The sequence below is a fragment of the Sebastes umbrosus genome, chromosome 6 (genome assembly GCF_015220745.1).
Source record: "Sebastes umbrosus isolate fSebUmb1 chromosome 6, fSebUmb1.pri, whole genome shotgun sequence".
NCBI lineage: Eukaryota > Metazoa > Chordata > Actinopteri > Perciformes > Sebastidae > Sebastes > Sebastes umbrosus.
Window position 1 is genome coordinate 34,774,369 of NC_051274.1, and position 72,089 is coordinate 34,846,457.

Genomic DNA, 72,089 nt, shown 5'->3' on the forward strand with positions numbered 1-72,089 from the left:
AGAAGGGGAGGTTATATAAAGTTATATAAATTATACTTATATTAGGAGAGAAGATAAATATAGAAAAGGAATTGAAAAATAAAAAATAAATAAATGGATAAATAAATAAAAAATAAATAAAATAAAAATTAGATATAAAGTTAGAAAATAGAAATAAAAGAATAAAAAAATAAAATAGGAATAATAATAAACAAAAATAAATAAAAAAATTAATAGGGAAAAAAAGTAAAAAATATAATAATGATAATAATAAATAAATAAATAAATAAAATAAAGAGAAACACAAGGACAATTTAGATATTTTCTTTTACTGTTACTTTCTACTCCGCCATGTTTCAGAGGGAAATATTGCTCATTTTACTGCATTTATTCAACAGCTGTAGTTACTTTACATTAAAGGATAACTTTGGTATTTGTTACCTTGGACCTTACTTTCTCATGTTTTAGTATTTTTTTTAAAAGGGTGCAGTTGTGAGGGAGAACGCTGCAGACGGCCGCCACTGAATGGGCTGTGATGTCAAATCGGGCAACGTTGGTTTACTAACAAACACAGGACTTTTAACCAGGAGACTCGTCTTCAAGACCGGTATCGACCGGTGTTTTGTTTTGTTACGTTAGTGACGTTTGTGACGTGTTTTCCATAGATGTTACATTATTTCCGTACAGGTTTTACTTAGTTTACGTACTTATTTTAAGCCCAACCATGATGTTTTCCCTTACCCTAATTAAGTTACTACTGCTACTAACTGTAGACGTTTACGTGACGTATGACTGACACGCTAAAAGGCTAAAATGTCTGTAATGTCTTGGTATTTATACGCCGGGAGACCGGGTTGCGTTCAGTGGCTGGCGGCTGCAGCGTTCTCCCTCAATACTGGACCAATTTCAAAAATTGTTGTCCCCATCAGTCACTCAGACACAAAAACACGGGAATGTATGGTTGAAAAATATCAAAGATTTAACATTTAAAGCACATCTAGGCTTACAGAATACAATCCATTGTGGACGTGTAAACCTGTGACCTCGTCATGTTTCACATATGAGACCCTTCACCTCTAAACTTCTCTCACGGTTTCATTTAAACAACAATTTGAGGTCAATTTGTCCGACATTTCACAATAAAAGTCCAAAATATAAAATGTAAAAGCAGATGTGTGCATCAGAATTTAGTTTCTTCTTCTTCTTTTCTCCCATTAAAGAGGGGTGAACTCATCAGCAGATCACCTGCTGAGGTAATCAGTTGGACTGGAACCTTCTGACATCGTGTCCCCAGATGAACCTGCTCTGGGATTGATTATGTCGACTGGTCCCTTCTTTTAAATGAGGGTCATCATTTAAATCACACTTTGGTTTGTGTGTCTCAACAAAATCATTTAGAGCTGCTCCACCATTCAAGTCTAATGATGCCTGAAGAACAACGTGATGATGAGTGTTGTTGAAACTCTTCATGATTTAGGTTTTATATGTGGAGCTCAGCTCATCCTCCTCTGAGGTGAACGGCTGGTACTGATCTGTACGCTGCAGAAATGATGAGCTAACTAGTTAACTGAGGAATCCATTGGTACCAGCCCGGTCATGGTAGCTTGTCAGGAAGAGGTTAAATAACGCTCCAAATTAGGCTCAATGTTTGCTGTAACAAAGATTAATAACAACAGTAGAACTGGTCAAACCGACTCCACCGCCGGCCGTACGAAGACTGAACTAACAATAGAGCTGTGCAATATATCCTTCAATGCATCTACACCTCAAGAGCTACTACCTCTGTCTACATTTTATTTATTACATCTACTCTACCTCCTATTTTACAATTACCTGTTTACATTACATCTATCTTATATTTTATACTTCTAGTGTAACTCTTCTGTTTATATTTATTACATCTACTCTACCTGTTTGATTTCTTTATAACTGTGTGTTTTACCTGTTAGGTGTTTTATCTGCCTCGTTTAGTCTTTAGTCCAGAGATGGAAACTGTGAATCTCCATCTATTTAATACAACGACAATAAAGCTTTCTGTTCTACTCTACTCTATTTCTATTCTATTTACTCAACAAAACAACCTTCAGGGGAAACTGTCCACGTGCCAAACAGGTATGCACACACCCATTAGCAGCCTCCTCCTCTTCCGTCCTCAGGTGTGTGACGTCATCAGGAGCAAGGGGCGCCAAACACAAACTTTTCTACACACCTCCACCTCCCTCCTCCACCTTCCACCTCCACTTTCCTCCTCCACCTTCCACCTCCACTTTCTTCCTCCACCTTCCTCCTCCACCTTCCACCTCCACTTTCTTCCTCCACCTTCCTCCTCCCCTTCCTCCACCTTCCTCCCCTTTCTCCACCTTCCTCCTCCTCCACCTTCCTCCACCTTTCTCCACCTTCCTCCTCCTCCACCTTCCTCCACCTTCCTCCACCTTCCTCCTCCCCTTCCTCCACCTTCCTCCACCTTCCTCCCCTTTCTCCACCTTCCTCCTCCTCCACCTTCCTCCACCTTCCTCCACCTTCCTCCTCCTCCCCCACCTCCACCTTCATCCACCTCCTCCACCTTCCTAGTCCACCTTCCACCTTCCACCCCCACCTTCCTCCACTTTCCTCCACCTTCCTCCTCCTCCTCCCCCACCTCCACCTTCCTCCTCCACCCTCCTCCACCTTCCTCCTCCTCCTCCCCCACCTCCACCTTCTTCCACCTTCCACCTCCACCTTCCACCTCCACTTTCCTCCTCCACCTTCCTCCTCCACCTTCCACCTCCACTTTCTTCCTCCACCTTCCTCCTCCCCTTCCTCCACCTTCTTCCACCTTCCACCTCCACCTTCCACCTCCACTTTCCTCCTCCACCTTCCACCTCCACCTTCCACCTCCACTTTCCTCCTCCACCTTCCTCCTCCACCTTCCACCTCCACTTTCTTCCTCCACCTTCCTCCTCCCCTTCCTCCACCTTCTTCCACCTTCCACCTCCACTTTCCTCCTCCACCTTCCACCTCCACTTTCTTCCTCCACCTTCCTCCTCCCCTTCCTCCACCTTCTTCCACCTTCCACCTCCACCTTCCACCTCCACTTTCCTCCTCCACCTTCCACCTCCACCTTCCACCTCCACTTTCCTCCTCCACCTTCCTCCTCCACCTTCCACCTCCACTTTCTTCCTCCACCTTCCTCCTCCACCTTCCACCTCCACTTTCTTCCTCCACCTTCCTCCTCCTCCTCCCCCACCTCCACCTTCTTCCACCTTCCACCTCCACCTTCCACCTCCACCTTCCTCTACCTCCACCTCCTTCCACCTTCCCCCGGAGCCGCTGCAGCTCATCACTGTGGATCATTGATGTTTCCTCCGGTTCCTCCAGAGAACCGACCGGTCTTGGTTAGGGGCCGGTCTCCTCTGTTGCTCCGGATCCGTTTCCGCGTTCCCGCCGCGGTGCGCACTGCAGCGGAGCTCCGATCCGTGATGTGAACAGAACGAACCGGTTCGTCCGGCTGATCCAGCTCAGAGCTGCTGCTGGCGGTGCAGAATGCGTCCAGCCAGAGGAAGAGGAGGAGAGACCGGCTGCTCTCTGAGAGGCCGAGAGGAAGCCTGAACCGTCTGATCGATCATCGATTGATCGGTAATAACCTGGACTAACCTCCGCTCCGTGCCGCTGCTTCATGTCCCGGAGATGGAGAGCTGCTGCCGGTCCTGCATGCCGTGTTTCAGCCGGCTGTGGAACTGCATCTGGCCGGACTTCCGCTACCCGACCACCACCAACACCGCCTCCACTAACCCGCAGCATGTGATCTCCAACCCGGCCGCGGAGCTCCGCACCGTGTCCGGAGACATCCGCGTCCCGGCGCCCAAGAAGCGGCCGGTGCAGCTCTACGCGGCGCTGTTCGACTTCGTGGCCCGAAGCGACGACGAGCTGACGGTGAAGGAGGGAGACAAGCTGTCGGTGCTCGAGCAGCGGGGAGACTTCGTGCTGGCCAAGAAACTCACCGGATCTCTGCAGTCCGGTCTGATACCGGCCAACTACGTGGCTCTGCTGCAGGACGAGTTCGCCAAACACAAGTAAGAGTCCTGTTCGACCCGCAGCTCCTCTGGTCTCTGGTTACTCAGGGTTCTATCCACTGTTACACCTGCTTCTATTCACCTGATTCTATTCACTGTTTCACCTGCTTCTATTCACCTGCTTCTATTCACCTGCTTCTATTCACCTGCTTCTATCCACTGTTTCACCTGCTTCTATTCACTGTTACACCTGCTTCTATTCACCTGCTTCTATTCACCTGCTTCTATCCACTGTTTCACCTGCTTCTATCCACTGTTACACCTGCTTCTATTCACCTGCTTCTATTCACCTGCTTCTATTCACCTGCTTCTATTCACTGTTACACCTGCTTCTATTCACCTGCTTCTATTCACCTGCTTCTATTCACTGTTACACCTGCTTCTATACACCTGCTTCTATTCACCTGCTTCTATTCACTGTTACACCTGCTTCTATTCACCTGCTTCTATTCACCTGCTTCTATTCACCTGCTTCTATTCACTGTTACACCTGCTTCTATACACCTGCTTCTATTCACCTGATTCTATTCAGTGTTTCACCTGCTTCTATTCGGTGCTGAGGCTTCACCTGCTGTCAAAGGTTGCCTCAATATATCATAATAAGGGACAGGCAGAAGACTAGAAGACACATTTAAAGAGACAGAAGGTGAAACTATTCACATTATATATTATATATGAACATTATGATAGAAGTATATGAAAAAATGTCCCAAAAAGTACGAAAAAAAGTCTGACAAATGTCCAAAGCCATCCATCCTCTGAATGCTCTAGGTCTCTAGTCTGATCCATCATCCTCTGAATGCTCTAGGTCTCTAGTCTGATCCATCATCCTCTGAATGCTCTAGGTCTCTAGTCTGATCCATCCATCCTCTGAATGCTCTAGGTCTCTAGTTTGATCCATCCATCCTCTGAATGCTCTAGGTCTCTAGTTTGATCCATCCATCCTCTGAATGCTCTAGGTCTCTAGTTTGATCCATGCATCCTCTGAATGCTCTAGGTCTCTAGTTTGATGAGGCTGTGATTATCCTAGAGGTCACCACAGGTCATTTTATACAGGGAGGTGACGTTTATAAAGAAATGGTCTCTGTCTACGGGGACGTGATTCTGGGGACAGAAGCTGACCGAGGTTTTGACCTTCTCTGCTGTTAAAGACTTTCTAGTGTTGATATCAAAATATGATATGAACTCATGATGTGTCTCCACTGAAAGGCTGAATCTGCTCTCAGTATCCTGTAGAGAAATGATAGAATTTGACCTGATGTGACTTCCTGAGAGATTTCTACAGCTGAAGTCTAATTTAAATTATTTTTAGGTGAAACATTAGTCGATTATTTGGTTCATCAATCAAAAGAGTTTTGTTAATTATCAATTATCAAAAAAGTTTGGCAACTTTTTTGATAATTGATTTACTATTGAAATTACTATTTTTATTTACTATTTTTTATTTACTATTAATTTACTGTTTCTAAGTCTCCATTTGGCCGACTGTTTAATTGATTTACTTGTTTTATTTCGTTTGAAATTAGTGCTGCATGATTGTGTCCAAAATTATAATAAAGTACTATTTCTAGCACCAGTGCCTAATAGATTGACAATAAATTAAGATACATTTAGTAGAATGAGTAAATAAGATAAGTAAAATAAAAAAGGATAAAAATATTTTTAAAAAGTAAGCTATAAAACAGAAAAGGAAGAAATATTGCACACAATGAACAGTGATATTGCATGAAAATGGAATAATCACGATTATATCGATCAACATTGATGATTCACTGATTTTAGATATTTTTATTGCACTTTCACATTAAAATAAACAGAGCGCTTTTAATGTACAGATTAGGGCCGAACGAACTGACATTGCAATATTTTTTTTTCAAAATATATTTATATTACAATATGAAAAAATCCAGGACTATTCACCCTACCCCGTTGTTAGCTATATTTTAAAGTTAAATGCTTTAATCTGGTGCACTTTGAGAGCAAAGTTAGCAACAATAAGAGAATAATAATATGGTAATGGTGTAACACTTTTAACATTTTGGTACTTCAGTGTTTCACCTTTTTTTTAGTATTTTGGTATGTGATAATGTTTGTGTGTATGTTGTCTCATTGTGATGATATGTTGTTGTTGTTGTTGTTGTTGTTGTTGTTGTTGTTGTTGTTGTTGCTGTTGCTACGGTGATAAAACCAAACTGCCTTATGAATCTCAGAGAAGCTGATGTGGAGCGGGCAGAGCAGAGTACCGGCTGCTTGTGAGAAGTTCCGATACGCAAGAAAAAGTTGTGGTACACCAAGGAGTAAAATGTAGAAGTGCCAGTTCTGCCTACCAGTGTCGTGAAGAATCTGGAGATACGATGCGCATCATGATACAGGGGTCATGAGTCAATATAATGCGATTTTTAAAAAATCTAATTTTAGGAAAACTATCAGTATAAAGACACACCATACTTTGAGAGGACACATACAGCGTTAATCTTTGCATATAGACTATTTAGCCATATTCAATGTTTTTTCGATATTTTCTTACACCACTACTGAAAATGGAGAAAATAAATAACCATTTTCCCAAAACCCAAGTTGACAAATTCAAACAGCTGGTTTTGTCCAACCGAGAGTCCGAAACCCAAAATATTGAATTTCCTGTCCCAGAAACCAAAAGCATTCATATTTGAGGAGGTGTAACCTGCCCTTTGGATATGATATTATTAATATTGCATATATTGGTCTGTTGTTTATACTCATAGAAACGTAACCTCCTGTCATCCTTCTGGCATCCAAAGCAAAGTTGAACACAAATGTTCTGAGGTAAAACAAACAAACAGCGTCTGCTGCTGTTGAACCAGACGGGAGCTAAAAGTAGCCGCGAGGCTGCAGCTGCACGTCCTCCATTATTCATCCAGCCTGCAGGGAATCATCATGTTTCAGCACAGAGCTCCGTCTGTGCTCAGGACTCCACATGTCCCACTGTCCTCGAACACAACACTGAGCACCAGATAGCAATAATAACATCACTGATTCCTGTTGAATCATAGTTATAGCGCCACCTACTGGCAACAGGAAGTTACGCTCGCTGTATTTTGGCATACTACTCTTCGAAAGTTAACCAGATCCAACTTAAACTTAGTCAGCGTGACGTTAAGATGTTCGCGATGCCAGACGGCGAAGCTTTTGTTGAACGTGCTTGCCGTGGCGACGCATCTTTCGCCATGAAACAGGAAGTTGTTTTTGATGCTAGCAAACAAAGGAAACTTGGCATTTAAAGTGTTAAAATATGTTATCTGATAAGATTCTCGTGGGTATGGCAAGGTTGCTCGATAGCGCCCCCTACAAAATTTCAACAAAGCAGCCCTCGCAGTACATTTCACCTAGATGTACGAAATTTGGTCGGCACATGTATCACATGTAGACTTTAAAAAAAGTCTTTCGGGGCCATGCTCTAAACACAACAGGAAGTCGGCCATTTTGAATTTTTGTATGAATTTTTTGTGTATTTTTGGCTATTTCCAGGCTCTGTACTTTAACGAACTCCTCCTACAGATTTAACCCGATTGACTTCAGATTTGGTCAGTACAATCTGAAGACATTTGTGATGAAAATTTATTCAAATCGTGAGTTTTCATAAAACGGCGTTGACGTGGCGTGGCGGAGAATTTACATGATTCGCCATTGAACAACAAACTGTTATAACTTGAGTGTACTTGGTCCAATCTGCCCCAAACTTGACCTACTACATAAGAGTTCAGGCCTGAGGACATCTACATGACAATATTGACTCACAGTCGCAGCGCCACCTACTGGCAACAGGAAGTCAGCGTTATGTGACAAACATCATGCGATTTACATGATATTTACATAGTGTGATCTACACTTGATAATGAGCAACATAATGCATGTTTAGCGCCACATAGTGTACACAGGAAGTTGTGCAAAATCTGCAATACGTCATTTCCTGTGCCACTCGATCCACGCAGGAAATAACATCTAACTTGTTTAACAGTGTCCGATGGTCACAGAAATGTAGGGCTGCGTCAATCGGCGTCCCGAAAGTACCCCCCTGACGTGCACGAAGCGGCGAGGGCCCGTTCATCGCTGCTTGCAGCTTTAATACGTTGAAGCTCTATACTTTGTTCCGGTGATGAACATCGGACCGTGACAGAAACTATTTTAAAAATCAAATGTGTGCCAGTTTTTAAATAGCAACCAAAAAGATGAAAGCACCGGTGTTCTTCTGATAATCCAGTCTGTTTGTTATCTCCTCCAGCATCACTGTTACATTCCTGTACGGAGATAAGCTCAGCTTCAAAGCACACCTACAGCAACATACTGAGAGGCTTTTATACTATTGTTGTGTCCACCCCATTTATATTAATAAGAAAAGACTAAATATTAAAACCATCTCTGAGTATAAAGCTCAACAGCACAAACTGCAGCCTCCATCATGACCTCGCAGTTAAATCAGCGTCTCTGAACTAGAACATGATAACCTTCATGAAGGGATTAGCTTTAGCTAAGTGTTCCTAATAAACTGGTAACTGAGTGTTTATCTTTACTGTTAGATAACTTCTCACTGTTTTTTTAAGGGAAAGTCAAATGAACCTTCTGGTTTGTCTGATATGAACAGAAAGGAGCAGACCATGTGAATTACACCCAGGGGCATTTTTTACAGCAAAAAGTGGAAAAGAAAAATTTAATCGCACATTTTTTATCTGTTCTAAATGAACCTTAAAGGGAGATTAGTCAAGTATTTAATCCTCTTATCAACATGGGAGTGGGCGAATATGCTGCTTTATGTAAATGTATGTATATATTTATTATTGTAAATCAATTAACAACACAAAACAATGACAGATATTGATCCAGAAACCCTCACAGGTACTGCATTTAGCATAAAACAATATGCTCAGATCATAACATGGCAAACTGCAGCCCAACAGGCAACAACAGCTGTCAGTGTGTCAGTGTGCTGACTTGACTATGACTTGCCCCAAACTGCATGTGATTATCATAAAGTGGGCATGTCTGTAAAGGGGAGACTCGTGGGTACCCATAGAACCCATTTACATTCAATGATCTGGAGGTCAGAGGTCAAGGGACCCCTTTGAAAATGGTCATGACAGTTTTTCCTCGCTAAAATTTAGCGTAAGTTTGGAGCGTTATTTAATTGATGGATTCTTCAGGTTTTATAGTTTCATGTAGGGATGCACCGATGCCAGCAGTACTTACATTTGGGTATTCGCCGATATCGAGTACCGGGCACCCTGCTCCCGGTGCGACTGTTGACCGGGGCGGACTGTCCTCAGTGCGTCCCAACCGTGTCGTGCCTCCAGGGCAGGGCTCGGTCCACGTAAAAGGCGCCAGGGGTCTGCGGCGATGTCTGCAACCCACCCGACCCGTCTTGCAACACGGACCAAGGAGTCTAACGCACGCACGAGTCAGAGGGTGCAAGCAAAACCCCGTGGCAAAAATAAGAGTGAGGGCCGGCGCGTGACGGCTGAGGTCGGATCCCGCCACCATAAAGTGGTATCGGTGCCGTTGTATCGGAGCCGTTTTGCGAGTACGAGTACATGAGCACAGTATCGGACCTGATACCCGATATCGGTATCGGTGCATCCGTAGTTTCAGATGATACCAGGATCTTCACTCTAGCTTTAAAACTGAACCCGCTACAACCTAAAAAACACAAGTTGCGTTAATGTGTTAAATAAATTTAAAACATATTTGTGTTAACTCAGACGGCCCTAAAAATATCTACATTTATTACACACCGTCAGTTTCCTGACAAACAAAGCGCCATCTTTTCACGGTGTATGATATGAGAATTTGTGTTTTTGTGGAAATATACTTCTACAGGATGTGTGTTAAGGTAAACGTTCTTCATCGTCTCCTACACTGAGTTGTGTTTGTTTGTTTTAAAACCAGTTTCAATTAGTCATTTTAAGGTCGGGCAAACTTTTCTCCTGTGACGAAGCTCCTATGATATGGTACTCAATAATTATTAGTATTATGTGACCTACACCAATGGACTTATAGTAGCTTCATAGTATTTTTAGTTAATTATTTTCATAGTCGGTCAATCTGCTGATTAGTTTATTATCAATGAATCATTTTTGTCTATAAAACGTCAGATAATGCTGAAAAACTCCAAGATGACATCATGAAATAACATGTTTTATCAGAACAATCGTACAAAATACAAAAAATATAAAATATGAAGTGATATAAAACAGCAGTAAGTTAGCATTTTTGCTTGAAAAATGACAACTTCCTGTTGATTGAGTAATCGATGTACTCCTCTAGTATCCCTGTAATATTCCCATATTAGAAACTTCTAGTGCTGGTACTTTATCTCCACAGTAGTTTTAGATTTTTGTACGTTGAATGTATCACTAGAGTAGAATATTTCTGGAGTCTATCAGGTCTCTGCTGTTTCTTGAGTAGCTGCTTGTAGTTTCTGTGGGTGAAACCTGAGCGGCGTTCAGAGGCGACACGCCCTCCTGATAACGGAGAGTAAATAAAGGTCGGTTAGTTTCTGTATCTGAGCAAACAGGCAGCACTCAGCAACAAGCTTCTGAATAATACACCCCTCCAAAGTAGTCACTGTTATACAGTATATAAACACTGGATGTATTTATGGTATCAGTGGTGGAGGAAGTATTACTCCAGTAAAAGTAGGGGAGAGTGGGGCCTGTTGGGACGTTTTGTATTGACACCAAAATAACCTCCCAAAACATTTCCCTCACAGATTAGTGGGGTTTTCTTTTTAATTTATAAGGGACATGTAATGTTTTATACTTCTGGTGAATATAATCCATCAATCTGATTTCCATAGATGTATTTTGTATATACAGTTCCCTTTGTTAACGCCTTATTTTGAAAAGCTGACGTAGTCCCACGTGTCTACTTCCTCTAACTTCTCCAAGGTGGTCTCTAGCTCTCCCGTCAGCTCGTTCTCTTTATCCATCCATGGTCAGCTCCATCGGGGCCGTTTCAATGCAGAGAACACAGATGTCAGTATCTGGGTGCTCTACAGTCGTAGCGTCGGCCCATTTTACCACGGAGACGAAAGCGACGGCCGGCTCCACCGCCACGTTACCGCCATACGATAACGATTCCTGTCCGTGACAGAGTTAGCATGCAGCTTTAGCTCTGCTCTGTCTAGCTCTGCTTTTCCTGTCAATGTGTGAAACCCAAAGTGTTTCCATCCTTTACTGGATGTGTAGTGTTTACCACGCTGGATTTAACATGGGAGGGTGCAGGTCGTATCCACGACGACCCTCCAACGTTTTAGACTCTCTGAGGTTTGTTTTGGTTGACGGATACGGAACGGATATGACGTCACGTTACTCAGACTACCACAATAAAAGTGGTACCTTCCTTCTACCTCCACAGAGACTCAGATGAAGCAGATATATCGATTCTGGCATTAAAACATTTCAAAATCATAAAAAAAACATGATACTTCGTTGAATTGATTTTGTTTTCCCACCCCTACATTTTAAATACTGTTGGGTAGTTTAATATTAAAATATAAAGCATCATATCTTCCAAGTTTTCATATGTTTTGTTTGTAAAATCTAAATGTGTACCTACAGCTGTGGGATAAATGTAGTGCAGTAGAAGTATAAAGTAGCATGAATTGGAAATAGATATCTGAAATGTGTACTTTCATGTATTGTGGTGAATGTGTCCCATCATGCATCAGTGGGGCTCCAGGACGCTGCTGCTGTTAGAACTGACCGGACCAGTTAGTGAAACGTTCCCCTTCGTCACTCTGTGACTGTCTGACAGCTTGCTATGTGCACCATGTGACCTGTGTGTGTGTGTGTGTGTGTGTGTGTGTGTGTGGGCTTCTGCATGTAACACATTCTTCTTCTCTTTGTTCACACTCCTTTCATTCATCCTTTCATTCAATCATTCATTTATGTTTCTATTCATGGTGATTGTGCTGTTCTTTGTGTTAAACGTCTGATCATTCCTTCGTCCCTCCATCTTGTCCTCTGTCCCCCGTCCTCTGTCCTCTGTGCAGGTGGTACTACGGGAACATAAACCGGGTGAAAGCTGAGAAGCTGCTGCTGGCGTCCCAAAACAAAGATGGCTCCTTCCTGGTTCGCATCAGTGAGAGTCACAGTGACGAGTACACGATCTCTGGTAGGTGGCACCGCCCATCCGTCCATCCCTCCGTCCATCCCTCCCTCCATCCCTCCCTCCCTCCATCCCTCCATCCCTCCTTCCCTCCATCCCTCCGTCCATCCCTCCCTCCATCCCTCCATCCCTCCATCCATCCATCAGCAGCCACCTCTTTCTTCTTGTATTTTCTTTCTCTTTCCACTCATCCTGTCTTCTTTATTTAGTTCACTTCCCTTTTCAATCCCGTTCTGACTTCTTTAGCTCCGTCTTGTTTATGTAGCTGCTGTGAACCTGATTATAATAGAATATAATATTAATAAGTATGTTTTCTTTAGTGAATAATCCCCTGATAAGAATTGTGTTTTCGTTACCTTAGAATGAGCCGTTTATGTCTGCATACGTACGACGGGTGAAAAAAATCAGTTCAGTAATGTTATTTGCTTCATCTGACTCTATGTGGAGGTAGAAGGAAGTTACCGCTTTTATTTTTGTAGTCTGAGCAACGTGACGTCATATCCGTTCCGTATCCGTCAACCAAAACAAACCGCAGCGAGCCGAAACGAGGAAGTCTAAAACGTTGGAGTGTCGTCGTGGATACGACCTGCACCCTCACATGTTAAATCCAGCGTGCTAAACACATCCATTTAGACTTTATGTAAAAAAACTGCATGTGATTATCATAAAGTGGGCATGTCTGTAAAGGGGAGACTCGTGGGTACCCATAGAACCCATTTACATTCACATATCTGGGGGTCAGAGGTCAAGGGACCCCTTTGAAGATGGCCATGAGAGTTTTTCCTCGCCTAAATTTACCGTAACTTCATAGCGTTAATTGGCATTCTTGCCGACAAGCTAGCGTGGTATAGCTTGAAAACAGAGCCCGCTACAACCTCTGAAAGACAGAATAATGGTACAAAGCGGCGTCTGCCGACCGTTTTCTCACCACTCTCACTCACCACTTAGCTTCATTCAAGATGAACAATGAGAAGAGTCTTCTGTGTTTGTCCTCTTGACGTTAATCGTTGGCTTGTTTTCCTCACTTCCGTTTCTCTTGTCGTACACTGATTCGTTAAAGCTGAACAGCCAATCGGAGTGATTTCTCTCACCGACGAGCTCCGCCGTCGATTCGACACGCTGAATCGGCCGTAAAAACTCCGATATGGGCAGACTAGAGCCGTCGGTGAGGGACACACCGCAAAAAACTAGACCGACAGATGTGAGATTGATTTTTCTCATCTAACTCTCAAAAAGAAAAAAGCATATTACCAAAATGTTGAACTCTGAAAGTTGTCGACTAACTGTCAGACGTTTCTGTTTTGTTTTCTGAAATGAAACTGGAGCTCGTTGATAGAAGAAGTGAGATTATTAGCTGGAGTGTTTTCTAGAGCGGAGAGTTTCGTGTCTTTAGTAGTAACCTACATTTGGAAGCCTTTTCTGAATGAGCCCTGAGCCCGTTCTCTCATGGACCTCCTGAGATTTAAAGCCTCTCTCTCTCTCTCCTCTTCATCACCTCCAGCTCATCTCTCTCTCTCTCTCTCTGCTCCTCTTTTCTGTTCGCCCTCTGGCTTCACCATCTTCTGCATCTTTTCCTCTCCATCCCTCCGTCCACTTCCTCCCTCTCTCCCCTCCCCCCCTCCTCTGTTCTTCAAGGTCCTCCAGGTCCCGGAGGGAAAATGCTGCAGTTAGACGTTGAGTTTTCAGTGAGCTAGTCCTCCTGAAATATGCATCATCAGTGCTCTCTGTGTGCCTGAGAGTGAAGGCAGAACAGACCACACCTTCTGTTGTACGGCACGATTACACACATCCTGTCTGATTTACTGTCGTATAAATACGACCGTGTTCTTGTTGTTTGAGCGAGTAATAATATAGTTTGTGTTTTTCTGTGAGGACTAACCTCATGTCTGTATCTCCTGTTTCTACATGTTTGGATGCTGCAGTCAGTATCTGATGCAACTTCACTTCTTTGATATTTAAAGCTGTATGTATGTGTCGATGTCTTTAGTGCGATTACAGCAACGTAGTTGGGGTATAAAGCGTTCCACTTGTCTGTCCGTCCGTCCGTCAATCCATCCTTCCGTCTGTCCGTCCGTTCGCGTGTCACACTTTTGTTTCCGGAGCAGAACTCAACTACTTTAGCAGGGGTCAAGCAGTGATCGGGGGTATATGAGCCATGCTCACTTTTGCCTTGTTTTTAAAAGGGCTGTCAAATTTAATGCAATAGCAATGTTAAGCTGTAGTGGGCTAAAAGATACTGGTATCATATGAAACTACAAAACCTGATGAATCCATCGGTACCAACCATGGCATACTAGCTTGTTGCGAAGGAGGTTAAATAACGCTCCAAACTAGTGCTACATTTTGGCGAGGAAAAACGGTCATGTCCATCTTCAAAGGGGTCCCTTGACCTCTGACCTCCAGATCAGTGAATGTAAATGGGTTCTATGGGTACCCACGAGTCTCCCCTTTACAGACATGCCCACTTTATGATCATCACATGCAGTTTGGGGCAAGTCATAGTCAAGTCAGCACACTGACACACTGACAGCTGTTGTTGCCTGTTGGGCTGCAGTTTGACATGTTATGATTGGAGCATATTGTTTTATGCTAAATGCAGTACCTGTGAGGGTTTCTGGATCAATATCTGTCATAGTTTTGTGTTGTTAATTGATTTACAATAATAAATATATACATACATTTGCATAAAGCAGCATATTTGTCCACTCCCATGTTGATAAGAGGATTAAATACTTCAACATATCTGTTCTTTGTACGTATTTCCAATGCAAACTCCCCATACTGTATACTGTACTGTGTTATATAAGCTTTTGTTTAAAAAAGACCTCCGTCAGAGCAAGTTTGGATAAAGTTTTGAGTGTTCGGGTATTTTTTTTTCATTAGATTTCTTGATTGTATAAAAATCTTTGTTTTACATATTTTAAAGTGGATTTAGTCAAAGGATTTATTTATTTATTAGTTTATATATCAGGGGTCAGGGACGATGCAAAAAAAACATTTTAACAGGTCACAAAAACATGATACAGATGTGTTGCATATAAGATTTCTAGCCAACTCCATAATTATGACCCCTGGTGAGGCTTTTCTGCTTAAACAGGTCATAACATCTCATCATATTGAGTGCATCATAAATGGTGACATTCTCATTCATGTGACATGATCATATCAAAATTACAGTATTTACATCACATAACAATCATTTTACATGTGGTGCATATGTGTGTATTTGCATAATGTATATCTATCTGTTCCTCTATCTGTGTATACAGTATGTGTGTGTTTGCATGATACACATTAAATATAATTGCTGACATGCTCTTGAAACAAGAGTTATACTGTCTGTAACCTGGACATCTACTCTGCTTGTCATTCAGGATGTCTGATGTTTCTACTGAACTAGATTAATTTTAAGGCTGTGAAAAAGACTGAAATCACACATTTTCCATCTAATGGAGAAATAATCAGATTTCATGAGTCAGTTTATTTAGGATGTGACTTTTTGTGTATTTAAACAGTTTGTCTCCACATTATAACTCTCCTCTCCCTCTTGCAGCCCGGAGTGAGGGGAAAGTGTACCACTTCAGGATCCAGCGCTCCACCATCGGGGCGTACTTTGTGTCGGATAAGATCTCCTTCGCTACCCTGGGAGAGCTGATCTCCTACTACCAGAAAAAACCCCAAAGCCTGGGAGTGCTGCTAGAGGAGCCCTGCGCCCAGCAGGTAAGACCTTGAAAAAAGTCATAGTATAGTATGTCGAAACATTTTGTGAAAAAAAGTCATACTATAGTATGTTGAATTTTTTTTTTTTTTTAAAGTCATACTATAGTATGTCGAAAAATTTCAAGAAAAAAGTCATAGTATAGTTTGTCGAAATTAAAAAAAAAAAAAGTCATAGTAAGAACATTTTATAAAAAACGTCATACTATAATATGTCGACAAATTTCACGAAAAAAAGTCATAGTATAGTAAGTCGAATAATTTCATGAAAAAGAAGTCATAGTATAGTATGTCGAAAATTTTATGAAAAAAAATAGAATAGTATGTCGAAAAATTTCAAGAAAAAAAAGTCATGATAGAGTATGTCGAAAATTTTAAAAAAGTCATAGTACGAAAATTTTATAAAAAAAAGTCATAGTATATAATATTGAAAAATTTCATGAAAAAAAGTCATGGTATAGTATTTTGAAAATTTTATTAAAAAAATTCATATTGTAGTATGTCGAAAAATTTCCTGAAAATAAAGTCATGGTAAAGTATGTTGAATTTTTTTTTTTTTTTTTTTAACAGTCATGTCATAGTACGAAAATTTTATTAAAAAAAGTCATATTATGGTATGTCGGAAATATTTCAAGTAAAGTCATAGTATAGTATGTCGAAAATGTTCATTAAAAAAAAGTCATAGTAAAGTACAGCGAAAAATTTCAAGAAAAAAAGTCATAGTAAATTTTGTCGAAGATTTTCATGAAAAAAAAGACATAGTATAGTACGTCGAAAAATGTTGAGAAAAAAAATGTATATTATAGTATGTCGAAAAATTTAAAGAAACAAAGTCATAGTATAGTATGGCGAAAATTTTAAAAAAGTCACAGTAAGAACATTTTATAAAAAAAAGTCATATTGCAGTAACTCGAAAAATTTCATGAAAAAAAGTCATAGTATAGTATGTAGAAAAATTTCATGAAAAAAGATTCATTGAATAGTACGTCGAAAAATTTCAAGAAAAAAAGTTTTGGTATAGTATGTCGAAAATTTCATGAAAAAAAGTTATAGTATAGTGCGTCGAAAAATTTCTAGAAAAAAGTTATAGTACAGTATGTCGAAAAGTTTATGAAAAGAAGTCATAGTATAATATGGAATATTTTATGAAAAAAACTCAGTATAGAACGTCGAAAAATTTAGAGAAAAAAATGTATAGTATGTCGAAAAATTTCAAGAAAAAAGTCATAGTATAGTTTGTCGAAATTTAAAAAAAAAAAAGTCATAGTATATTATGTCGAAATTTAAAAAAAAAAAAAAAGTCATAGTATAGTATGTCGAAAATTTTCATGAAAAAAAAGTCATAGTAAAGTACGTAGAAAAATGTATAGAAAAAAATTATAGTATAGTATGTCGAAAAGTTTATGAAAAGAAGTCATAGTATAATATGGAAAATTTTATGAAAAAAACTTAGTATAGAATTTCAAAAAATTTCATGAAAAAAAGTCATAATATATTATTTCGAAAATTTCACGAAAAAGAAGTCATAGTATATTATTTCGAAAATTTCATAAAAAAAAGTCACAGTATAATAAGTCGAATAATTTCATGAAAAAGTCATAGTATAGTATGTCGACAAATTTCAAGAAAAAAAGTCATAGTAAAGTTTGTCGAAGAATTTCATGAAAAAAAGACACAGTATAGTACGTCGAAAAATTTAGAGAAAAAAAATGTATATTATAGTATGTCGAAAAATTTAAAGAAAAAAGTTATAGTATAGTATGTCGAAAATTTCATGAAAAAAAAATAGAATTTTATGTCGATCAATTTCAAGAAAAAAAAGTCATGATAGAGTATGTCGAAAATTTTTAAAAAAGTCATAGTACGAAAATTTTATAAAAAAAAGTTTTATAATGAAAAAAGATTCATTGAATAGTACGTTGAAAAATTTCATGGAAAAAAAGTCATAGTAAAGTATGTCGAAGATTTTCATGAAAAAAAAAAAGTCATAGTATAGTATGTCGAAAGATTCCATGAAAAAAAGTGACAGTATAGTAAGTCGAAAAATTTCATGAAAAAAAAGTCACAGTATAGTAACTCGAATAATTTCATGAAAAAAAGTCATAGTATAGTATGTCGAAAATTTAAAAAAAAGTCATAGTACGAAAAATTTATAAAAAAAAGTCATATTGCAATATGTCGAAAAAATTCCTGAAAATAAAGTCATAGAATAGTAACTCGAAAAATTTCATGAAAAAAAAGTCATAGTATAATATGTCGACAAATTTCACGAAAAAAAGTCATAGTATAGTAAGTCGAATAATTTCATGAAAAAGAAGTCATAGTATAGTATGTCGAAAATTTTATGAAAAAAAATAGAATAGTATGTCGAAAAATTTCAAGAAAAAAAAGTCATGATAGAGTATGTCGAAAATTTTAAAAAAGTTATAGTACGAAAATTTTATAAAAAAAAGTCATAGTATATAATATTGAAAAATTTCATGAAAAAAAGTCATGGTATAGTATTTTGAAAATTTTATTAAAAAAATTCATATTGTAGTATGTCGAAAAATTTCCTGAAAATAAAGTCATGGTAAAGTATGTTGAATTTTTTTTTTTTTTTTTTTAACAGTCATGGTATAGTATGTCGAAAAATTTCATGAAAAAAAGTCATGATAGAGTATGTCGAAAATTTTAAAAAAGTCATAGTACGAAAATTTTATTAAAAAAAGTCATATTATGGTATGTTGGAAATATTTCAAGTAAAGTCATAGTATAGTATGTCGAAAATGTTCATTAAAAAAAAGTCATAGTAAAGTACAGCGAAAAATTTCAAGAAAAAAAGTCATAGTAAATTTTGTCGAAGATTTTCATGAAAAAAAAGACATAGTATAGTATGTCGAAAAATGTTGAGAAAAAAAATGTATATTATAGTATGTCGAAAAATTTAAAGAAACAAAGTCATAGTATAGTATGGCGAAAATTTTAAAAAAGTCATAGTACGAACATTTTATAAAAAAAAGTCATATTGCAGTAACTCGAAAAATTTCATGAAAAAAAGTCATAGTATAGTACGTCGAAAAATTTCAAGAAAAAAAGTTTTGGTATAGTATGTCGAAAATTTCATGAAAAAAAGTTATAGTATAGTGCGTCGAAAAATTTCTAGAAAAAAGTTATAGTACAGTATGTCGAAAAGTTTATGAAAAGAAGTCATAGTATAATATGTAATATTTTATGAAAAAAACTCAGTATAGAACGTCGAAAAATTTAGAGAAAAAAATGTATAGTATGTCGAAAAATTTCAAGAAAAAAGTCATAGTATAGTTTGTCGAAATTTAAAAAAAAAAAGTCATAGTATAGTTTGTCGAAATTTAAAAAAAAAAAAAAAGTCATAGTATAGTATGTCGAAAATTTTCATGAAAAAAAGTCATAGTAAAGTACGTAGAAAAATGTATAGAAAAAAGTTATAGTATAGTATGTCGAAAAGTTTATGAAAAGAAGTCATAGTATAATATGGAAAATTTTATGAAAAAAACTTAGTATAGAATTTCAAAAAATTTCATGAAAAAAAGTCATAATATATTATTTCGAAAATTTCACGAAAAAGAAGTCATAGTATATTATTTCGAAAATTTCATAAAAAAAAGTCACAGTATAATAAGTCGAATAATTTCATGAAAAAGTCATAGTATAGTATGTCGACAAATTTCAAGAAAAAAAGTCATAGTAAAGTTTGTCGAAGAATTTCATGAAAAAAAGACATAGTATAGTACGTCGAAAAATTTAGAGAAAAAAAAATGTATATTATAGTATGTCGAAAAATTTAAAGAAAAAAGTTATAGTATAGTATGTCGAAAATTTCATGAAAAAGTCATAGTATAGTATGTCGAAAAATTCCATGAAAAAAATGACAGTATAGTAAGTCGAAAGATTTTATGAAAAAAAAGTCACAGTATAGTATGTCGAAAATTTTATGAAAAAAAAATAGAATTTTATGTCGATCAATTTCAAGAAAAAAAAGTCATGATAGAGTATGTCGAAAATTTTTAAAAAAGTCATAGTACGAAAATTTTATAAAAAAAAGTTTTATAATGAAAAAAGATTCATTGAATAGTACGTTGAAAAATTTCATGGAAAAAAGTCATAGTAAAGTATGTCGAAGATTTTCATGAAAAAAAAAAAGTCATAGTATAGTATGTCGAAAGATTCCATGAAAAAAAGTGACAGTATAGTAAGTCGAAAAATTTCATGAAAAAAAAGTCACAGTATAGTAACTCGAATAATTTCATGAAAAAAAGTCATAGTATAGTATGTCGAAAATTTAAAAAAAAGTCATAGTACGAAAGATTTATAAAAAAAAGTCATATTGCAATATGTCAAAAAAATTCCTGAAAATAAAGTCATAGAATAGTAACTCGAAAAATTTCATGAAAAAAAAGTCATAGTATAATAAGTCGAAAAATTTCATGAAAAAAAGTCATAGTATATTATGTCGAAATTTAAAAAAAAAAAAAGTCATAGTATAGTATGTCGAAAATTTTCATGAAAAAAAAGTCATAGTATAGTACGTAGAAAAATTTATAGAAAAAAGTTATAGTATAGTATGTCGAAAAGTTTATGAAAAGAAGTCATAGTATAATATGGAAAATTTTCTGAAAAAAACTTAGTATAGAATTTCGAAAAATTTCATGAAAAAAAGTCATAGTATATTATTTCGAAAATTTCACAAAAAAAAGTCACAGTATAATAAGTCGAATAATTTCATGAAAAAGTCATAATATGGTATGTCGACAAATTTCAAGAAAAAAAGTCATAGTAAAGTTTGTCGAAGAATTTCATGAAAAAAAAGACATAGTATATTATGTCGAAAAATTTAGAGAAAAAAAATGTATAGTATAGTATGTCGAAAAATTCCATGAAAAAAGTCACAGTATAGTAACTCGAATAATTTCATGAAAAAGTCATAGTATAGTATGTCGACAAATTTCAAGAAAAAAAGTCATAGTAAAGTTTGTCGAAAAATTTCATGAAAAAAAGTCATAGTATATTATTTCGAAAATTTCACAAAAAAAAGTCACAGTATAATAAGTCGAATAATTTCATGAAAAAGTCATAATATGGTATGTCGACAAATTTCAAGAAAAAAAGTCATAGTAAAGTTTGTCGAAGAATTTCATGAAAAAAAAGACATAGTATATTATGTCGAAAAATTTAGAGAAAAAAAATGTATAGTATAGTATGTCGAAAAATTCCATGAAAAAAGTCACAGTATAGTAACTCGAATAATTTCATGAAAAAAAAGTCACAGTATAGTAACTCGAATAATTTCATGAAAAAAAATCATAGTATAGTATGTCGAAAATTTTATGAAAAAAAAATAGAATTTTATGTCGATCAATTTCAAGAAAAAAAAGTCATGATAGAGTATGTCGAAAATTTTTGAAAAAGTCACAGTACGAAAATTTTATAAAAAAGTTTTATAATGAAAAAAGATTCATTGAATAGTACGTTGAAAAATTTCATGAAAAAAAGTCATAGTATAGTATGTCGAAAGATTCCATGAAAAAAAGTGACAGTATAGTAAGTCGAAACATTTCATGAAAAAAAAGTCACAGTATAGTATGTCGAAAAAATTCAAGAAAAAAGTCATAATATAGTTTGTCGAAATTTTAAAAAAAAAAAAGTCGTAGTATAGTTTGTCGAAATTTTAAAAAAAAAAAAGTCATAGTATAGTATGTCGAAAATTTTCATGAAAAAAAAGTCATAGTAAAGTACGTAGAAAAATTTATAGAAAAATGTTATAGTATAGTATGTCGAAAAGTTTATGAAAAGAAGTCATAGTATAATATGGAAAATTTTATGAAAAAAAGTCATAGTATATTATGTCGAAAATTTCACGAAAAATAAGTCACAGTATAATAAGTCGAATAATTTCATGAAAAAGTCATAGTATAGTATGTCGACAAATTTCAAGAAAAAAAGTCATAGTAAAGTTTGTCGAAGAATTTCATGAAAAAAAAGACATAGTATAGTATGTCGAAAACTTTAAAGAAAAAAGTGACAGTATAGTATGTCGAAAAATTCCATGAAAAAAAAGTGACAGTATAGTAACTCGAATAATTTCATGAAAAAAAGTCATGGTATAGTATGTCGAAAATTTTATGAAAAAAAAATAGAATTTTATGTCGATCAATTTCAAGAAAAAAAAGTCATGATAGAGTATGTCGAAAATTTTAAAAAAAAAAGTCATAGTACGAAAATTTGATAAAAAAAAGTTTTATAATGAAAAAAGATTCATTGAATAGTACGTTGAAAAATTTCATGAAAAAAAGTCATAGTAAAGTATGTCGAAGATTTTCATGAAAAAAAAGGCATAGTATAGTATGTCGAAAAATTTGAAGAAAAACGTCATAGTAAAGTACGTCGGCAAAAGTCATAAAAAAAGTCATAGTATAATATTGTGGAAAAGTCATAAAAAGTCATAAGAAAGTCATAAGATAAGATATTTCTTTATTAGTCCCACAGTGGGGAAATTTGCAGTGTACAACAGAAAAGGGGATAGTGCAGAAAACAAGAAGCATCAATAAACAGACTTAAGTATAGTATATAATATAGTATGTTGAAAAAAGTCATACTATAGGATGTCGAAAAAAAGTCATAGTGTAGTACGTCAAAAAATTTCATGAAAAAAGCCATAGTATAGTATGTCGAAAAAGTCATAAAAAAGGTCATAGTATAGTATCTCGAAAATGTTATGAAAAGAAGTCATAGTATAGAACATTGAAAAAAGTAGAAAAAAAAGTCATAGTATAGTATGCCGGAAAAAAGTTGTAAAACGTTTTAGTACAGTATGTTGAAAAAAGTCGAAAAAAGTCACAGTATAGTATGTCGAAGATTTTATAAAAAAAGTCATAGTACAGTATGTCGTAAAAAAGTAATAAAAAGTCATAGTATATTATGTTGAAAAAAAGTCATAAAAAACGTTTTAGTACAGTATGTCGAAGAAATTCATGAAAAAAAACTCATAGTATAATATGTGGAAAGTTTTATGATAAAGTCATAGTATAGTTTGTCGTAAAAAATAATAAGAAAGTCATAAGATAAAATATTCCTTTATTTGTCCCACAGTGGGGAAATGTGCAGTGTACAGCAGCAAAGGGGAAAGTGCAGAAAACAAGAAGCATCAGTAAAAACAAAAAGCAAGATACAACACAGTAAAAAGAAAATTAAAACAAAAGTGAAACAATACATGAACAATTTCAATAGAAGGAAATATAAAAATAGGAATAATATAAACAAGTGGAAATATTAAAATAGGAACAATATATACAGTATTGACAATATAGACAGTATATGTAATATGTCGAAAATGTTATGAAAAAAAAGTCGCTAGAACGTCATAATATAGTATGTCGAAATTTTTATTTAAAAAAAAGTCATAGAGTATGTCAAAAATGTTACGAAAAAAAAAGTCATGGTATAGTATGTCGACCAAAGTAATAAAACGTCATAGTATATGTTGAAAAAAGTCATAGTATAGTATGTTAAAAAGTCATAAAAAAGGTCATAGTATAATATGTTGAAAAAGTCATAAAAAACGTTTTAGTATAGTATGTCAAAAAAAGTAAAAAGAAAAGTCATAGTATAGTATGTCGTAAAATTTCATGAAAAAAAGTCATAATGTAGTATGTCGAAAAAGCAAAAAAAAATTTTTACAAAAAAAAAAATTCATAGTATATTATTTTGAAAAATTGAATGAAAAAAAAGTCATAATATAGTATGTAGAAAAAGTAATATTATAGTATGTCTAAAAAGGTCATAGTACAGTCCTGTGTCGAAAAAAGTAAAAAAAAAAGTCACAGAATAGTATTTCGTAAAAAGTCATAGTATAGTATGTCACGGTTAATTAGGTCCTACTTTCATTTCTACATGTATGTCACTTTTAGACATTCATACACACGCTCATACCCGTGTTCAGTCTGTCATCACAACCTTCTCGGACTTTGTGGCCTGACATCCTCAAACATGTTGAACGGTGGTTACAGACTGTGAATTCACGTAGAGCCTAAAAACAGAACAGAAGAGAAGAGTCCTGCTCATTAGATTCACAATCAATAGTGATTTAAAACAACCTTCATGAACAGTAGAGGAAAAACACAGCGATCAATCGATGCAACAACTCACCTCAGACACTCGTAGTCAAGCTTCACATGAAATGATTGGTATTTCAAATATCTATGAACTGGACAACAGAGAAAACGACTTTACTGAATGATTTCAGAGGTAATCATCAAGGACATTTGTGTATTTCATTTTTTAATGTTAGGTTTGTAAAATAGGGGCCCTCATACTGTCGGTGAAGTTGTGCCGAATGGTGCTCAATTAAACAGAATCTGCACTTCAGCAAACAGAGATTAGCTTTTGTCGTATTTCTCAATGAAACCAGCAGCCGATAATGACTCCCACCAACGGTTCTCACTGATGATGATAATACAAAAGATAAAAGTCAAATATTCATGCAGCAAATGCCCCAGTTTTTAATCCAGAGTTCTCCAGCGTCTCTTCTAATTTGAGCAGCTTTTGTCTCTGCAGCAGGAATCTGAAACAACAAAGACCTTGAATTCATGTTTCTGTTGTTGCTCTGCAGCAGGATTTAATGAGCGCTGTCTCATGCTTCAGATGCATAAATTAATACTAAGAGGAATACATATTTGGAGTGTAATTAACCAGAGAATAAAATATTTGGAAGAGTTGTTAGAATGAAGTCATGTGGCGGTGCTGTAATTACACGCCGTATCTCTGCACTGCAGTTCACAGTAAACCTCCAGCGAGCTTCTTTATTCATGGCTCATCAGTTTGAGCCCGGCGGGAGACGACACAGAGCTCTCTCTAGAAACTGAGAAACCACCACATTACAAATACACAATGATGGTTTAGCATAAAGGATATTACATACCATTTACTGATGTTAGAGACGAGCATCAAGTTCCCACGTCGATAAAGTGTTTATAAAAATCATCCTTTCTTCTGGACCAGAGGCCGGTCAGTGATTCCTCCTCTTCTCTCTTCCCTTCCAGAGGAGGCTGTGAGTCTGAGGCCACGGACACACTGAGGCAGAAACACACAAACACATCAGATGATCACATGATCACATGCAAACACACACACACACACACACACACACAGGCCCACTTCCAGCCCGGTCCCTCCACCCTCCCACCTCCGTTTGTAGTCACACTCACAGCTCAGTGAAGCTCCATCTCTAAGGTGGAGGTTATACAGTAAATACAGCAGGATGAACTTCCCTCTCTGCGGCAAGGAAATTAATCAATATCAGAATTAGAAATACTCTACTGATCCCCGGGGGGAAATTGAGTTACATGTTGCTCCCAATCTAGAATATAAATCAGTAGGGATAATGTACAGCGAGCCGGTGAATCGCCCTGAAGGGGATTATTTCACAACAATGACCCGCTAGCTGTACATTATCCCGCTTATTACACGGATACTTACTGAAGAAATCAATATTTTGACACAAAAACGGTCCGCCAGAATCGTGGCGACGGTCTGTTATACATAGCGACGGTCAGTTATACATAGCAACGGTCTGTTATACATAGCAACGGTCTGCTATAGAGAAATTACAGACCACAGAACACCGTGATTGACTAATCAGAATCGAGTATTCAACACAGCCGTGTAATAAATATATATAACAGACATCGGAGCGTGTTCCATGACGAACACTAAACGGCGTTGCACGTCGTCAGTGAGGGCGGCTGGTTAAGTCGCCATCGTTGCAGCTCGCTGTCGGAGGATTTATAACCCACTTCCTGTCCCCAGGGAGGTTTGGGATGGCAGTTAACACGGCCGACGCTCCACGCCAACGCACAAACGCAGATGAAGTGGGGAGACGCTGGAGGGGGGGCTGGAATTGTGCCATAGATTCAATAAAAATGAATTCATGTTCAACATGCAGTCCGGCGTCACACAAGACTACAAAACACAATTATTATTTTTTTAAGATAATTTTTTCACTTTTTATTTTCCTGAATGATTTTTTTATTTATTTTTTACTTTTATAAGATTTTATAGATTTTAATAACAGTATCATAATCTCTTTAATTGTATGTAATTATTGATTTGTAAGTGTCATTTTCATTTCATGACTCTGCTGCAGCTCGCTGAGCTCGAGTGATTCAAAACCGGCGTTTTAACATTTTAAAGGTCGACTCTGACTTTGTGTCGTAGCGCTCTGAAACCCCCAAACATCATCACAGCGGCTCACGTTTTGGTCTTTTAGACTTAAATTCATATTTGGGTTTAAAACTGTGAGCTGGAAATACATTGAGCACCAACGGAAGTAATATAACAACTCTTCAAATACTTCTGGCGGCTGACAAAATGTTTTTGTTTTCAGTTTATAAAGTTTTATACTGGGCTATTAACCCTCTGAGAGCCACAACGGACCTGTTCTAGTCTTCTTTAGGGGGGTCCAGGGGGTCTTTAAGGGGGTCCAGGGGGGTTTTAGGGGGTCCAGGGGGACTTTAGGGGGGTCCATCAGGTCAACAGTAGATGGCACATAGAAGTGGTGAACATCATCTGAAAGCTGAGAACCTGAAGATTAATTTGAGATGCAGCTCAGCGCTGTGTGTCAAATTGTTCTAGTCATTAATCAGAAAAAAGATCTGAATTTAGTATAAGTTTGGAGCGTTATTTAGCCTCCTTTCTGACAAGCTAGCAGGACATGGTTGGTATCAATGGATTCATTAGGTTTTATAGTTTCATATGATACCATTATCTTCACTCTAGCTTTAAAGCTGAACCTACTGGAGCCTCTGAAAGACAGGAAAGAATAAATCTGCTTTTAGAAAAGAAACACTCACATTTAGATTGAAATGTTTTATCAGTAAAAAGAGTCACTAACGATGCTTTCAATCAGTTTTTATTGACTTGGCACAATATCTCATTTCCTATAATTCCATAGCCAAGAGACACGGTCAATAAAAACTGATGAAGCACGGTTTGTGTCTGATTCTTCTAAAAGTAGATTCTGTTTCCACGCCTGATAAACTGCCTGACGGAGCTCCAGAGGCTAAATCTGTCAAATTTAAAGCCATTAGTGAGATTGCGTCACGCATAATTAGAAATGAAGGGAGACAACATTTTAATAAAGTGGGATTAACAAAACTATCCTAACCTTTTTGTCACCATAATTAATATGATGATGGGGAAACATCCAAAAATAATAAATATCATTTTCATGGTGTTCTCTGTAAAGACTGAAACCGAATGTCCTTTTTATTTCTGTTTGTTTTGGACGATAAGCTTTTTATACGCGAGGCAACTGTTGTTGTCGTTGAAGGTTGAGCAGCAAAAAAAAAACTATTAAACTACTAAATGATTTATTAGTATGTCTAAACAAATGAAAGTGATTGTGAACATTAAGGCAACGATGTTGTTTTGTGTATCACCTGATTAATTTATATTTTTTATATATATGAAATCAAGTTGATTTGTTTTGTCTTATTTATATGTGAATGATGGCTAATTGTTATTTAATTTATTAATCTGTTTTGTTTTTTTAACCAATCATTTCATTGATCTGTTCATTTCATTTCATGTTTATCGATCATATTTTTTCCTAACCAATCATTTCATTGATCTTTATCAAAGCACTCGATCTTTAGAGCAACATGCTTTTGTAGCGGCTGAATGTTACTGACAATAAATAAAGTTTTGAATTCATGTTTCATTCATCCGTTCATTCATCCGCTCGTCTTTCACTGACCTCACACCGTCCTGCTGATCTGTCTGCATCAAACCTGAAATAAAGGGAGAACAAGAAGGAAGAATCTGGGCGAGTACAAATAATATTAGAATTTGACAAGGTGAGAAATAAATAAATAAATAAATAAATAAATAAATAAATAAATAAATAAATAAAGGTGAAGACAAAATATAACCAAATATTTCAAGATTTTATCTGGGTCTTTTCTATTGCAAATTATGAAATAATGATATGAAAAGGACATGTTTTGACTCCCATTAGAGCCTCTCTGTAGGCTGCTGTGATGTTTCTTTATGTTTGATTGTGTCTTCCGTCGTCATTCAAGAGATCTGTGAACTAAACAGTCAGACAACCAGCATCCAAGAGAATATTTACAATTATAATAAAACCAACAGTCAGCGTTGAGGGACCAGAAAGTGTCATTTAAAGTTAGGATGAAATTAAAAATGTGACCCTTTTAGATCATATTGTGCAACTATTTAACAATACCTGCAAAAAAAGAATATTCTTCGTATTTTTATATCAAAATCATCTTTCCTTCCTACAAAACAACATGTGCTTACATAAGCTGGTATTAGGGATGCACCGATACCGATACCAGTATCAGGTCCGATACTGTTCTCATGTGCTCGTACTCAAAACGCAAAACGGCTCCAATACAACGGCACCGATAACACTTTACGGTGGTGCGCCTGACCCCGCAGGGCCGGATCCCACTTCAGCCGACGTGCACCGGCCCTCACTTTCATTGTACCACGGGGTTTTGCTTGCACCCTCTGACTCGCGCGTACGTTAGACTCCTTGGTCCGTGTTGCAAGACGGGTCGGGTGGGTTACAGACATCGTCGCAGACCCCTGGCACCTTTTTACGTGGGCCGCTGTAAAGCTGCGACTGCGAGCCACCTTCGCCCCGAGCCTTTCCAAGCCGACCTAGAGCCGGTGGCGGCGCACCGCCTCGTATGCGGGACTCCCCAGCCTACCGTGTGTCGCTCACACCCTCCAGCTGGCTGTTAACGAGAGTCTTTAGGCACAGAGAAGTACTCGTATCGGAACTCGGTATCGGCGAGTACCCAAATGTAAGTACTTGTACTCGGTGTGAATAAAGTGGTATTGGTGCATCCCTAGCTGGTACCAACCAATTTCCACCTATAATATCATGACATCCATCAATCTGAAATTTTTAGCGACGAGAGCGGCAGCGTGTGTGAAGGCTCCATATCGTGATACGGTCCAATCCAAAGCTAAAGATTTAACAGAAGCTACAATACAGACGCTAAAGACGCTCTAACTTCCGTCTCACTGGGACTTCAATGCAATCAAAGACATACTGGGATCAACTCTTCCTCTGGTCCATCACAACTAACTCTGGTTTCCTGCTTTGCCCGGCAGGAACTCTTTAACTTCTCATGATCAAACAGGAATCATGTTGAACTAACCCAACTCTCATATCTCCACACGGTTCTGTGTCTCAGCGCCTCGTATTGTGCAGAGTGGGGAGTTATTTCAAAACTGATGAATCAAACTATATTTTTACAATGCACTAATCCCTCAGTGTGTGAAGACAACCGAGCTGCACATCTGTTTCTCTGCAGCATCGTCTGCATCGCTTGCTTTAAACTGTTGTCTGGACTCACACCTTGTGGTCTCTGTGCAGCGGGAGCTGTTCGACATGGAGCCCTGGGAGAGACCTCGAGAGGAGTTCAGGCTCCACAAGAAGCTGGGAGAGGGACACTTCGGAGAGGTGTGGGAGGCTCTGTGGACCACGGAGAACAAGAAGGTGGCCATAAAGACGCTGAAACAAGGTACCAATGCAAGGAGATACTGTGAAGAGTAGAAACCATGTGATCATGTTACTTAATAACCCTCTGAGAGCCTCAATAGACCAGTTCTAGTCTTCTTTAGGGGGGTCAAGTTGTTCTAGTAATAAATCAGAAATAAACATGAATTAATTGATTATTTAAAATAAATGTTGAAAGTGTATAAAGGTTTAGAACATTATGATAGAAGTATATGATGGTCATCTTCATGATCTATTAGGTCTCATAAGTTGTTGCAGTAGTTGTTGGGTTGATTCCATTTGTTACTCAGATTTGGTGCTAAATTTGACCATTTTTTTTACCACTTGAGAATTGATCAAAATGATCAATAATCCCTCCAAAATACCACATTAAGACACCAAGACCTTGAGGAACACCAGAGAAAAACACATGCTGTGATTTAGGATCAAAAACTTTTTGACATTAGGAGATTTTGGTGTGTAAAGGGGAGACTCGTGGGTACCCATAGAACCCATTTTCATTCACATATCTGGAGGTCAGAGGTCAATGGACCCCTTTAAAATGGACATGCCAGTTTTTCCTCGCCAAAATTTTGCCGAACTTTGGAGCGTTATTTAACCTCCTTCCTGACAAGTTAGCATGACCTGGTTGGTACCGATGGATTCATCAGGTTTTCTAGTTTCATATGATATCTGAAGCTTCACTCTAAGACAGTAAAGTTGGTCGGGATCGCGGGTCTCAGAGGGTTAAAAATATTTTGCAGGAATTGTAAAGTGTTGATGAAAGAAGATGAGATGAGATGAAGAGAGAGGAGATGGTAGATCCAAACGGACAGTTTGGAGAGACAGACGTGGTTCAATAAATATCCAATAAGGTATAAATTCACCAGTAACTGTGTTTGTGCTCCTCCAGAGGACACGAAGCAGGACGAGTTTGTGAAGGAGGTCCAGGCGTTGAAGAGTCTCCATCACCCGAAGCTGATCCAGCTGTTGGCCATGTGCTCCAGAGGAGAGCCGGTCTACATCGTCACCGAACTCATGAGCAAAGGAAGCCTCAAGTCCTACCTCGCCTGTGAGTGCTGAAACACACACACACACAGACATATGTCTATATTAGGTCCGTCAATCGACTAAAATGTTGAATCACGATTAATCGCATGTTTGTTTATCTGTTCAAAATGAACCTTAAAGGGAGATTTTTCAAGTATTTAATCCTCTTATCAACATGGGAGTGGAAAAATATGCTTTCTTTATGTAAATGTATGTCTATATTTATTATTGTAAATCAATTAACAACACAAATCAATGACAGATATTGATCCAGAAACCCTCACAGGTACTGCATTTAGCATAAAACTATATGCTCCAATCATAACATGGCAGACTGCAGCACATATGAAAGCTCATATGAGTATCTTAAATCTAGCTTTAAAGCTGAGCCCGCTACGACGAAATATTCACATTTAAGGAGCTGCAATCAGAACTTAGACTTTTTTTTTTTCTTAAAAAATTCTCAAACTGATTAATTGATTATCAAAATAGTTGACGATTAATTTAATAATTGACAGCTAATTGATTAATCATTGCATCTCTTTCTCTCTCTCTATATATTTATATATATAAATACTGTATACGTACAGTATGTGGTTGATGTAAAGTATCTTGAAATCAGTCATTTTATTTTGTATTAGAATTATTAATTTTTATGTTACTTTTATTTTAAAAAAAGAAAAATGTATAAGAGACAATAAAATGTTTGGTGTATATTATTCATCTAAATAAAAAAGAGAATCACACAGACTGACCGACAGAGCGACCGCCGACAGAGCGGCCGCCGACAGAGCGGCCGCCGACAGAGCGGCCGACAGAGCTGTTGACCGACAGAGCTGTCGACCGACAGAGCGACCGACAGAGCGGCCGACAGAGCGGCCGACAGAGCGACCGACAGAGTGGCCGACCGACAGAGTGGCCGACCGACAGAGCGGCCGACAGAGTGGCCGAACGAAAGAGCGACCGACAGAGCGACCGACAGAGCGGCCGACCGACAGAGCGGCCGACAGAGCGAGCTACAGGGCTGCTTCATAAAACGCCTTGACAGAATCTGATGTTAAATCAGTTCCTCCTCTCTAAGTGTTCATTTCCTGTTTCTAAACGCCACGCGGCTGCTTCCTGAAGGACGAGACTCCACTGTTGCTTTAATACGCATTGTAAGAGGTTTAACAACAGGAAGCTCTTTTCTTGGGTTCGAGTATTTTCAGCCCTCACCTCAGACGTGTTTTTTGGAAAGCCCTCTGAAGCCGTATTTAGGCCGAGTGGCGGTTAAATCTCTCCCCTTTTAAATCCAAAGCAAATGGAATTATAATCTGGCAGCTCCGCTCAGCAGAGAAATATTCTTCTGACGTTTTACAAAAGGCTTTAATCACACGGAGTCTTAGTGAGCAGAGAGAGTGAAGGGTTCCACTCAGATACGGCTCCTTCCACGAGGAGGCTTTTATCCTTCATGCTGCCGGTGTCTGCAGGTCACGACTGGACTTATCGGCTTCACGGTTAATACGTATTAATATATAAATATATATAAATATAAATACTCTACTTCACTGAAACGCTCTCATACAACAGAGGGAGGAAAGTGACTTCATTCAAAATCTGGAAATTGGACAATATGTTTTAGATGCTGCAGTAAAGACAGCTAAACCTGTTTACCTGCAGGTAGCTCACTAACTACCAGTAGCTCACTAACTACCAGTAGCTCACTAACTACCAGTAGCAGTAGCTTGCAAGCTACTACTATTGGTCGACAATTAAACGAGACACGCTGCTGTGACGCAGTAACATCAGGAGATGTTAGCAGACTAGCAAGCACCAGATTTGACAATGACCGCAGAAAATAGCCAGGCCAATAAAAGGCAAAAAAAATACACTATTTTCATGAAGAATAAAAGTTTTTTTCATAAATGTGAATGACAAGTGTGTGTGTGTCTCATTTGCGGTGCGAGCGTGTCTGTCGGTAAAAGATGTAACGCCGAGCGCCGCTTCACCAAAGTCCACGGCAAGTTTCACGGGACTTTCCGGCTGGTAGCAGTTTACAAACGGAGAAGGTAAAGGAGCTGAAAACAACGCTTAAAAGACGACTGTCTCTGTTTACCAAACTGATGAAGAAGAAAGCCAACGCTGCAGCAGAGGCTTCATTTAAAGTGGCACACATCCTAATGAAACACAAAAACCTTCACCTATAGCAGGATTGTAATAGAAGTGATGACTGCAATGTTATTAAAGTAAGACAGAAATGATGTCTGCTGTTGGCGATGTACAACCTGGTGGCGCTATGAGGAGCTCTCGGCCACTTTCATTTCGTCAAATCGGCTCTCAGAGGGATAGAGGTCGGAGACCCCTGACCTAAACCCTTATACACTTTTACAATTATTTCAAATAATGAATTAATTAATTCATGTTTATTTCTGATTTCTGACTAGAAGAACTTGACACACAGCGCTATGTCCACTCCCATGTTGATAAGAGTGTTAAATACTGTTTAAGGTACATTTTGAACAGATATATAATGTGCGATTAATTAGCGATTCAATATTTGAATTGATTGCCGGCCCTCAATGAACGCCACAGACCGGGGCCAGGATCAATAGAGAATAGAATAAAGAGAATATACATATCATTTACTAACTGAAAAGGTGGATTTAGTGTCATGTTTGATGTAGAAAGGTGTTTTTAAGTATTTTTCTTAGTACCCAACTAACCCATGCTGTTTAACATCCGGTTCAGCTGACGGTGTGTGTGTGTGTGTGTGTGTGTGTGTGTGTGTGTGTTTCAGCTGCTGAAGGCCAGGTGCTGACATCAGCTCATCTGATCTACATGGGCAGTCAGATCGCGGAGGGCATGGCCTACCTGGAGGACAGGAACATCGTCCACAGGGACCTGGCCGCCAGGAACGTCCTGGTGGGAGAGGACCTGGTCTGCAAGGTGGCCGACTTCGGACTGGCTCGGATCATTAAGGTACGGTCGGCGGTGTGTGTGTGTCTGTAAGCGAGAGAGAGAGATGGCACGTCAACACAGCATCATCCGTCAGGGAACCAGATCTTATTTTAGAATAAAGCTAATTCTTTATCCCTGTTCTTTTTAATATGTATAAGTGTTCCTGTTTTACCTCCAGAGGAGGCTGGTCCTCCTCTATTGTTAGGATGCACCGATACCGGTATATATATATATATAATAATTTAATATATATATTAATTTAATATATATCTATTGATTTAATAGATATATATTCATTTTATATATATATATATATATATATATATATTAATTTAATATATATTGATTTAATATATATAGATATTAATTTAATATATATAAATATATATAAATATATATATATATATATATATATATAAATCGATTCATATACTGTATATATATTCTGTTAACCCTTCACAGTCTCTCCCTACAGGACAGCGTGTACACAGCCAGTCGAAACACAAAGATCCCAGTGAGGTGGACGGCGCCCGAAGCGGCGATTTACCAGCGGTTCTCCGTGAAGTCAGACGTGTGGTCATTCGGGGTGCTGCTGTATGAGATGATGTCACGCGGCAAGATGCCTTACGAAGGTACAATGTTGACCTATTTCTACTTTTTATGGAGAACTACAGCGATATAAAGTGAGCAGATTGATTCCAGTGTGTTAACCTGTTTATTAATGAGTAGAGAGAAGTATGACAAGTATGAGAAGTATTAGAAGTATTAGAAGTATTAGAAGTATTAGAAGTATTAGAAGTATGAACACTCTCCCAGTGACACAGTCACACAGCTGGGTGTGCATTGTGTGGTTACACCCTCCTCAGATTAGTATGTGCTTTAAACTGAGAACATTTTTGATAAGTAGTTTGTTGATACAGTAGAATAATGTCATTTGGAGAATACAGTTTTAATCACCGGTGTTTGTTATTATCCAAAAAGCTAGTCACATAGAAGAGGTGTACATCAAGCTGAAACCTGAAGATTGATCTGAGAAGCAGCTCAGAGATGCTTCTAGTCAGAAATCTGAAATAAACATGAACTAATTAATTTATTCATTAATTATTTTAAATTAATTGTAAAAGTGATTCCCGACCTTAAAGGGACTGTTTGTAACTTCTTACACGTATAAATCATTGCGGGTCGGTGTCTCATGCGCGCTCGCGTGTGGCTACATCTGTTAAGATTTGATAAATCTTTAGTTGTGGGCCAACCTTAAAGAAATCTCAATCAACTAAGAATAAAACGACCAATTAGTCAACTACTGGACTAAGAGCGGTCAGATTAGTCCACTACTGGACTAAGAGCAGTCAGATTAGTCCACTACTGGACTAAGAGCGGTCAGATTAGTCCACTACTGGACTAAGAGCGGTCAGCCCGAGTAAACTCTCATGCTTTTATTATCTGCCCCTTTTTAGGAAAAAGCAACAAGGAGGTGTTGGATCTGCTGTCGTCGGGGTTCCGGCTGCCCTGTCCAACCCGCTGTCCTCAGAACATCTACCGCATCATGATGGACTGCTGGGCTGCCGAGCCCTCCAAGAGACCGTCCTTCCACGCCCTGCACAGCCAGCTGGACACCATATACGCCAGGATATATTTCAAGACTATCGAGGTATAGGAGAAGCAGATCGTCTGCAACAATCAATGGCAGGATGGACTGCAAATATGGAAGGAAAGGGGGGATGAGAAATAGCAAGGAATATTCTCCTCCCCCATGCAACCCCCACTTCCACAACAGGGTATATATATACTTTAAAAACACCAAGGTGTGAAAGGACAGAGGGAGGAGAGCGTCAGGAGTGAATGATGGAGAAGACGCTCGCCAAATCAAAGAAGAACAAGGAGGAATACTTTGTTTCTTAGGCTACAGCGAAGCGGACAAATGAAGGAATGAAAGTAGCCTGAGAACGGTGTGTAAATACACTGAAACCCTCAGCACATTCACAGAACCAATGGTTTTTAATTTTATACCCTTTTTGTGTTTTATAAATAATATTTTATTACCTCTGTATGTGCCATGTCTGTGGATGCACACTTTGAAATGTTATGAAATCACAGGTCACCTGTCTGTTGACTGCAGAGCCACAGGTCACCTGTCTGCAGAGCCACAGGTCACCTGTCTGCAGAGCCAGTGCTAAAAATCAAGGTTATGTGCAATAATTAAGAGCTTGCTGGGTTTTTAGCCACGCTAGCGGCCCGCTGCTACACATGTTGGGGAAATGTCTCGACACAGATCAAACTGATTGCCGTGATATTTGGTAAAGAGCATCAAGTTCCCCAAAGGATGAATCTAACAACGTAGGTGATCACAAGACTTTTCATCCAATCACAATCTCCTCTTTTATCCAACACTTCTATCTTATTATTATCAACTATTGACCAAACTCCCATCAGCTTCAGCTGGACTTTCAGATTAAAGGATAGTTTAAAGTTATCTCTGAATGATTACAGCCACCATTAACTCCGTCATTGTTCATATGACATGCGAGAAAGATAGACTCCAAATGTAATGGTATTCAGCTTTTCACCTAAGAAAGGAAGGGTAGAAGTGTATTTCCCAAAAATATTCGGCAATAAAGTGCTGCAGGAATGAGTCCTAAAACACGGATATAAGTTATTAAACTTTTATTAACCGATAACCGACCCTCGTTAACCGATTATTAACCGTTAACCGACAAGATCAGTGCGTTGTATGCAGCGGTGCGCCAGCTGCAGAGTCTGAGGACAACAGACAACTGAGTCCTCAGTTCACCCAGGGTGACCCTAATCCTGAAATAAAGTCTGTGGTTAACACGAGCTTAAAGGGATGGTTCGGGTGTTTTGAAGTGGAGTAGTTTGAGGTACTGATCCATAGTAGGTGTATTACTAACAGTAGATGACGGCCGACATGAGCACCGGAGCGATGCAATACAGTACTGTGGACGGCAGAAAAACATATTTTAGCCACCTAAAAGAAATCAACATCTGTTTAAGAGTATGCTGTATTTTTAATATTTTCCGACGTTGAACTGAGCTGAAAGTGAAATGTATCTGAACTGTTTTTGTCATCTGAGCCTGCTCATAGACATATATACATAGACGCCGCATTGGACGATACACAAAAACAAACATTGCCAATCATTAATTAGCACATTAAGCACGTCAGGATTGAGCTCAAAGGCTAAAGTACAGCTGAGGCTGACGAGCTCTCTCCTGTGAGATGTCCTGAAAAGGTCACAGATCTATCATTCGTCCTGTTTGATTTGTGTGATGGCTCAGGACAAAGTCAACCTTTTATACCCCGTTAGAGGAAGGGCTGCACAGTTAATGGAATATTAATGGAGATCACGGTTTTGGCTTCCCACGGTTAAGTGAACGTGATGGACTACCACGTTGACGTTTAAAATGCGCGCTGCATTTCGGCTTCACTTTTGGGGAGCTGTGATGCCCGTTTTGAAGCCTCGAGTTCAGCGTTTTTTGTTTTTTTTTTGCAACCAGAAGTGACATCAGAGGGCGGAGCAAAGTACAACCGAACGCTGACATTTTTAGGCAACCAAACATTTTATAATTAACTTTGATGAACTGAGAACGCACCGTGAAAGAGTTAAAGATGAAAACACGGACAACTCCCAAGCCCAAAAGGTTTAGTACAACTTTATTTTGATGCAAATATTACTGTAGATTAGCAGGAATGTAGCCCAACATGGAAGAGAAAGCAGCGCTCTGTTTATTTATAAATGTGGAAGTGCAATAAATATATTTTGTCCCTAAAATCAGTGAATAATCGTGATATAAATATTGATGAAAATAATCATGATTATCATTTGAACCATAATGGAGCAGCCCTTATTAGAGGTAAAGTCAAACGTTTCTCTGTGTTTTTCATCCATTCAGCGGTTTCTTTGTGGCATTGCGGCGCCTCTAGCGTGGCTGTAGTCTGTTAGTCTTCTTATTAACCACGAGCATTAAAGTATTTTATTCAGCCTATCTTCTGTTACAGGAGTTTCAGAAGGTGTTGGCATTTTGGCAACATGTTACATATCTAATAGAGCAGTTCTCTAGAGTAGTACGGGATTTGTTTTTATCCTCCTGTGATCAATTTGTTTGGGGGGTGGGGGGAGCTGACCCAGTGCTTGAGAAGCCAGCGGGCCAGCGGGCCATGTGTAGAGGCTTTAAGCTATTAAACCTCTTTTAGAGGCTCACAGTAATGTGGCCAGTTACAACTAGAGTGCCTATGTTTACACCACAGACCGTCCACACACTACACTTCAACCTACTGTAAAGAACTACACAGATGAGCCTGCACAGTGAATCAGTGAATCAATGAATCAGTGAATCAGTGAATCAGCCATAACCTGGAGGCTGTTTTTGGGAGTTGGGGGGGTGGGAGTGGGATTTCTGCACCAGAAAATTGTACAGCAATGTTGCAATGCAATGCAATTTGAGAACAATGCAACTTTTGTCTTTTATGCATGACAATATACAGCAGACAAAGCCAAGTTCAGGGAACTGTAGCCATAATCACCAAATCACAAGATTGCGTTGTATGTTTTAGGCTGAGTGCCATCAGGTACCGAACACCAGTAGTGCAAAGAATAAAATATTTTAAGTATTGTTTTAAAATGTGTCTGTGTGCTTTTTATGATGTCGTCTGTCTTTGTCGTGTGCATGCAAAGAAATCCAGGAAGAAGGACAAATGAATGTGGGATGAAAGTAGAACTTGATGTAGAGTTTAGCCTGAATACACTAACACACATTTGAATGTACTGGAAGTGTTAATGCTGAAATGAAACGTATTAGCCCCGAAACTCAGGGCCACTGACGAAGGATGTTTCCATGGTGAGTGCTAATAATTGATCGTAGTGTATCATGTGGCGATCGGTCGTCCTGCCTGTTTGGAGATCTTGGCAGCAGAAGTCAAAAGTAAAGTGTGAATCTGATCAAGAAGAGGAGCTCGTTCAGCGGCAGGCTGCTGCTCCCCAAGTGCTCCACAGACTGACTCAGGAAATCCTTTGTCCCCCGAGCCATCAAACTGTACAACACCTCTCTAGGGAGGGGGGGGACAAAGGAGGACGGTCTGCAGGACAGATAATAATGCACTATACCCACTTTTAACAGTCTCTTCTGCACTATATTCACTTTTTTAATAGTCGTGTATCACAGCTGTTACTCTGCACTATATTCACTTTTAACAGTTTTCTTCTTCATCTTGTATTTTTATATCTGGTATATTTTTTTGTTCTTTGCACTACTAACTTTTTTACTGCCTTTTTACTAACATGTTTTTGAATTTCCCTCGGGATTAATAAAGTTACTATCTATCTATCTATCTATCTAAATGAAGAGTAAAAGCATGCATAATAAATGAGGCGTGCTGCGTATTCTAAGAATGTCTTTGTGGTTTTAGTTCCGCCCTTTTACTGGCATTGTTCTCAACCCGACCAAGTAGGACGGATTATAACACTAAATACTGTGTATACTGTGAGTATACAGACACTGATACAGACACACAGAGTGAATTCAGAAACGTTAGCTTTCAGGGGAACAACAGAAGTATTATTGGACTTCTCTGTGAACAGGTGACTGACGGTGTCGTACCGTATCTCCCTCCTTTATACGACACCTTGTCTGAACTCACACAGAAAGGAACTTCCTGACTGGAAGGAGCTGCTGTGAAGATAAGATAAAGATACTGTATCTGCTGGCTTCTCGTGCCATAAATATCTGGTTCCACTGGTGACTCACAGATATAATCACAGTTAAGACACACACAGGGTCAAACTATGCCAGTAATGACGTCACTTCACCTGGAAGTTCTGCCTCACGGAGCTTCTGTGGCTCCGTATAAAAGGTGCTCAGACAGAAAGCAAAGCAACTTTCCACAAATCTGACCGCTGGACCGTTTCTTGTGTTTCTTCGCCCCAAACAGACGACGTACTAACTGTACGTTAGCTGTGAGCTCGCTAGCAATGGACTCCACCATCCTTATAAAAATAGTTATTAGTTGCATCTAATGAGTTTATAAATCATTTATTAAAACCTTTATAAATCAGGTTAAAGCTGCAGTGGGTAGGAATAGAGCAAATATGATTAAAAAATATATATTTTTATAAAACTGTCACTATTGGTTCCTTCAAATGGGGTGGTGTTTACCGTGTTTATGAGTTGGGAATGAATAAAGTCATAACTTTACGAGAAAAAAAAAAATAACACATTAGATTATTTATTCTCGAAATCTCAGATTTATTTTTTTTCCTCAATGTGGCCCTAATACTCCGTCGTACTGTCGTACCGTAGACCTACAACAATGATCAATAACAATGAAAATGTAAAAAAAAAACAGTTATTCATTTCCATGTTCATAAATCCACAGGGAGCCTCTGGAGAGGAGCTGAAGAACTGCTGACCTCTGACCCCTGACCTCTGGTCTAGCCCATTAATAACAACCTGCAGTCAGGTTATAGTGAGGTTGATGACGCATCATCTGTCAGAGAGGCGGGTTCTTGGTTCTCGTGTCTTCTATCATCGGCTGGCATCAGGAAGTATCTGTCAGTGCTGTGAGAGCAGTAAGAGCAGTAACAGTGAGTCTCTCTCTCTCTGAGGATTCCTGTCGCTCCATCCTCTCATACCTGTCCAACAGGTGTATCCGGCTGACGCGCTGTGACGCGCTCTGAGGCAGAGGAGGAAGAGGAAGAGGAGGAAGAGGAGGAGGAAGGCTCCAGCTAGGGGGTCATTCATGGTGATCTATGGGTGAGTGTCTGCGCAACAAGTGCCCGTGTCTGGTCGCACTATGGCAGAGAATTACAGGTGAGAAGAAGCCTCCTGCAGCAGAAGGAGGAGGAGGAGGAGGAGGAGGAGGAGGTGAGGAAGAGGAGACACCACCGAGCCCGGGGCTCCAGGACCGAGCCCCGGAGAGCGGGTCCTTCTACACGGCTCTGTGGCCGTTCGAGTCCCGCCACGCCGACGAGCTGTCGTTCCTGGAGGGAGATCTGTTCAGCGTCATCAGCCGAACCGGAGACTGGTGGACCGCGAGGAAGATCGATAAGAACGGGTGCGTGCTGAACACCGGGATCGTTCCCAAGAACTACCTGGACCGGGCCGAGTCTCTGAGGATGCAACCGTGAGTGGTGTTGTTCTAAGTAATATCAAAGTATCTGGTAACATGTGAAGTATTCCTCTGGCTCATTTCCAAACAAAACTTCCAATCACTTCAGCTTCTCTCTGTGATTTACTGAGTTAATGACCTGTTGTTATGCAACATACAGTCATGTAGTTTGACCCATTTAAAGAGAATCAAACCAGTGGAGGATGGTGGAAATGTTTCGATGTAAATACTGTCCATTAATTAACATAAATAAACTGTAAAAAAAAAATGATCTTTATATAATTAGCCTTTATTACTGTAATTTTACAAGAAATATTTTACTTTTAACATATATTTATTGTTAGAATAGTCATACACTGTAAATCTAAGACCATTTACATATAAATCACAAATGAAACATGTCATTTTACGTTGCAAAAGCCCAAATTCACATTAACTCAAAAGTTTTGCAAAAAAAAATCTGTATTTTTACAAGAAATATTTTTAGAAATCTTTTCTTCTAACATAAATTAATTGTTAAAATAGAGTCATAAACCTCTAAAAACAGAATAATTATCTTTAAAAATGATCAAGAAAAGCTTAAATACAGATAATTACGATTGTGATTACAAAAAATACTGTAACAGAATTTATATTTATTATTAAAATAATAAATTGTACACCAGTAACTTGGTAAACGATCTTCAAAATTAACAGAATTTATATTTATAATTTTTAAAAAATGGTACACAAGTAATGTGGTAAAAAAATATTCAAAATTAACAGAATTTTTATTTATTATTAAAATAATAAATCACACACCAGCAACTTGGAAAAAAATATTCAAAATTGACATAATTTATATTTATTATTAAAATAATAAATTGTACACCAATAACTTGGTAAACAATCTTCAAAATTAACAGAATTTTGATTTGATATTAAAATAATAAATCGATCACAACTTACTTAGTAAAAAGAATCTTCAAAATGAACGTTCATACAGCCGTGACTTCATATCATGACAAACAGGACACACTTTTCTGCGTCACATTCACCCCTCAACTCTCTGTTGTATGTAACACTGAGAGAAATGTCAGTTCCAGTTCTCATAATGTCAGTCCCGTGCCGGTGTGTCTCTTAGCAGTGATGCAAACACTGCGGCAGTCAGCCTCACCACTTCTTGTTTTGTCTCTCCTCTCTCTGTTTATTGCTTCAACAGAATGGGAAGTGTGTAATGTGAGGTTATTCCCACATGCTGCAACAGCTGCTGGAGGGCTGAAACTCATTAGAGGGTTGCTGGTTTTTAATTATATTATTGGCGAACCAGGATGTTTTTCCTGAACCTAACTAAGTGGTTTTGTTGCGGCCGTGACCATAGTTTTGTTGCGTGGCGTAAAAATGACACACGAAAAGACAAAAAATGTGTTCTCATGATACGCAGAGTGTCCTTGTGATGTCACGCTATTTATACGCCTTCCTGTGTTGATTCCAAAAATTATTTCAGAATATATCCTCCTCTATTACACAATATCTCAGAGCATTATTTTGAATATCACAGAGTTAAAGCTTGAAACCATGCAACCATTTCCTAATAATTACTTTCATTTATGTCTTTCTGTCTTGATCCAGATGGTTCTTTGGGACAATGAACCGCTTTGAGGCCCAAAGCCACCTGCTGGGACAAGGAAATGACAACGGATCCTTCCTCATCCGATGTAGCGAGAAAGACGACATTGGATACGTTCTTTCAGGTGAGCTATGACGGAGAGGGTGATGGAGGAAGCCCAGAGAGAGAACGAGACGCGTTTGGGTGTGAGTGGTTAAACTCCCGGAGACCCGCGGACCGACTTTACTGTCTTTCAGAGACTCTAGTAGGTTTATTTATAGAGTTAGAGAGACCTAGAGCATTCAGAGGATGGATGGATCAGACTAGAGACCTAGAGCATTCAGAGGATGGATGGATCAGACTAGAGACCTAGAGCATTCAGAGGATGGATGGATCAAACTAGAGACCTAGAGCATTCAGAGGATGGATGGATCAGACTAGAGACCTAGAGTATTCAGAGGATGGATGGATCAGACTAGAGACCTAGAGCATTCAGAGGATGGATGGATCAAACTAGAGACCTAGAGCATTCAGAGGATGGATGGATCAGACTAGAGACCAAGAGCATTCAGAGGATAGATGGATCAGACTAGAGACCTAGAGCATTCAGAGGATGGATGGATCAGACTAGAGACCTAGAGCATTCAGAGGATGGATGGATCAGACTAGAGACCTAGAGCATTCAGAGGATGGATGGATCAAACTAGAGACCTAGAGCATTCAGAGGATGGATGGATCAGACTAGAGACCAAGAGCATTCAGAGGATGGATGGATCAGACTAGAGACCTAGAGCATTCAGAGGATGGATGGATCAGACTAGAGACCTAGAGCATTCAGAGGATGGATGGATCAGACTAGAGACCAAGAGCATTCAGAGGATGGATGGATCAGACTAGAGACCTAGAGCATTCAGAGGATGGATGCAATTCTTGCAGAAATCTCCAAAATGTCAAAAGTTTTTGATCCCAAATCACAGCATGTCTTTTTCTCTGGTGGTCCTCAAGGTCTTGGTGTCTTAATGTGGTATATTGAAGGGATTATTCATAATTTTTATTAATTCTCCAGTGGTAAAAAATGGTTAAATTTAGCACCAAATTTGTGGAACAAATGGTATCAACCCCAAACATTGCTGTAACAACTTATGAGACATAATAAAGCATGAAGATGACCATCATATACTTCTATCATAATGTTCTGAACTCTTATACACTTTTACAATTTATTTTAAATAATTAATTAATGAATTCATTCATATTTTTTTAATTCAAATTAATCTTCAGGTTCCAGCTTTCAGATGATGTACACCACTTCTATGTGACATCTACTGTTGACCTGCTATCTCCCCCTAAAGAACCCCTGGGTTCCCCTAAAAGAGACTAGAACTGCTCCATTGTGGATCTCAGGGGGTTAATAATACTGTGAACCTTTGTAAATCCCCTCTGCTTGATACGAAACCACGCTTACGAAATGTTAAGACAGTTTCCATCAGAGAGAGGGAAGTTGGTCCCAAAGCTTGCTGCTGTATTTCTACCCTCCACCAACAACATAAACAAAATCTCCAGTCTGCATCGGACCAGTCTACGTCGCCTACTGTATCCCACAATGCAAAGCGTTGGACCGCTACAGGCTGTGGTTACAACAACAACAACAGCAGCCAAGAATGGCTCGCTTTTTTACATTTTTCGTATCTATTTCATCACTAAATTCACTTGTGAATGTGTTTGAGGAGAGAAATCACCTGTGTAGATTTAGAATATTGACAGTTTTATGATATTAGACGGTGAGTGGAATATTTGCTCCGACGTTTTCAGAGTTGAGAAGCTCCACAAACTGCCGTGACGGCTAGCTATAGCGCCTGCCGGGGTCGCTGCCTCTCCAGCCAGGCGGTCACGCTCACAGACCGCTACGAGCTGCTGGAGCTCTCTAGAGACCGGTCTGTAGACGAGGGCTTTTATTTCTTTGTGTTAAATATCACAACACAGATGTCCATTATAACATTAACAGGAACCTGTGGTTATCTGCCTTTTGGAATTGAGAAGCTCCACAATCGCCCGCGGGCGTAGCTCGCCCGCGGGCGTAGCTCGCTCGCCAGCCGGCCAGTGAGGCTCATAGAGCGGCTACAGAGCAGCAGGAAGTGGCGAGGGAAGAGGAGAGGGAAGAGGGGAGAAGAGGAGAGAGAAGAGGAGAGAGAAGAGGGGAGGGAAGAGGAGAGGGAAGAGGGGAGAAAAGGAGAGAGAAGAGGAGAGAGAAGAGGGGAGGGAAGAGGAGAGAGGAGAGGAGAGGGAAGAGGAGAGAGGAGATGAGAGAGGAGAGGAGAGAGAAGAGAGGGAAGAGGAGAGAGGAGAGGAGAGGGAAGAGGAGAGAGGAGATGAGAGAGGAGAGGAGAGAGAAGAGGAGAGAGGGGAGGAGAGGGAAGAGGAAAGAGAAAAGGAGAGGAGAGAGGAGAGAGGGAAGAGGAGAGAGGAGAGGAGAGAGAAGAGAGAGGAGATGAGAGAGAAGAGGACAGAGAAGAGAGGAGAGGAGAGGGAAGAGGGAAGAAGAGGAGAGAGAAGAGGAGAGAGAAGAGGGGAGGGAAGAGGAGAGGGAAGAGGGGAGAAAAGGAGAGAAAAGAGGAGAGAGAAGAGGAGAGGGAAGAGGAGAGAGGAGATGAGAGAGGAGAGGAGAGAGAAGAGGAGAGAGAAGAGGAGAGGAGAGAGGAGAGGAGAGGGAAGAGGAGAGAGAAGAGGAGAGAGGAGAGGAGAGAGAAGAGGAGAGGAGAGGGAAGAGGAGAGAGGAGAGAGAAGAGGAGAGGAGAGGGAAGAGGAGAGAGGAGATGAGAGAGGAGAGGAGAGAGAAGAGGAGAGAGGAGAGGAGAGGGAAGAGGAAAGAGAAGAGGAGAGGAGAGAGAAGAGAGGGAAGAGGAGAGAGGAGAGGAGAGGGAAGAGGAGAGAGAAGAGGAGAGAGGAGAGGAGAGAGAAGAGGAGAGAGGAGAGGAGAGGGAAGAGGAGAGGAGAGGGAAGAGAAGAGAGGAGATGAGAGAGGAGAGGAGAGAGAAGAGGAGAGAGAAGAGGAGAGAGGAGAGGAGAGGGAAGAGGAGAGAGGAGAGGAGAGAGGAGAGGAGAGAGAAGAGGAGAGAGAAGAGGAGAGAGGAGAGGAGAGGGAAGAGGAAAGAGAAGAGGAGAGGAGAGAGAAGAGAGGGAAGAGGAGAGAGGAGAGGAGAGGGAAGAGGAGAGAGAAGAGGAGAGAGGAGAGGAGAGAGAAGAGGAGAGAGGAGAGGAGAGGGAAGAGGAAAGAGAAGAGGAGAGAGGAGAGGAGAGAGAAGAGGAGAGGGAAGAGGAAAGAGAAGAGGAGAGAGGAGGAGAGAGAAGAGGAGAGAGGAGAGGAGAGAGAAGAGGAGAGAGAAGAGGAGAGAGGAGAGGAGAGAGGAGAGGAGAGGGAAGAGGAGAGAGGAGATGAGAGAGGAGAGGAGAGAGAAGAGGAGAGAGAAGAGGAGAGAGGAGAGGAGAGGGAAGAGGAGAGAGGAGAGGAGAGGGAAGAGGAAAGAGAAGAGGAGAGAGGAGAGGAGAGAGAAGAGGAGAGAGGAGAGGAGAGGGAAGAGGAAAGAGAAGAGGAGAGAGGAGAGAGAAGAGGAGAGAGGAGATGAAAGAGGAGAGGAGAGAGAAGAGGACAGAGAAGAGAAGAGAGGAGAGGAGAGGGAAGAGGAGAGAGGAGAGGAAAGAGGAGAGGGATGAGGAGAGGAAAGAGGAGAGGGAAGAGGAGAGGAAAGAGGAGTGGGAAGAGGAGAGGGAAGAGGAGTGGGAAGAGGAGAGGGAAGAGGAGAGGAAAGAGGAGAGAAGAGGACAGAAAAGAGAAGAGGAGAGGAGAGGGAAGAGGAGAGAGGAGAGGAAAGAGGAGAGGGATGAGGAGTGGGAAGAGGAGAGGGAAGAGGAGAGGAAAGAGGAGAGAAGAGAGGGAAGAGGAGAGGGAAGAGGAGAGGAAAGAGGAGAGGGAAGAGGAGAGAGAAGAGGAGAGGAAAGAGGAGAGAAGAGAGGGAAGAGGAGAGGAAAGAGGAGAGAAGAGAGGAAAGAGGAGAGGGAAGAGGAGAGAGAAGAGGAGATCAGTCCTCTGTTTATTTGCTGGAACTGAAAAAGCAGTTTGAGTAAATGTTGTGGATGAATGTTTTATATTTCCCGTCTCCCCTCGTTGATGATCCTGTTGGTCTGACTTCACTATGAGCTGTTAGAATAAATAGTTTAAACCTGCAGTATCTTATAAAGTTAACAAACATAACATAAACAAATTAAAGTTGTAGTTTCAATAATATAGTTATAGTGGTACGAGTGTGCAGTGCTTTAAGAGCTGGTTCAAAGGTTAAATCCTGGTCTAACAGACTGCTGAATACATCACTTTAACTGTTTCATACTACTGAGGACCGCAGTACGCAGTATGTACTGTATACTGTATACTGTGTACTGTATACTGTATACTGCGTTCCTCAGTAGTATGGAGTAGGCGGTTTCGTATACAGTCTCAGTGTAGCGTGTCACATACACAAAAAAAACTACGAAGTATAAAAAGCAGTAAGATGTTGGTGTTACAGTCCTACGCCCAGACGTGTGCAGACATTAATTCAGTTAAATAAAAAGTGGTAATAATCTGTCCCCGTGTGTTACAGTCACAAAGCATTTCACTGCTGCCCTTTCAAAGAGCAACAGCACCAGCGTAAACACAGATAATGTCAGTATTTATGTTTTCCATCATTTCATGCGGCGTACTAATCCGCACCTTTCAACATAACCATCAACAGAGCCTTCCAAAGTTATGCAAACCAAGCCAAACCTGCAAAACTAAATAAGATCCGAGTAATAAACTGAAATAAGACAAACATTAAGAAGCACCAACATAAAGAGGTGCATGACAGTAACAGCTTGATATTCCTATTAGACGGTAAACTGCAACGCTTTGGTAACGAATATAAAGAGATATCTTGAGGTTAAAAGTGTAACTGGATCTTTGCATTTAAACCATTTCTGCTTTTTTCTGAGTTGTTGTTTTTGTGTGTGAATCTTTCTGCAGTGAGGTCCAGCAGTCGGGTGAAGCACTTCAAGGTCCTCAAGACGGAGGAGAGTAATTATCACGTGGAGTACAACCACCACTTCGACTCTCTGATCGACTTGGTGGAGCACTACTGCGTCAACAGCCTGAACAACACCGGCAACCTGGGAAACCCCTGCAAGAGGGTAGGACGGGCGCCGGGTTCCTGCTGGGTCTCTATCGGTTCTGCTTGTTTGTTCCTCTTATTTCTGGTCATGTGAAAACAAGAAGTTTTGTTGCTACAGCATTGTATACTAATGTGCCTCCTTGCAGATGTGCTATACTGTATATAGTTCTCTTGCAACGGAGCCTGAACACAAAACTCACAAAAGGAAATTGTGCAACAAAGATGCAGAAGTTAACAGGAATCAAAATGGAAAATGCAATAAGTCTTTTAGATGCCTGTCAGAACATCTGCATCAGCATTCAAGGGACTATTTGTAACTTTCAGAAATGCTGCTTAACAGCGACGCCTGTGGCCGTGAAATCAATGAAAGTCAGCATCGGGCTCGTGCCTGCTCGCTCTACATAGACATGAACGAGCATCGCTCAAAACAGTGAGGCGACACACGTCAGCTAAAAGCACAATATCACTCTATATTTCAGCTGCTTGGCAGTAATGTTAGCTGACCAGACCAAGGTCTCTCCATGAATCAATGCTGATACTTTGTTTGCTTCTCCTGCCTCAGCGCAGGCTTCAGCAGCGGGGCTCCGCAGCGTGTCTTCCTGTTCTCTCCGCCTGCAGCCGTAGTGAACAGGGAGACACCGGCACCCGTTCGGTAACAAGATGACAAGGTTTCTCTCTGCGGAGCCCCGTCACTTCACAAGACACGGGAAACCTCTGTTGGTCTGGAGGAACTGCAGCAGTTATTTCTGCACAAACGTCCACTGAACATTCACTAGATAGTCTCAGAGCTAAACTAACTCTTCTGCAGTGTGTAGTGAGCGCGCGTTCACGTCTAGACGTGGAGCGAGTACGCGAGAACGCGCGCTGTGTCAGTGAAGGCAAGCAGGCAGAGGAGCGGGGACGCCGGCCACACGCGAGCGCGCATATACGAACGCGCATGTGTCCCGACCCGGTATATTTATACGCTTAAAAAGTTACAAACAGTCCCTTTAAGAAAAAAATTGTTAGATTAATCCAAAATTAAAATAATTTGAGCTACAGCATCAAACCTTTTTTTAACCCAAATTCTGTGCTTCTGAGATTGATTGATGTTCATTGTGTGTTGTTCATTAACCTTAGCCTATATGCCTGGATGAGAATGTATGTACTTGTATGTACTTGTGTCCCTTTATGACCTACCTAAGCGTGTGCATGTGTGTTGCCTCCATCAGAAAAAGCCCAACACTCCAGATCTGAGTCATTTTACGGTGGATGAGTGGGAGCTCCCCAAAGAGGAGTTCACCCTGGAGGAGGAGCTGGGCAGCGGCTACTTCGCCAGCGTCTACCGGGGACGCTGGAAAAACTACATCAACGTCGCCATCAAGATCATCAAAAGTGGTATTTCATCATCTCCGTTGATCTGATGAAGCTTGATTTAATAGATTAGATGGGTATCTGATCAGGAGGAGAACACTTTCATCCAGTGGTCTAGTCAGAGCCATGGGCTCTAATGTGGTGGAGGGTTTTATCTAGAAACTAGTAAGCAGCAGTGGATCTAAAATACTCATTACAAGTTAAAGGGCTGCATTTAAAAGTTTACTTAAAAGTAAACAAGTATTATCAGCAAAATGTACTTGAAGAATCAAAAAGTATTATTAGATTGTGAATACTGATGCTGTTGTGAGGTGATTATGAAGAAAAAACTGACCCAAATTGGGGACTTTTCTGGATTTTTCTCCAATTATTTATATATAAATAACAAACTCAGATGAGATATTGATTCATGAATATATATATATATTCATTTATTTTATTATTATTTTATTATTAATTAATTTATATATATTTATATATTTATTTATATATTCATTTATTTATTTATATATTCATTTATTTATATATTCATTTATTTATATATTTATATATTCATTTATTTATTTATGTATTCATTTATTTATATATTTATGTATTTATATATATATTTATATAGTGATATATTTATTTATATGTTTATTTATTTATTTATATACTGTATGTATTTATATATATATATTTATATATATATATATATATATAAATGAATAAATAAATAAATCTATATATTTATTTATTATTGAAAATCAACCAATTAATAACACAAAACAATGACAGATATTGTCCAGAAACCCTCAGTGTAGTATATGACATGGTTGGTACCGATGGATTCTTTAGGTTTTTCTAGTTTCATGTGATGTTACTATCTTCACTCCAGCTTTAAAACTGAGCCACTACAACGTCTGAAAGATCGGTGACCCCTCGGATTTTTAAGAGGTTCATTTGAATTCACAACTTGCGTTAAAGAAATGAGTATATTGTATACTAGTCTATAAAACACCCCCCCTCCCTGGCCATATCAACCAGACCCGCATTGTATGACCAGCCAGTGGGCAGGATCTCACTCCAGCATTGCGAAACAAATGGAAAGAAAGTTGTAGTTTGTAATCGTGGCTACGTTTCTGGATGAGCGTGCATAAGGTTGTAATTGCATACTGGTTCTTGATGTGGCTTAAAGATGTTGTTGTTTATCCTTTAATTAGTTGTGTAATCGGTGAAAGTGGCCCAATGTTACAGGTTTATCAGTGCAAAACATTTCACCGATTCCCCGCTGTGTATCTGACTTATAACCTCTGGTTTTGTGGACGTATAACATGTGTATGTGTGCGTGCACGCCTGTGTCATAGTTTATTTATTTCATGAAACATAATGTTTAATGTCTAATGCTTTGATGCCGACCCTGATCTGTGTTATCATCGCATTAACGTTGACAGCCCGAAAATCTAGTGGAGATAAAGTAAGATATTCCCCTCTGAGTTGAGTAAATGCACTGATGAAAACTGACCTTTGTTGTGCAAAAACAGAGAAAGGCATTGTCGGTAACGTGTTAGACCACATTTGAGTGAAACTGATGAGAGACAGAAGAGGAATGTAGAGAGATGCATCATGGGAATCTCCGTTGATGACACCTCCGTGTGCTGTCATACATTTATTGGCAGCGATGTCATGTGTGGAACACGGAGTTGTAGTTGTATTGTTAAAACACGGAGTTGTATTGTTAAAACACGTAGTTTTATTGTTCAAACTGGCGTCTTGTTGTGCAACAATCTGTCAGATTATTTCCTAGTTGTGTAGAAATTCATCATCTTTTTTGGGCATGAAGTGTGTGCTAATGTTAATGCTAGTTGCTGTCTGACTGGTGTTTAAATGGTGTTGTTGTCATCAGACGCCTGTAGAGAGTCAAGTGGGCGTAGTTAGGTGAGCTATTATAGAAGCATGAAGCAAAGTGCAGCCTGTCGAGTAGCTCTGATTATCCTCATGACTCGTTGTACAGTAATACTCTGTGACTCCTTCTCCCTAACAGGAAGTAAAAGGTTTATGTATCTGGTTATTTCCAGGAATCCCTGTTCACGACGTACCTTTAGACTGAGCTGCTTGAGAGAAACACGTTGGAAAACAAACTCAGATGAGATATTGATTCATGAATCGATTAATCAATTAAAGGCTGACCCTGGAAAACGTCACAAAATTGTGATTTGAAATTGTTTGTTTTGTCCAACCAACAGTCTCAAATCTAGAAATCTTCCATTTATATTGGTATAAAACCAGGGATGCACCAATACCGATACCAGTATCGGGTATCGGGTCCGATACTGTGCTCATGTACTCGTACTCGCAAAACGGCTCCGATACAACAGCACCAAACTCACTTTACGGCAGCGTGACGTTAACCTCTCGTCACCATGTTTCGGGTCCTATCACACGCGCTCACGCTCCACCTCCCCGACGGGCCGGTGGTGCGCACGACCCCGCAGGGCCGGGATCCCACCTCAGCCGGCGCGCACCGGCCCTCATTTTCATTGCGTCACAGGGTTTTGCTTGCACCCTCTGACTCGCGCCTGCGTTAGACTCCTTGGTCCGTGTCCTCCGCACTGAGGACAGTCCGCCCCGGTCAACAGTCCCACCAGGAGCAGGGGGCCCCGTCCGTCCCCGTCGGGGAGAGAGTGCGCAGCGAGCCCTTTATCCACGGCCCCGGGAAGCACCTTCACCCAAGCCGACCTAGAGCCGGTGGCGGCGCACCGCCTCGTATGCGGAACTCCCCAGCCGGCCGTGTGTCGCTCACACCCTCCAGCTGGCTGTTAACGAGGGTCTTTAGACACAGAGAAGTACTCGTATCGGTACTCGGTATCGGAGAGTACCCAAATGTAAGTACTTGTACTCGGTCTGAAATAAAGTGGTATCGGTGCATCCCTAGATAAAAAACAAAAGTCAAGGCCAAACCAAATAATGTTTTAGACATTTTTGCTGGATAAAAGATTTTCCTGTCAACTAACTGATGAATCGACTAATCAATTCAACACTAGTGGCTTCATATAGAGAAATAACAGACAATGCAGGCACCAAGCAGCAACTGTAGAAAGAACTGTTGCTACGGCTACGGTTGCTATGGTTGTTGCTGTTTGGGGCTTTACAGGTCAAACAGTTGATGAAATATAGATTACAATCTAAAAGCATCACTAACAAACTGAACACCACAATATTGGTACAAACAGCAGGATTCACTTTGATATCGATCACGACATCGGTCATATTCTTAAGACTAATGAGACTATTTATAATTAGCTCTCATCATACATGCCTTTAGAAAAGAGAGAGGGGGGGGGTGGCGACAAACGTCTCAAGACAGATTCGATTTGATTCAGGCTGGTCTCGTCCACCGCTCGTAGCAAAACCTACAAAAAGTAATATTATCACGATACTTCGGTGCCAATTTGATTGTATTGGGATTTATTTTTGTTGTGATTCTCGTTAACTTTTTTACCTCTAGACCATGAAGGGAAAAAGTTGAGTCATACACTTCTAGGGACTTTTACTTTGGAAAATCTCTAAATGAATCCAGTAAAAATGTTTGATTTTCAGCATGTCTGTAGTCAGAGATGTCCTGAAGTCAAATAGATCAGGATCATTGACAGGAATTATTGATTACATTTATTAACCAGCAACCCAGAAATCAAAGAATAAAGACATTTCCCTCACAGATTAGTGGGATTTTCTTTTTAATCTATAAGGGACATGTAATGTTTTATACTTCTGGTGAATATAATCCATCAATCTGATTTCCATAGATGTATTTAGTATCTACAGTTCCCTTTGTTAACACCTTATTTTGAAAAGCGGACGTAGTCCCACGTGTCTACTTCCTGTAACTTCTCCAAGGTGGTCTCTAGCTCTCCCGTCAGCTCCGTTCTCTTTATCCATCCATGGTCAGCTCCATCGGGGCCGTTTCAATGCAGAGAACACAAATGTCAGTATCTGGGTGCTCTACAGTCGTAGCGTCGGCCCATTTGACCACGGAGACGAGAGCGACGGCCGGCTCCACCGCAACGTTACCGCCATACCATAACGTTACCGCCATACCGTAACGTTTCCTGCTAACTTTTTTGCACTTTTTTTCGGATATTTCACAGACATTTTTCTGCCCTTTTTTGGACATATCTCAGACATTTTTCATACATTTATTTAGGCATATTTCTGACTTTTTTAGGACATTTTTTGGGGGGCATTTTTCGGACATATTTCAGAAATGTTTCAGACTTTTATTCAGATATGTATCTGCCTTTTTCTGACATATTACAGCCTTTTTTGGGCCATATTTTGGACATACTTTGGCATTTTTCCGGACATATTTCAGAATATTTTTTTTACATATTTCAGCCTTTTTTAAGATTTTTTTTCTGACATATTTTGGCTTCTTTCGGCCTTTTTTCTGAATTTTTCAGACTTACTTTCGGACACATTTTGGCCTTTTTTAGAAGTTAGCATGCAGCTTTAGCTCTGCTCTGTCTAGCTCTGCTTTTCCTGTCAATGTGTGAAACCCAAAGTGTTTCCATCCTTTACTGGATGTGTAGTGTTTACCACGCTGGATTTAACATGGGAGGGTGCAGGTCGTATCCACGCTGACCCTCCAACGTTTTACACTCTCTGAGGTTTGTTTTGGTTGACGGATACGGAACGGATATGACGTCACGTTACTCAGACTACCACAATAAAAGCGGTAATTTCCTTCTACCTCCTCATAGACTCAGATGAAGCAAATATATTGATTCTGGTATTAAAACATCTATTTAGAAATCGTTTCAAAAAGATTTTTTTCCCACCCTGACTATATAATGTTTACGAAACACAGAAAAATCCCATCATATTTGTTAAATGGTCAAGATTTCAGTGTGGTTTCCTCTTGCATCTCTCTGTTCCTCTTTCACATCTCTGTCTTTCTTTTTTTTCCATCCATTAATTCTCCGTCCGTCCGTCTCTCTCTCTCTCTCTCTCTTTTTCTCTCTCCAGACTCGGAGTTGAACCACCGTGAATTTCACAGGGAAGTTCAGATCCTGAAGAGTCTCCGCCATCGCCACCTCATCTCTCTGTTTGCCATCTGCACAGCCTCGGCCCCGTACTACATCATCACCGAGCTGATGGAGAAAGGCTCTCTGCTCAGCTTCCTCAGAGGTACAAAAAAAAACAACCTCAGCGGACAAACAAATAACATAAAGAGAAACTCAAAGCACCAAAAAGGATGGTTATTATAGTAAGCTAAACTGAAACGATATTGCCAGGGTAAAAACTAATAAACATCAAATAAAAAATGAACGTAAATTAATTACACCTTCACTATTTATTTTAATTTATTGATTTGTATTTCTTATTCACGACTAGAAGTTTAAAGGTCCTATTAACTGTATAGAACTTCTTGGTTCTGAGCTTTTAACCTTGTTGTGGTCGGGTTCTCGGTGCTGATTGTTATTTTTTCCTGTTTCAGGTCCGGAGGGTCAGAATCAAGACGTCGCGTCACTCGTTGATATGGGTGCCCAGGTGGCTGATGGGATGTCGTACCTGGAGGAGCAGAACAGCATCCACAGAGATTTGGCGGCTCGAAACGTGCTGGTGGGAGAGGACTACATCTGTAAGGTGGCCGACTTTGGACTGGCCCGAGTGATCAAGGTAAGGCAGGAAGAGACACCCAGCGTTTATTTAAAAAGTCAAACCGAGGCTGCAGATTTAATTTTTTTACGATTTCTCCACCAGGAGCCGTTCTACATCACAGAAGATAAAAAGATTCCCTACAAGTGGAGCGCCCCGGAGGCCATCAGCCACGGGAAGTTCTCCAACAAGACAGACGTCTGGTCTTTTGGTGTCTTGCTCTATGAGATCATCACCTGTGGCAGCACTCCTTACCCAGGTTAGTGGAATGATACAAAACGATGAAATGAAGTTCCTCCAGGCCAAAAAGACCTGGAACAATGATATTCACAAAGGCCTGATTGAATCCAGATTGTGATCTTAAAAGGTCGTTACTAATCCTTATTAATCGTGCAGCCCTACTAATACTACTAAACTACTTAAAGTAGATATACAGTAAGTCTACTTAATTCTGCTCATTTCAGGTCCAAAGTGCTTGAATAGAATTATAAAATGTGAGTTTTCACAATGTGATGAAATAAAGAAAGATTATCCCGGTGAAGTTGCACCATCCTGGAGGACGGGTTCAGAGAAGTGAAAGTCAAAGACTGTGCTTGGTGAATATATTTATACATGGCATGGTATGGTAAACCTTTGTGGTTGGAGCAGTGATGGGTACAGCTGCTGTGTGAATGGCGTTGATAAAGGATAGACTAACATCATGGATGGATTACTAAAGGGGCCTAACGGGCACAGGCCCAGGGGCCCAAAGTGTCAGGGGCCCAAAGTGTCAGGGGCCCTCCTGGCCTTCAACTACAGAATGTAACCAACCAGGAAGAGACTCAAAATGACCACAAAGAAACACAAAAAAACTACAAAGAGATGCCAAAAAGATGCAAAGAGACACAAAATGACTACAAAGAGACAAAAATGTATCACAAGGAGATGTAAAATGAGTCCATAAAGATGTGAAAAAAGATGCAAAGAGACACAAAACAACTACAAAGAGATGCAAGATGACCACAAAGAGACACAAAGACTACAGAAATGCAAAATGACCACAAAGAGATTAAAAATGACTACAAAGAGATGCAAAATAACTACAAAGAGATGCAAAATGTCTACAAAGAAATGCAAAATAATTACAAAGAGATGCAAAATTACCACAAAAAGATGCAAAATAACTACAAAGAGATGCAAAATGACCACTAAGAGATGCAAAATTACCACAAAAAGATGCAAAATAACTACAAAGAGATGCAAGATAACCACAAAGAGACGCAAAATGACCACTAAGAGATGCAAAACAACCACAAAGAGACAAAAAATGACTAGGTCTGTACCATGGTGGATGTATTAACGTGTCTGTTCACAGGACATTTCAGTAGAGACATTAAATATATAATATTAGAATAAAAATAATTTAGTTTAACGTTTGTACGGCTCTTAGTAGGCAGACGTTTTACTGGCGTCCGGTAGTCCCCTTCAGTCCAAAATGGCGACGGCATAGCTCTGCTGCTAGGAGCTGATGTTGCAATGGAACGAACTATTGACCTTCACATCTTATTGATATACTGTACGTTGTTTGAATGCGCTGCATGAAGCACAGATGTGGGGGGAACTTTGTAAATCCCACGAGGTCCTCTGGTAACACTACATCACCTCCATCACAACTACAGCTGCTTGAAAGCCTCCAGGTGTTTCTGCAGGTATTTTAGTGTAAATAACTGTTTAACCTCTCATCACTCGTTCTCCCTCAGCCTTCAGCAACCAGGAAGCGTACCAGCAGGTTACCAGCGGTTACAGGATGCCGTGTCCGGCCAAGTGTCCCGACTTCCTCTACAAAGTCATGCTGAAGTGTTGGAGCACGGATCCCGCCGACAGGCCCGACTTCAAGTTCCTCAAGAACAAACTGGACAGCAGCTCCTACGAGATGGAGTGACCGCCACGCCTGACTTCCTGCAGTTCAGCCTGAGCACCACAGCGGGGCGGCAGAGAGTCCGACTCGGAGCAGGAGCTCTTATTTATAGAAACATTTTACAGGCTCGTGCATAGAAAGACTTTGATTGTGTGTTTGCAATGTGCAAACCTGCAAAACTGCAAACCTGCAAAGCCTGGTGTATTTTATTCCGTCCACTAGGCCTGCAACTATTAAGATTACTTTCATTATTGATTCATCTGATGAGTTTTTTTAGAGCTGAAAACATTCCAAAAATGAATGGACAACTTTTTTTTTTATAATTAATTAACAATTTCCGTCTTATTTTAAGCAAAACTGTAAATAACTCTGGTTCCAGCTTGTACAATGTGAGAGTTTGGTGGTTTATTTGGATCTTCTGTGATAATAAAATGAAATATTTTTGGGTTTTAGTCCGTTGCTAAGACAAAAAAAACGTGTTATAGTCAAGTCAGCACACTGACACACTGACAGCTGTTGTTGCCTGTTGGGCTGCAGTTTGCCATGTTATGATTGGAGCATATTGTTTTATGCTAAATGCAGTACCTGTGAGGGTTTCTGGACAATATCTGTTATTGATTTGTGTTGTTCATTGATTTACAATAATAAATATATACACACGTTTGCATAAAGCAATATATTTGTCCACTCCCATGTTGATAAGAGTATTAAATACTTGATAAATCTCCCTTTAAGGTTCATTTAGAACAGATAAAAAATGGGTGATTAAATAATTTAATCGATTGACGGCGTTATTTTTTAATGTTCTCAAACAGAGAGAAAGGTTCTCCCCTCGTCTTGAAATGGTCCTAAATCTTACCATTTTCAGAATTTTTGTTTATTATTTAAACAATTAATCATACACCAACAACTTGGTAAAAAATCTTCAAAATTAACAGATTTATAATTTATTATTAAAATAATAAATCGTACACCAGTAACTTGAACATTGAAATTAAGCTATTAGGTCAACATTTAAGCACTTAATCATCCATAAGGTTCTCAATAAAAAAAATTAATTTGAACATCTATACTTCCATGACAACTGCGCTGATGAGCTGATGAAGATCATGTGATCAAAATTTAAAGAGAAATACACCAGCAGTCTTGTACAGTACAGTGTTCATTCATAAAGCATTAAACAGACTCACTTTGCTGGAACTGATTTCTACACCTGTAATATGACCAGCTGTGACCAGCAAGGGGCAGCACAGTCACATCATCTGAAGATGCTTTCTTTTCTCTTCTAACTGGTGACGTTTTTATTGCACTAATTAGTCACAATGCAGCTGCTTTCCTCCAGAACACACCCCTCCAGCACTTCATCACATCTAGTCCAGCCTTCTACGAGCTGCTATAACGCTGGGAACTTTCCACTAACCAGCAAAACTGATCACATGAATCATTCGTTTGCCGTCTGTGATCAACAACAATGATCAACAATGTGATCCGTCGTCATTCAACCACTTTTCTTTGTTTTATAGGTTCATTTATAGAGTCCTGAGGCAATCAAATCATCTATTCTCTATCTATCTATTCTCTGAGCTTAAACTCAAAAATACAAGAAAAAAAACTGTTTTGCGTTCCATTATTTTTCAGAGAATTTTCTTGTATATTTATGATTTTGAAATCTCACAATTTTTTTTTAAATTTACGACTTTAATCATCACAACTTTTTTTCTCAAAAAACGACCCACTACCCCGGCTTCATAATTATTATTATTTTGTACCTACAATGGCCCTAATACGCTGACGTATGAACCAGAGATTGGTCATTATTGCAAGAAAAAAATGACTTAATGACACTTTGTAACATCTGTTTTGAGAAGTGCTATATAAATAAATATATTATTATTATTATTATTATATTATCTTTTCGTATCGTATCGTATCGTATCGTATCGTATCTTATCTTATGTATTGAATCTTATTTTATCTTATTTTTTCATATCTTATCTTATCTTATCTTATCTTAATAATTAATCAGTTATTAAAACAGCTGCTGATGAATTTTCTTTGAGTTTTCTTTGTTTTAGATTCATTTCTGGAGTCCTGCGGCAATAAAATGATCTAGATTGATTGAAATTGCGTAACTTTGTGTAACATACATGTACATGTTTATTTCTGCTTTCCTCTCCTGTTAATTAAATGTATTGATGTATTAAACTAGTTTATTAATAATGTTTAAATGTTTTATCATCTGTGTTGCTGATGAAGCATCATTATATTTAGTGTCAGACTGCAGTGTAACCTGATGTAAACACAACGTGACTCCTCTGTATATATATAGTCACGTTGTGTTTATACTATAGGTTACTCTTTCTAACAGCTGGCTTGGTGAGGCAGGTGCTTTTGATAAGATGCCAGATGTTTAAGGGCAGAGTACATGTTGTTCCACGAGCTGCAAGTCTGACACTAAATATAATGATGCTTCATCAGCAACACAGATGATAACATTTATATATAATAGTATATTCATGGGCAATATGTCAATACGTTTAATGATGACTTTACAACAGCATTGTTTTCATTTTGTGTCTTTTGAATAAAAGGCTACTTTTTCACTCATATATTTCATCATTTTAATTTTATTAAAATTGTTGTTATAATATCGTATCGAGATCGTGAACCCAATACCGTGTATCGTATCGTGAGCTGAGTGAATCGTCACACCCCTACTCGCGACACAGCGCAGTGGGCTTTGCTTGATGCAGCGAAAAAGGCGGCACAAACTTAAGTACGAAAGTTACGCGACAAAAACAACTTAGTTAGGTTTGGGAAAAGATCGCAGTTTGGGTTAAAATAACTCCGGAAGTGCCAGAACTTAATTACGGAAGTTATGTGACAAATAAATCAACGTTGACTTCTGGTTTCACACGGGACATGAACATCGGTCTCCTGGGCGAAAGTCCGTTGTTCTTTAACCCCTTTAAGTCTCCGTCTCTCTGCTGTTCAAGTTGAAATTCCACCAGGTCCATTTATAAAACAGAGTAATGCCTAACACTTAATGAATACTGACATAAACTGTTGATCACTTGTAGTTATTAACAACATTTCTTAAGACTTGAATACTATATCACTCTCTCTCTGTCTTTAATGGTCTTTTCTAGAAAGTACAAACATGCACACAACCTGCATACACATGCACACCTGCAGGCTAGTACACAAGTGTCACATACCCTCGACTGTCTCAGTCCCTGAGGTCACTGGGTCAGTGTGGGAGCTATATGTGACTGCTGCAGAGTCACGTCGCCCAGTTAACCCATTTCAGTCGTACCAATGGTCAGAAATAGAGTCAGTCTACTCCCAGGCGGTCCCAGTGACCTCAACAGGAAAACCTCTGGCACTCATCTGATCTCCTAAACTAGACCACGAGGTGGAGAGCCTTTTACGGACGTTAAAGAGATAGCTACCATGTTCAAAACAGCGGGACACTTCACAGAGACACAATTATATAAAACCATGACAAAAGCATAAGAAACGACTAAGTGACTAAAGAAATCTTAGTAGACTGAAATGCCAGATTAGTCGACTAATCGATTCTGATCAAGTTAGCATGTCGATGTTAGCATTTAGCTCAAAGCACCGCTGTGCCCAAGTAAGTACGGCCTCACAGAGCTGCTGGCGTGGCTCAGAGTCTTGTTAAACAGCTCGGCTAATCGCCTCCTTGTTGCAACAGCAAACAAACACGCTTGCAAGACCAATACTTTAAGATTCTCAGACAGCAAAGTGACATGTAAAGAACAAGACTGATGTAGAGAACGATCTCATAGTTCATCGTCAGCGTAGCGGGAGATCTGTGTGTGTACTGTATCTAAAACCTCTTTAACTTACATCATGATCATTATTTTAATGTCATTATGTTCAGTTCAGCTCACCAATTTCCCCAGATCAAAATGTACACCTGAATATCTAAGAGATCTGAGTTGAAAGCAGTAAACTGAAATAATGAACCATCCACAGAGTGTTTTCTAAAACATCCAAACAACAACGCCAGCTGATTATACAGCAATAGGAAGCTCATGTGTTTTATATCTACGTGTACAACAGTGATACGTAAAACACAAACGCAGTCACTTCTTAAAATATTATAATTGTTGTGTTTTTAAATCGATGGTGTCAGATTATAATCTGATCCGCATTCAGCCTGTGATCATGAGCTCTGGGTGTGTTCGGCCTCTGAACGGGCAACTCTCCAAGATTGTGTTTTTACATCAACCAACTAGTTGATCCATTAGTGCCGCCGCCGCCTCCGCCACCGCCACCCCCACCACCAGGCAGCTGCTTTGAACCTGGTCACCCTGAGACGGCTGGCAGGCACCACAGCACACACAGGCTCAATATACAGCACATGAAAGCAAATAAAGTCAGTTTAATATCGCAGCAAACAACTGTTGATATTGTTGGCACGGTTAACACCAAAAAGGCAGATAATCACAGGATCCTGTTCATTTATAACGGACATTTGTGTTGTGATATTTAAACAAACTATGAGTCACTATACGGCAGTTTGTGGAGCTTCTAAACTCTGAAAACGTCGGAGCAAATGTTCCATTCACCGTCTAATATCGTAAAACTGTCAATATTCTAAATCTAAACAGTTAATTTCTCTCCTCAAAAACATTCAGAAGTGAATTTAGTGATGAAATAGCTACGAAAAATGTAAAAAACGAGCCATTTTTGGCTGTTGTTGATGTGGTTGTTGTTGTTGTTGTTGTTGTTGTTGTTTTTCCAAATCAGTATGACATCCAGGTATTTTTGGCATACTGTAGATTTTGCTTTTGTTCGCATACTGAATACTAAATTTTGGCCAAATCAGTACATACTACTAGTATAATATGAGGTTGTACTACTAGTACTACTACTACTACTAGTATAGTACACAGAAGTTGTAGTACCACCGTTTGGCCACTACAGAAATTTGCTTCAGAGCCCGGCGCTCTTCCTGGGGACTGGCTCAGCCGTCGGCATGTTGAGAGCCGTGTGGAGGCAATAGAAATGCTCTGATTTCTGTATTGAAACCTTTAACTACTTTAGATTCAGGATGCTAATTTTGAAGTTTTTTCTAACCGATAACCGACCCTCGTTAACCGACAAGATAACTGCGTTCCTCTTACTCAAAACCAGGATATGTTGTTCCTGTACAGTTAAACAACAAACACACAGCAGGACACTAGATTACACAGTTAGAGCCACTACACCTACATCAGGTCAACACAGACTGTGGCATTAATAACACAGATTGGCACGCTGAACGTGATGAATGCCCTGCCTGCCGCTGTGTTTTTCCCCTCCGCGACGTCAGCTGTTGTGAAGTTTAGTCTGTATAAAGGTTACTCTGCATAAAGGTGACGGGAAGCCGGAGCGGCAACAAACACAGCCGACAGGCTGTAAAAAAAGATTCCTGGGCGCCTGGGTTAGCTCAGTTGGTAGAGCGGGCGTCCATGTATTAAGGCTTGGTCCTGACCGTGGCGGCCAGGGTTCGAATCCGGCCTGTGGCCCTTTCCGCATCCACTCTCTCTCTCCCCCCTTTCAAGACTCTATCCACTGTCCTGTCAATAAAAATGGAAAATGCCCCCAAAAAAATAACTTTAAAAAAAAAAAAAAAAAAAAAAGATTCCTGCTTTAAATCACCTCAGTCTGAAAAGTCTGAGTCACCTCAGGCTGCCTTTACATGAGCGTTAAGACTCACTGTAACTCAACGTCACTGCTCAGCGTGTTCATTGGGATCCAGTCTGAGAAACGACTTACTTTGAGTAGAAAAGACACACCAACAATGACATGTTGTAACTGAAGTATAATGGAAATTTATATCTATAAATTCAAGTCCAATCTCCCACCAACAGTCAGCGTTGGCTTTTATCAGGATTATGAAGTGTTTTGGTTTCTTAAACCCGTCCCAAATTTGCTGCTGATCCGGTTAGTTCTCTCTGTATGACACATCAGGACTACTATCTGCCGTTGTATTCATCTTAGTACCATGTTACCGCTGCTGTACTTAAGTACAATTTCGAAAACTGTTAAGCAAAACTCTTGTCTCTTTTAAGTGACAAGCTGGTCCACCTTAACAGTCCACCTTAAGAGAGTCAGAGCCGGATACAGGAAGTTGGCTCGGAGGAGTTGTAGCCAACCCCCCAGGAAGAGACGGCGATCGTTGATCCCAACTTTCGTAGTGGCCAAACGGCGTTACTGCAACTATCGTGTCCGTCACGTGATGCCATCGGGCCCAAAAGGCCTTTTTCCCGTAGACTTCCATTGATAAAGAGACGTCTGTAACTCAGAGGATCATTTATTTTGAGGTGAATCAACTCCCCAGTACGAACACTCTACTAGTCCTGATTTAAATCATTAAGTCCTAAAAGTTGTAAAACGCACTAACAGATGAATCCAGAGTTATTTCCCTTCCTCTGTTCATGTGAGTGAGACCCAGACCGAGGCTGGAGCGCCAAGCCGTGACGACGGCGTGACGTTGGGACCCTGTGACCGAGTCATGTGACCGAGTCATGTGACCGAGCGGACGCTACTGCGCATGTTCCACGTGCCCAAGATCCAGATACTTTTCCAGATGGGAGTCGAGCCATTTAGGCTTCATGCTCCACTGAGACACTCTGATAGGAATGAACGCCGCCAACGCTGTATCCAGTTCTCTCTATACATCCATGGTGGCCAAAAACCAAGATGGCGACGGCCAAAATGCCGAACTCGAGGCTGTAAAATGGCAGACTATAAACCAACGGGTGACGCCACGGTGACTACGTCCACTTCTTATATACAGTCTATGATAGGGATGCACCGATACCCGATACCAGTATCGGGTCCTGTGCTCATGTACTCGTACTCACAAAACGGCAGCGCAACGTTAACCTCTCGTCACCATATTTCAGGTCCTATCGCACGCGCTCATGCTCCACCTCCCCGACGGTGCGGGCAAGACAGGCTGGTGGTGCGCCCGACCCCGTGGTGCCGGCCATCACTGTCACTGCGCCAAGGGGTTTTGCTTGCACCCTCTGACTCGCACGTGCGTTAGACTCCTTGGTCCGTGCAAAGTCCCAGTTGAAGACCAAGACTGAAGGGAGGTTCATGAGGAGGGGTGAGGGAGGAGGTGAGGGAGGAGAGGTCAGCCTCCTCAGCAAATACAGCCTCAGGGAGGTGTGTTGAGTGGAGAGCAGGAGACACACTTCACTGCTCAGAGGAAAAGTGAAACAACAAGACTTCCCTTCATCCATTAACTCATCTTCCCTCCGGTTTTCACCGTGTTCCTCTCCTTTCTGCTCCTGACCACCATCTCTCTCTGGATTTATCTCATCTCCTTCTGCATCTTCACTGATCGGAGATCTGATTACAACCAAACGTCGAGCAAAGGTAAGACTTTTAATTCCTCTATAGCTTGTTTACATGCACAATCACAATAACTGAAGGCAGAAATATGAAAATGTCCTTGTTATACTTGTGACCTTTTGCTATTTGAGTCCCACATGAACTTCCTGTGAGCAGTAAACACTTCAACTTACTGCTGAGAGGGAACATCATGTTCCAACTGCATGGATTTAACAAGTATTGTTTTATTGTGACAAGCACAGGAAGTGAAGTGGTTTATGTAGTTAGCTGTTGGCGTTGATTGGACCAGATTCACTAAGATTTAAATGAATGAGAAAATGTTTAAAATCTCTATTTTGTAATTGATTCATTAAATGCATGTGAGGCAGTTCATTTCTAAAATGTAAAATGTTTTGAAGCACAGTAACCTATTAATGTGTGTCATGTGGATTGCTCACTAAAATTAGACAAAAGCACATAACACCAATCATACTTTTAATGTTATAGACTTCTGGTTAAGCAACGTGAAGACGTGACAGATGTAATTATGAGTTATGACACTTGGCTTATCGTTTGCCCTTTGGCTGTTTGGCTGTTTGGCTGTTTGGCTGTTTGGCTCATGGCTAGAAGCTCTTGGCCGGGAGCAGCTCTGCTCTCCACCGGCTCCAGTTACACCTGCATACCCGACCCAAGACTCAAACTATCCCGTCCTCAAGTGCTTAACATGTTTCATTTTCTACAAATGGTGTTTTATTATCATACATTTTGGTCAGCAGTCATATCAGCCATGAAGATAGTTTTTATGAAACACCAGCAATCAGAGGATCCGACAGGTTGTAAATGGTGACATAACGATATTGGTGATGCGTCAACAGATCCGTGGCCTTCAGGTTTCTACGTATTTATTTTAAAACCTGTGTTGTGGAAACTGTTCTCATCAGATACGCCCACATTTGACTCACCAGACCAGCGGGACCGGTAACAAACACAAGTTGCAAACAAATTACAGGTTTTTTTTACAAAATTGCAAAACAAGAAAGTCTGCTTACAAGTGATGGAATCTACTACTGCATGTGGAAAAATATATATGTATAAAGTGTTTATTGTCTCCAGAGTACGGGTGACACGACGGCAATTCTATATATATTTTTTTTTACGATTTTGAAAAAGATGTTTTAATGCCAGAATCAATGAATCTGCTTCATCCGAGTCTCTGAGGATATAGAAGGAAGTTACCGCTTTTATTGTGGTAGTCTGAGTAACGTGACGTCATATCCGTTCCGTATCCGTCAACCAAAACAAACCTCAGAGAGTCTAAACCGTAGGAGGGTCTTCGTGGATACGACCTGCACCCTCCCATGTTAAATCCAGTGTGGTAAACACTACACATCCAGTAAAGGATGGAAACACTTTGGGTTTCACACATTGACAGGAAAAGCAGAGCTAGACAGAGCAGAGCTAAAGCTGCATGCTAACTCTGTCACGGACAGGAAACGTTATGGTGTGGCGGTAACGTGGCGGTGGAGCCGGCCGTCGCTCTCGTCTCCGTGGTCAAATGGGCCGACGCTACGACTGTAGAGCACCCAGATACTGACATTGATGTTCTCTGCATTGAAACGGCCCCGATGGAGCTGACCATGGATGGATAAAGAGAACGGAGCTGACGGGAGAGCTAGAGACCACCTTGGAGAAGTTAGAGGAAGTAGTAACTACGTCCGGTTTTCAAAATAAGGTGTTAACAAAGGGAACTGTAGATACTAAATACATCTATGGAAATCAGACTGATGGATTATATTCACCAGAAGTATAAAACATTACATGTCCCTTATAAATTAAAAAGAAAACACCACTAATCTGTGAGGGAAATGTCTTTAATCTTTGATTTCTGGGTTGCTGAATAATAAATATAATAAATAATTCCTGACAATGATCCTGATATATTTGACTTCAGGACGTCTCTGACTACATACATGCTGAAAATCAAACATCTTTACTGGATTCATTTAGAGATTTTTTCAAAGTAAAAGTCCCTAGAAGTGTTTGATTCATCTTTTTCCCTTCATGGTCTAGAGGTAAACAAGTTAACATAAATCACGATAAATCACAATACTTATTGAATCAGCACCAAGGTATCGTGATAATATCGAATCAGGAGATGAGGTGAATCGTCCAAGCCCTCAAACATTTAGTGACATTTTGGTGAAAATGTGATTGTATAAAATATAGTGAGCATCTGAACGGACAGAAGAAAAGTAGATTACGATGCAGGAATGGTTGACATAGTTTGTGGGGACAATTTGAAACTGGATCACCGCTGGAATCCGCTGTAACTGAATCCCAGCTGACTACAGCTGCCGTCCTCAATGACCGGACAGAGTACCGTCAGAGAGAGTTTTCAGTGGAGTATTCCTTTAATACATCAACATCCCTTCATACGACAGTTCATATTATACTTTACGAAAAGTCATTTTGCCATTTTTCGTGCGTTTTCCTACGAATGTCCAGCAACACGAGCGATCAGTGCACCGGTGCAAACTACACGACTTGGTTAGGTTTAAGAAAAGATCAAAGTAACTACAGAAGTGGCGTTAATTAGTACGGAAATTACGTGACATATAAGACAACGTTGAGTTCTGGTTTCACACGGGACACTAACAGCAGCTCTCCTGGGTGAAGGTCTGGTGTTTTTAGACCCATCCATCCACCCCGACCTCCTTCCTTATAAGCAGAGTTTGTCGCTCTTTATACTGCGTCACCTGTCCTGGCTCATGATTACGTGGATTACAGTACATATGAATCGGTTACATGGGATTTATACAAATTATTAGGGGTGGGACGATGCACCGATCTCCCGATTCAATACTATCACGATACTTGAGTGCGATTCGATATGTATTACGATTTTTAAGTATTACGATTCATTGTGATTTTTGTTAACTTTTGTAACACTAGATCAGAGGTCTTCAGCTCCTCTCCAGTGGCTCCCTGTGGATTTATAATATAATTAGTGGAAATTAATAACTGTTTTTTGACTTTATTCTCGTAATATTACGTCTTTTTTCTCGTTAAGTTATGACTTTATTCTCGTAATATTACGACTATTTTTCTCGTAAAGTTATGACTTTATTCTCTTTATATTCTGACTTTTTTCTCGTAAATTTACGACTTTTTTCTCGTAATATTCTGACTTTATTCTGTAAATCTCAGATGTTTTTTTCCCTCAATGTGGTCCTAATACTCCGTAGTACATTGTCTCTTTGGCCCTCACTGCATTAGACGTATATACTATATACTTAGACTATAAACTGTGTTACCTTCATCACAATGATCACACGTTTTGCGTCTTCAGACAGATTTTTTTTTCTTTTTCTTTTGCCTAAAATGTCTCTTCTGATAATAAAGGTTGCTGAGCCCTGGTCTAGACCATGATGGGAAAAAGTTGAATCAAACTCTTCTAGGGACTTTTACTTTGTAAAATCTCTAAATGAATCCAGTAAAAATGTTTGATTTTCAGCATGTATGTAGTCAGAGATGTCCTGAAGTCCAATATATCAGTCAATTACTGAATGTGTACTCTGCAGAGGAGATGTGTAATCCTTTATCCTTTATGATCATGTGTACAGAGATACTGTTTGATGTAATCAGAGGCCAAAGTGCCTCCTTGAGGTCGGGGCCGGGGTTTAAAGCTGCCGTCTAAGACCTTATCGCTCTGCCGTCTGCTGACGAGGCGAATCTCTTTTGGCATCCGTGTCATTGCTCGGGATTAATAGAGACTTCACAGGGCGCAAAGTCTGCTCTTATATCCCCAGAGAGTCCTGTTGAAGCAACCATTCACAGCTGCAGGAGGGGAGATTTATGTGACAAAGCATAAAATTGCCCCCGTCACACACCAGTGGTTGTGTTTTTGTGTTCACAACGAGTCCACCAGTTTCCACAGAAAACCAGCCGTAGAAATCTCATGAAGATAATCCAGTCAGATTATGTTTAAAGTGATGCTGAGGATCTGAGAGCCGCTCTGTGTGAACTGTGCAGTTTTCTCCACACCGATAAGAAGTGAAAGTGGATTAGAGGCTGAGCTGCCGGGCAGAAAGAGCTTTTGTTCAACAGCTAAAACGTGACGTTACGTCAATGTTGGCTTGCTTTGCGTTACTGTTTCCAATGCATCGGACGTGGCATGGTGCTAGCCTTTGGAAATAACGGGTTTCAGAGTGCAGTGGTGGCGTTGTCGCTTTGTGTCTGAAAGGTCCTCCAGTGTAGGCCTTGCACGATGTGGCCAAAGTGATTATCGGTGGTATATTATATTGATATCACAATTTTTTAATCGCAATTATTCACTGATTTTAGATAGTTTTATTTCACATTAAAATAAACAGAGCACTGTTTTCACTTCCATGCTGTGCTACATCCCTGTTAATGTACAAATTAGGGTCGGACGATGTCAGAACGATGTTTTTTGCTATATATATATATATATATATATATTGCAGTATGAAAAGACACAGGAATATTCACCCTTCCCCGTTGTTAGCTACATTTTAAAGTTAAATCTGGTGAACTTTGAGAGCAAAATTAGCAACACTAAGAGGCTAGATAAACTATTTTATGTTCTCAATTTAATCATAAACACATTATAGATAATATCTATCCCGAAAAGTGAAGCCAAAACATCTGGATCACCGGCTGCTGGCTGTTAGTTTAGGAAGCGCTTGATTTGATCTGCTGCAGAGTTTTCTACGAGCAGAATGAGCATTTTAAACGTCAATATCTCAGGAGATCATGTTCATTTAACTGTGGGAAGCCAAAATTGTGATCGCGATTAATATTTGATTAATTGTGCAGCCGTACTTCAGTGAGTGAGAGAAGGAGGAGGGAAATGGAGAGAACTAAGAGAAAGAAATACTCAAGCAGGAGCAACAAATGAATGAATGGATGAAAACTGGTGAATATTAGCCTAGTTTCAGGGTCTTAAATTAACACCTGCCACCAGACGAATGCGGGTAAATTGTTGGCAGTGGTAAAATCATCAGGCCATCCGTCACTTTGGCAGGCAAATAAAACGCTGATGATGGGAATTTGACAGTTGAGATTATGACAACTGAAAAGTATGAATGAAAATGAAAAGTCAGCCCAGTGTGCTGGAGTAGAGACAAAACCACAGGAAATATGTCAGTGTTTATTTTTATGCAAGTTAATTCATAATTCCACCTGTTTGAATGATGAAACTGTTGATTTACAACTGAGCCTTTAAACTTGGGTCACAAACTCTCTGGTCTGAATTAAGGTGTTAAAGGATTTCTTTCCTTCCTTCCTTCTTTGTTTCTCTATTCCTTCCTTCTTCTCTTCTTTCCTGTTGAGCTATAATGCTTTAAATTCACATCTACTGATGGATGCAACAGTTAAAAAAGGAAAGATTCTTTAAAAGCCGTAGATCTGTGCATGTGATTTAAGTGAGAGAGAAGTACAGATGGACAAGATGAAGAAAGGGAGAGAGACGGAAGAAAACCAGAAGTAGTCTCTCTAGGAGGGTGAATCAACAGAGACCTTTCCCCTACAGACCGGCCTTATATAACATGTGTTTAGGTTCCTCTTACACAACACAGTAAATCAAAAGGTGGTCAAGATAAGAGATGTTTTTCCAGGATTGTAGAGTTCAGACCGGGTGGGTACGTCCTCACACGGCATGTTTATGTTTATCAAGTCTAAAATCTACCAACTAATTCAGACCACAGTTTGTGTCCCACATGTGTTCACAGCTGTATAACAATAATTTCATCATTCAAACAGGTGGAATTGAATAAGAAAACTGAATGAGGCTTTGTGTGCTTTGGTTCAGCCATTTTTCTTTTTGTTTGCAAACAAATAAGTATTTAGTATTTAGTCACGTCTTGCGTCTTGATGCTGACGATGGCTTACAGCTGAAACGCGTTCTCTTTTTGCCCAGAATAAACTAAGAAAGACCCTTTATCTGTGAGTGTTAGTGATTGGTTTCTTCTGTTTTAGTATTAACCATAAAAATGAGATGAGCAGTCCGTAGACATATTCCCTGTTGTTTTGTCTCTACTCCAGCACACTGGACTGCCTTTAACTGTAGGGTTGTTTCAGGTTGTTGTCATCTATAGGACACTCATACTTTTCAGTTGTCAGAATCCCAACTCTAATGAAGCAGGACAACAGTCCTGAATATACAGGCTGGGCAAAAGGTTTTAAGCATGTTCTCATCCCAACTTGTCACATACGTCCCTTGGCCTTGGCGTCACGCCCCTTGGCCTTGGCATCCCCTTGGCCTTGGCGTCACGCCCCTTGGCCTTGGCGTCCCCTTGGCCTTGGCGCCACGCCCCTTGGTCTTGGCCTCACGTCCCTTGGCCTTGGCGTCACGTCCCTTGGCCTTGGCGTCACGTCCCTTGGCCTTGGCCTTGGCGTCACGTCCCTTGGCGTCACGTCCCTTGGCCTTGGCATCATGTCCCTTGGCCTTGGCGTCACACCCTTTGGCCTTGGCGCCACGGCCCTTGGCCTGGGCGTCACGCCCCTTGGCCTTGGCGTCACGTCCCTTGGCCTTGGCATCACGTCCCTTGGCCTTGGCATCACGTCCCTTGGCCTTGGCGTCACTCCCCTTGGCCTTGGCGTCACGTCCCTTGGCCTTGGCGTCACGTCCCTTGGCGCCACGCCTCTTGGCCTGGGCGTCACGCCCCTTGGCCTTGGCGTCACGTCCCTTGGCCTTGGCATCACGTCCCTTGGCCTTGGCGTCACGTCCCTTGGCCTTGGCGTCACGTCCCTTGGCCTTGGCGTCACTCCCCTTGGCCTTGGCGTCACGTCCCTTGGCCTTGGCGTCACGTCCTTTGGCCTTGGCGTCACGCCCTTTGACCTTGGCGTCACGCCCCTTGGCCTGGGCGTCACGCCCCTTGGCCTTGGCGTCACCTCCCTTGGCCTTGGCGTCACGTCCCTTGGCCTTGGCATCACGTCCCTTGGCCTTGGCGTCACTCCCCTTGGCCTTGGCGTCATGCCCCTTGGCCTTGGCGTCATGCCCCTTGGCCTTGGCGTCACTCCCCTTGGCCTAGGCGTCACGCCCCTTGGCCTTGGCGTCACGTCCCTTGGCCTTGGCGTCACTCCCCTTGGCCTTGGCGTCATGCCCCTTGGCCTTGGCGTCACTCCCCTTGGCCTTGGCGTCATGCCCCTTGGCCTTGGCATCACGCACCCTTGGCGTAACGCTATTTTCTCTTTTCAAATTCAAATTTAGAAACTGTTTCAAAAATTAGACTACAACAGTCTACGATATAAAAAGCTGCATCTTTTTAATATCTGTGTGACCCACCTCAGAATATAATCATTACAAAAACACAACAGAAATCCTTCTGCAAGGCATTAGAGTGATCTTTCCAGCACACACATGCTGTTATCATCCCAGCATGAACAAACATATTTATTTAACCAACACCGTAGCCGTGCCTCTCGTGTCAACACATTTTAAGTGTGTCATAGTAACATCCATCCTTAAATACACTGCTGCTCATATCTACATCCACACAGCTGCAGGGGTTTCCAGGTACGTCCTTTTTTTCTGTCTCTTATCTTTAAAAATGTGTTCCTTTGAAGGAGACAGCTGATGCTCGAGGACGACAGTAAAATGTGTGTTTTACAGCACAAACAACCTGGAGCAGCGAGGCTGTTGAAAACAGAACTGTGATCCCTGGACCCTCCGGCTAATCGTATCTGTAAAAATAAATGACCGACTGCTTCCATGAAAGTCAGCAGACGTTCCACAGATTAGATGGATTTCAACAGCAAAACAAATATTTTGACCCCAGAAAAAGAAACTTTTATCTAAAGCCAACAGGGACAGCTAACTGAACCGGAAGAGACCTGAAACAAACACAAACTGCCCGCAGGTTGTTGACTTGAATCCAACAGATCATCTGCTAAAACAACACATCTCAGTATTACCTGATGATCCATGGAAGAACACCTGAACCGGATCGTCTAACAGACCAGAACCACTAGTTTAGTTTATCAGTCAAAGAGGTGAACAACATCTCGGGATAGATGAAGATGAATTCTGGTAGTTTTTACTTTCCTTCTCATTAACTTCCTCTGGATCGTGATCCCGTCCCAGCAATTACAGATTCAGGTTGTTGATGGTAAAATTGCATATTTTTTTATATTTTCAAGAACATGGAGAGGAGCTCCAAATGATTTATATAGAAACCGACGCTTTTAATCGATTAAAATACTTAATCACGATTAATCACACATTTTTTATCTGTTCTAAATGTACCTTTAAAGGAGATCTGTCAAGTATTTAATCCTCTTATCAACATGGGAGTGGACACATATGCTGCTCGGACGGGTGCCGGGGTTCCTATCCGGTTCTACCGGGCCCGGCCCGCCATTCACAACCTTGACTCCAGTGCAGTGCGGCGGCCTCGCCCTGGTCGCCCGCCGTTCGCCTCCGGCGGGGCGGAGGGTTCAATGTCTCATCAACATTTGAAACGGGGCATTTGATGAGATGGGAATCACAGCAGTTGTTTACATATTGAT

General features: G+C 40.1%; 2 protein-coding genes and 1 long non-coding RNA gene across 3 annotated transcripts; 2 read left to right on the forward strand and 1 right to left on the reverse strand.

Moving 5' to 3' along the window:
* The first annotated feature begins 3,168 nt into the window (after positions 1-3,168).
* On the forward strand, positions 3,169-38,064 carry zgc:194282 (tyrosine-protein kinase Srms). The gene is made up of 8 exons (XM_037773220.1): positions 3,169-4,031; positions 12,058-12,179; positions 15,727-15,893; positions 29,314-29,461; positions 30,350-30,508; positions 33,263-33,444; positions 33,899-34,055; positions 34,881-38,064. Exons 1-8 carry the CDS (start codon positions 3,646-3,648, stop codon positions 35,078-35,080), a joined length of 1,521 nt encoding a protein of 506 aa, XP_037629148.1. The 5' UTR covers positions 3,169-3,645; the 3' UTR covers positions 35,081-38,064.
* Positions 23,798-24,979, reverse strand: LOC119490088. The gene is made up of 3 exons (XR_005207321.1): positions 24,826-24,979; positions 24,054-24,468; positions 23,798-23,934 (listed from the first exon to the last, which is right to left on the reverse strand). It is a non-coding gene; the product is annotated as an uncharacterized LOC119490088 (long non-coding RNA).
* Positions 38,065-39,984: 1,920 nt separating the features above from the next.
* ptk6b (PTK6 protein tyrosine kinase 6b) lies at positions 39,985-56,667 on the forward strand. The gene is made up of 8 exons (XM_037773222.1): positions 39,985-40,561; positions 42,158-42,279; positions 47,170-47,333; positions 48,526-48,691; positions 53,672-53,833; positions 54,144-54,325; positions 54,410-54,563; positions 56,044-56,667. Exons 1-8 carry the CDS (start codon positions 40,188-40,190, stop codon positions 56,223-56,225), a joined length of 1,506 nt encoding a protein of 501 aa, XP_037629150.1. The 5' UTR covers positions 39,985-40,187; the 3' UTR covers positions 56,226-56,667.
* The last annotated feature ends 15,422 nt before the right edge of the window (positions 56,668-72,089 follow it).

What these genes read in the sequence shown, in the direction of transcription:
- zgc:194282 (XM_037773220.1), top strand. Translation starts at nt 3,646, where the DNA reads ATGGAGAGCTGCTGCCGGTCCTGCATGCCGTGTTTCAGCCGGCTGTGG. An exon ending in TGACGAGTACACGATCTCTG is followed by an intron (nt 12,180 to 15,726) that starts GTAGGTGGCACC and finishes TCCCTCTTGCAG; the next exon opens with CCCGGAGTGAGGGGAAAGTG. An exon ending in CCTCAAGTCCTACCTCGCCT is followed by an intron (nt 30,509 to 33,262) that starts GTGAGTGCTGAA and finishes TGTGTGTTTCAG; the next exon opens with CTGCTGAAGGCCAGGTGCTG.
- ptk6b (XM_037773222.1), top strand. Translation starts at nt 40,188, where the DNA reads ATGGGTGAGTGTCTGCGCAACAAGTGCCCGTGTCTGGTCGCACTATGG. An exon ending in CATCAAGATCATCAAAAGTG is followed by an intron (nt 48,692 to 53,671) that starts GTATTTCATCAT and finishes TTCTCTCTCCAG; the next exon opens with ACTCGGAGTTGAACCACCGT. An exon ending in GACTGGCCCGAGTGATCAAG is followed by an intron (nt 54,326 to 54,409) that starts GTAAGGCAGGAA and finishes TTTCTCCACCAG; the next exon opens with GAGCCGTTCTACATCACAGA.